This window comes from Hemicordylus capensis, chromosome 1 (assembly GCF_027244095.1).
Source record: "Hemicordylus capensis ecotype Gifberg chromosome 1, rHemCap1.1.pri, whole genome shotgun sequence".
Classification (NCBI taxonomy): Eukaryota; Metazoa; Chordata; class Lepidosauria; order Squamata; family Cordylidae; genus Hemicordylus; species Hemicordylus capensis.
In genome coordinates, this window is record NC_069657.1 from 176,224,311 (window position 1) to 176,296,399 (window position 72,089).

General features: G+C 45.8%; 1 protein-coding gene across 1 annotated transcript; it reads left to right on the top strand.

The window, feature by feature from the left end:
* The first annotated feature begins 14,063 nt into the window (after positions 1-14,063).
* LOC128339795 (uncharacterized) lies at positions 14,064-21,430 on the top strand. Its single transcript, XM_053284224.1, has 2 exons — positions 14,064-15,263; positions 18,211-21,430. The coding sequence occupies exons 1-2, from the start codon at positions 15,110-15,112 to the stop codon at positions 18,762-18,764; spliced, it is 708 nt and encodes a 235-aa protein (XP_053140199.1). The 5' UTR covers positions 14,064-15,109; the 3' UTR covers positions 18,765-21,430.
* Positions 21,431-72,089: the final 50,659 nt, after the last annotated feature.

Sequence of the window (72,089 nt, forward strand, 5' to 3'; positions counted from 1 at the left end):
TAGAAAGGACAGGGAGGGGCGCCTTGGAGGAGGAGTAGCACTGTATGTTAAAGAAGGGATAGAATCTAACAAGCTAGAAAACCTAAGTGGACTGGAGTCCTCCACAGAAACCCTGTGGGTGACTATACAAGGCCGGAAAGGAATCGTGCTACTGGGGACGTGCTATCGCCCTCTGGATCAAAATGCCGACAGTGACTGGGAGATGCAGGAGGAAATCAGGGAGGCGTCAAGGAGAGGCAAGGCTGTAATTATGGGTGATTTCAACTACCCACACATAGACTGGGTAAATTCATATTCAAGTCAGGACAAAGAGGTCAAATTTCTAGATACGCTAAATGTCTGTGCCCTAGAACAGTTGGTCATGGAACCGACCAGAGAGAAGGCAGCCTTGGATCTAATTCTGAGTGACGCCCAGGACCTGGTCCATGATGTCAGTGTCATTGACCCTTTAGGGAACAGTGACCACAGTGCCATCAAATTCAGAATACATGCGGGGAGAGAATCACCAAGGATGTCAAACACAGACATTTTGAATTTCAGAAGAGGAAACTTCTCCAAAATGAGGAGTATGGTGAAAAGAAAGCTGAGGGGGGAAATGAGGAGAGTCACTTCACTCCGGAATGCATGGAGTTTACTCAAAACCACAATACTAGAAGCCCAGTCAGCTTGTATACCCAAAAGGAGGAAAGGTACCACTAAGTCCAGGAGGATGCCAGCGTGGCTAACGGGTACCGTCAAAGAAGCCATAAAAGGGAAGAAGACTTCCTTCCGAAATTGGAAGGCCTGTCCAAATGAAGAGAACAGAAAGGAACACAAACTCTGGCAAAAGAAATGCAAGGTGACAATAAGGGAGGCAAAAAGAGAGTTTGAGGAACATTTAGCCAAAAGTATCAAGGGGAATAACAAAAACTTCTTTAAGTACATCAGAAGCAGGAAACCTGCCAGGGAGGCGGTTGGGCCATTAGACAATGAGGGAGTGAAAGGGATTATTATGGAGGATATGGAGGTTGCAGAGAAACTGAATGAGTTCTTTGCGTCTGTCTTCACGGCAGAGGATACTGAGCATATGCCTGTTCCTGAACCAGGCTTTTTAGGGATGGAGGCCAGAGAGCTGAGTCAGATAGGAGTGACAAGAGATGATGTTCTAAACTGTCTGGAAAAACTGAAAGCTAACAAATCACCAGGGCCGGATGGCATCCATCCAAGAGTCCTCAAAGAACTCAAATGTGAAATTGCTGACCTCCTTGCTAAAATATTTAACTTATCCCTGAAATCGGGCTCTGTACCAGAGGACTGGAGAGTAGCAAATGTAACACCAATTTTCAAAAAGGGATTCGGGGCGATCCGGGAAATTACAAGCCGGTTAGCCTAACGTCTGTTCCAGGCAAATTGATGGAAAGCATCTTCAAGGATAAAATTGTAAAGCACCTAGAAGAACAGGCCCTGCTGGGAGTGAGCCAGCATGGCTTCCGCAAAGGTAAATCTTGCCTCACCAACCTTTTGGACTTCTTTGAGAGTGTCAGTGAGTGTGTGGATCAAGGTGATCCAGTTGACATAGTCTACCTGGACTTCCAAAAAGCTTTCGACAGAGTTCCTCATCAAAGACTCCTGAGGAAACTTAGCAGTCATGAGATAAGGGGACAAGTACATGTGTGAATTGCTAACTGGTTGAAAGACAGGAAACAGAGGGTAGGTATAAATGGAGAGTTTTCACAATGGAGGAAAGTAAGAAGTGGGGTCCCCCAGGGATCTGTACTGGGACCAGTGCTTTTTAATTTATTCATAAACGATCTAGAAGCAGGGGTAAGCAGTGATGTGGCCAAATTTGCAGATGATACCAAACTCTTCCAGGTAGTGAAATCCTAAACGGATTGTGAGCAGCTCCAAAAGGATCTCTCCAAACTGGGGGAGTGGGCGACAAAATGGCAAATGCGGTTCAATGTTAGCAAGTGTAAAGTGATGCACATTGGGACAAAAAACCCCAACTTCAAGTAGACGCTGATGGGATCCGAGCTGTCGGTGACGGACCAGGAGAGGGATCTTGGGGTTGTGGTTGACAGCTCGTTGAAAGTCTCGACTCAATGTGCGGCAGCTGTGAAAAAGGCCATTTCCATGCTAGGGATCATTAGAAAGGGGATTGAAAATAAAACAACTAACATTATAATGCCCTTATACAAAACTATGGTGCGACCACACTTGGAGTACTGCATACAATTCTGGTCATGACATCTTAAAAAGGATATTGTTGAACTGGAGAAGGTACAGAAGAGGGCAACCAAGATGATCAGAGGCCTAGAGCACCTTTCTTATGAGGCAAGACTACAACACCTGGGGCTTTTTAGTTTAGAAAAAAGACGTCTGCGGGGAGACATGATAGAGGTCTATAAAATCATGCATGGCATGGAGAAAGTGGAGAGAGAGAGATTCTTTTCCCTCTCACACAACACTAGAACCAGGGGTCACTCCATGAAATTGATTGCCAGGAGGTCTAGGACCAACAAACGGAAGTACTTTTTCACACAACGTGTGATCCACTTGTGGAACTCTCTGCCACAGGATGTGGTGACAACCAACAACCTGGATGGCTTTAAGAGGGGTTTGGATGACTTCATGGAGGAGAGGTCTATCAATGGCTACTAGTCAGAGGGCTGTGGACCACCTCCAGCCTCAAGGGCAGGGTGCCTCTGAGTACCAGTTGCAGGGGAGTAATGGCAGGAGAGAGGGCATGCCCTCAACTCCTGTCTGTGGCTTCCAGCAGCATCTGGTGGGCCACTGTGTGAAACAGGATGCTGGACTAGATGGGCCGTGGGCCTGATCCAGCAGGGCTGTTCTTATGTTCTTATGTCCTTAATGTGTAAGAAGATGTGGAGAGCTTTCCCCGACCCCTAAATTTTACTTCATGTCAAGAGTAAAGGGGAAGAAGAGGTTGCTGATGGGATTAGCAGACTTTCCTCAGAGCTGCTGCAATGCTGGGGTGATGCCAGAAAGGATAATCTAACTGGTTTGCTGTATAAATGGATGCCACATGTCTTCACAGAGCACCCAACTCCAAACGCCATTTAAAGTTTCAGTAGGCGGGACAAAGAGATTTCAGTTCAGGGATAAAATATGTGTACATGCATGCCAGTTTGGATAATACTTTCCCTGCCTGTGTGATTAGGAAGTGGTTGCACCAAGAACACACCCACTGGGACATCCTCTGTGGACATGCCGGCACCCTCCCAGTGGCTATACTCATGTTATCAACATAGGATAATTCTCTTACCCTCCACTTTAAGTACCTTTCTAAAATAATCTGTACTTTCAGATTGCATCCATAACTGTTAAAATTGGTCATAACACTAATCACACGATATGTTGAACAAAAGAACTGGCCAGAGAAATGAGTGCCGCTGGGAAATAATTACATATGCTGTGAAACATGGAGTCCCTCATTCTCCTTAAATGGAATACTTGACTCCATCATTTCTTGTTTGGGGTTGGGGAGAACGCATTTCAGGCACCCTTGCCATCCCACTCAGGATGAAAGGCATGGCTGAGGCCAGATCGACATATGCAGCAGAATGTGTAGATTCCTAATCTATGGAATTCTCTGCCATGGGATGTGGTGATGGCCACTAGCTTGAATGGCTTTAAAAGGGGCTTAGACAAATTCATGGAGGACAGGTCCATCAATAGCTAATGGTCTGGTGGCTATATGCCGCCTTCAGCCTCAGAAGCAAGATGCCTCTAAATACCCGTTGCAGGGGAGCAACAGCAAGGGAGAGGGCATGCCCTCACCTCTTGCCTGTGGGTTTCTCAGAGGCATCTGATGGACTACTGTTTAAAAGCGGATGCTGGACTGGATAGGCCAGCAGGGCTGTTCTTATGTTCTTATGTGGTGGTAATGGGGTCAAAGAACCCTGAGGGTGACAGAATGTACTGTCACATTTTGGACTGTGTGTGGGAGTCATCTTCTTGAGTGTTCTCCTGCCAAAAATACACATACTGTGATCAAAACATTAGCACAGCAGTAACTGGGCTGGGATAGGTAGCACCCTCCATCCATGATGTAATATTTTTTCATTAGCAGGGAAGGGGTTTTTTTAATATGGAGAGAGGATTTTTTAAAAGCCATAACCTTTTTATGTACCTGAAGTGGTACATCCACTGTACCATCTACCATCTTATTTGGCTGCAGGTGTAGACCAGGCCTCAGAGAACCCTGGACTAGGGCAATATGCTTCCAAATTCAGTACATAATAGGAATGTTACTGGGGGGCAGGGGCTCTTAAACAAACCAAAAAAAAAAAAAAAAAAAACACCACCCAAAAGCAAGCCTTCTGCCTTGTGCATTGCTTATTGCCAATAAATCACAGGCTCTGCTAAAACACCTGTCACAAGGACTAGATGAAGCGAAAACTTTTGTTATAAAAGTAAAAGGGAGGAGGGGGCGGAAGCCTACTGCGCTGTAGGTTCTGTAGGAAACAAAGCATATTGATGGCTATGTTAATAAAAGCGCTGTGAGTTTTCACAGTGGATCAGCAGAAAGTTATGAAGCACAGGTGTTTCTGTAATTGTGATACATTGGGAAACTTCACACTGTTAAATGAGCCTCAGCTTCACACTTCCACCTGTGTGATGTGGAAATGTACTGTTTGTACGCCAGGCTATAATAGACAACATGTAGGAGTGATTACTGGCAGGTTCAAGACCTGCTAGGGTGGGTTTTTTTCCTGTTTGCTCCTTTATTCAGGGAACGATATAATTCCTGCATTTATATTTACCACAGTTGTAAAGTGGGAAATATGTGTTATACATGCTGGTAAGATAATTATAAGAATCTGCAAAAACAAAATTAAAACCCTAGGATGAGAGAAAAGGAATCCTAAAATTTTGTATATAGATGTGTTTATTTATTTATTCATTAAAAAGAGCTTTTGAACTGGAGGGTGTCTATGACCGGAAAGGCAAATCAAAGCATTGCAAAACAAATCAGACCTTTTCCTAAGTTCTGAATTGTACTAAAGCGCTGACATTCTCAATATAAAAGACAACAGACTGGGTCTCACGATCAGTGAGACCTGGTTTTAACCTGTGAGCGGGAAGAGCGGGCTAAGCCCACTCTCCCCGCTCAAAAGCGGTCAGGGAGCCCTGGGTGGCCGGATTGGCCGCCCACACGGTGGCCAGCTCCGAGACGGAGCTGGCGGGGGGTGGGGGGAGCGGGGGCCATGCGGCCCCCACAAGCCTCAGTATGCCCTGTACAAGTGCGCAGGGCATACTGGGGAGACCCCCGAGCCGGGAGTCTACTCGTGAGTAGGCGTGGTGCGAAGCCGCGCCACGGCTACTCATGATGGTAAAAAGCAGGTTTGCTGGAGTGCTCGCTCTGAAAACCTGCTTTTTACCAGGGGTTCTCGAGCGGGTTTGCCGCTCAAGAACCACCGGGCTCGGCTGCGAGCCCGGTGGTTCTTACAGTCAACAAAAATTGGGCTAGCCTCTGCTAGCCCAATTTTTGCTGATCGTGAGAAGCTCCCCAATATGTTTTAGAGAAAATATGAACATTTGCTTGGATTCTAATTTTTAGCATGCAAATGAGTATGTCCTACACCATTCCCTCTCAATGGGCATAGTTCCCCTTCTAATGAGGGGTTCACCCAACTCATCCCTTCACACCTGATCTAAATATTACATTAATGCAGCAACTCCTAACCATGTGTGAGAAGACCGGCTCAGACATAAAGGCTTTCCACACAAGCAGTGTGGAGAGCCTAAGAGGGTTCTGCAGGGAGAGCGGGCTTGACTACTCTCCTCGCCGACGAGCAGGGAGCTCACCCTGGGTGGCCGGATTGGCTGCCCACATGATTACCATCTCCATCATGGAGCCAGTCGAGGGCGGTGGGGATTGGGGGCCTCCTGGCCCCCGGAAGTCCCAGAATGCCCCGATGCCAGGAGGCTTGTTGTAGCATCCCAGTTGGGGGTCTCCTTGTGAGTTGCTGTGGCACGGAGCTATGCCGTGGCAACACACAATCAGAGAAATGGGGTTAGAGTGCTCGCTCTGCTAACCTCATTTAAGGGGGAGAAATAAGGCGGCCACACAGCTCCCGGCAGTTCACACACACAGTGGAAACCAGGCTAGGCTTCCTAAGTCTGGTTTCCACCGCACATGAGTATAGCCTCATAGTTGGCCATCTAACCCCACTGGGAAGAGATACACAAATGGGGGACCTAACAGGCAGGGAGGCCAGAAGCAAGGAAGGTGAAGGGACAATTCAATGGAGACAATTAGAGAAAGAAGAACCTGAACAAAGGTTTCTGACTTGATGTGTGAGCACTGCAAGATATTCCCCTCAGGGGATGAAGCCGCTCTGGGAAGAGCAGAAGGTTTCAAGTTCCCTCCCTGGCAGCTCCAAGATAGGGCTGAGAGAGATTCCTGCCTGCAACCTTGGAGAAGCCGCTGCCAGTCTGTGAAGATAATACTGACCTAGATAGACCAATGGTCTGACTCAGTATATGGCAGTTTCCTATGTTCCTATGTTTTAGCCCTGGGTACAAACGGCAGAAGAAGCAGGAACTGAAGTGAAATGGAGAGAGAGCTCAGAGAGAGCTCTCAGAGAGAGCTCTGAAGAAACTTAATAGTGCATAGGTCAAAAAGGAGCTGTATGCTGTGGTGGGAGACAGAGAAGCATGCTGGGAAGACTGGTCAAGAAAGATACTGAATTAAACAAACTAGGAAAATGGCTTGAAAACTGCAGAGACTTGAATCAACTTTGATTTTTCAAGTCTCTTGGGTCTGAGTGGCTGTACTCCTAATATTCTATTTTCAGATGGGGGGACCTAATGGGCAGGGAGGCCAGAAGCAAGGAAAGGGAAGGAACAATTCAAATAACACCTCTTATAAAGTGTATAAAATTATGCATGGAGTAGACAGTGGGCAGAGAGAATTTTTTTCTCCCTCTCTCACAACACTAGAACCAGGGGTCATCCCATAAAACTGAAGTCCAGGAAATGTAGGGCCAAGAAGAGTAAGTACTTTTTCACATAGCACCTAATTAATCGATGGAATTCTCTGCCATGGGATGTGGTGATGGCCACTAGCTTGGGTGGCTTTAAAAAGGGATTAGACAAATTCATGGAGGACAGGTCTATCAATGGCTACTAATCCGGTGGCTATTAGCCACCTCCAGCCTCAGAGGCAAGATACCTCTAAATACCAGCTGCAGGAGAGCAACAGCAAGGGAAAGGGCATACCCTCAGCTCTTGCCTGTGGGTTTCTCAGAGGCATCTGATGGACCACTGTGTGAAACAGGATGCTGGACTGGATGGGCCTTGGACCTGATTAAATTTAAATTGTGCAATTTCCTACTGTCTGTATATACCCTTTTGTTCATGATTCTAAATTGTGATACATGTTGATTAGATGTAATATTAGTGTATTAAAAGGCAGTTTTTACATTAGCAATAAACGGAACCTGTTGATTTTTGGTTCTGGCTCACCTACTGCATAGCATTTCATGGGCGTTCTGCACACTGTGGGTGCTGCTTCATCTTCCAAATGCAAGTTGTGCTGGAACGTACTTGCACAAATGCTGAAATACAAGGGAGTTGAGCAATTGCACGGCACATGATCATGAATCATCCTTGTTCAATTTCAGTCTTTATACAAATGGACTCTAGCACAACTTGCATTTGGAAGATGCAGAGTGCCCATGTTGTGCAAAATGCCCACAAAACACTGGGTGGTATGTGAACCACCATGTTCACCAGTGATGGTGGGAAACTTGGCACAAGCAGAAAAGAAGAGTAGACTCTGGTAAATGCATTATAGTGACCCCATTAATGAGGTTTCATCCAGTCAAACCTTGGCTGGTTTGTTCAAATCAGTCTGTCAATCTTTATTACGGTCAGAAAGCAGCAAAATAAAACAATTAGAGAAAAGAAAAATACATTTGTATGAAATACTCATACAGTGCTGACCCAATAACCTAAACAGAAAAACTACCAACTTAAAACGGACCCTAGAAGCTAAAAAACAAAAACAAAATTTGGCTACTTTATAAGTCACAAAAGAATCCTTATCATTTGAAAGAAAATTAACATAGACGTCATCTGACTGTCCTGGAAACTTCATTAATAAAGGCAATATCAGGTCAATCCTCGGGTCACATTAAAAACAACATTGAAGAAAGAAATTTCTCAGTCTCACCAGAACCAAATGGATACTGGCATGTGATGGAATCTACCTTCCAAAAGTGCCGAGGGAAGGGCATTAAAACTGGCCCTGCATTATTTCAAATCAATTATGTCAAAAAAAAAAATTAATTCACCAAGACACTTGTTTAACTAACCTGGCCCACATCTCACCTATCTCCAGAACTTCCCACCCACTCCCTTCCTGCCAGCAAAAAATACGTAAAGATCTTCTCTCTAGATTAGACTCAGCCCCTCCACGCTCCTTTCCCTCAGGTCCTGCCTTCTTCTGTCACTCAGGCCTCTGTCTTCTCCACCTATGCCTTCCACTGTTGGCTAAACAGAGGGCATGCTTCTAATTGGGTGGCTCTTAATGGTGTTTTAGGTGCAAAAGTGCAAAAGTGGTGCAGATTCTACAAGTCAACATGGAACAGAGAGGAAGTTCCCATCTGTTCCTCCTCCTCCTCCTCCTCCTCACATTGTTTCATGCTATAAGAATTCTGTATTCCCACAGAAAGGAAAATATTAATGTTTTGTCTTACACACACACTCCAAATATTAGTTGCTTTTGTCCTCTGGCAGCTCAGTGGGAAATCTATCCCACTTTCTCATAATGAAGCCCCGCAAGTAGTCTTCAGTCCCAGTCACCAATAGGAAGAGCTTTTCTGTTAATCTCACCTGCTGAAGTAGAAAATGACAGACATTCTCTCTGATAGCTGCACAGATTGGAAAGGTTATCCCCAACATCTTGAATTACATCTGCAGGACGGGAACAGAAAGACCTGCTGCCCTCTTACAGCTGTTATGTGCTCATAGCAATTTGTCCTCTGCAGGAGATTGTATTCTGCATATCTAGATACGCAGAAAGACCTAAGCAAAAGAATTACCTATTCTAACTTGCAAGTGTTATATCAGGGTTGGTGGCTGGAAGAAATGCATTTTAGGAACAAATGGTTACAATCTCCTAGAACCATGGGAGAGAGCTAAAGAGCCAATGAGCTAAAGAACCTATTCTAGAGAATTGGAGAATTAGTGTAATATATAGGCTCTTTTCTTTTGCGATGTAAACTATGTAACAAAGAATCGAGAACCTTCGTTAAAAAGCCATACAGGAGAACCTTGCTAATCTTTACTTTCCTGCTCTAGGTGTTTGCTCATCTTATTTAGTTGAAGCTCATTTTGTTTATTTCTTATACTCTGAGAAATAAAGAGTTATTTCTCATGCTCTGGGTACAGATTTCAGAAGCAATGAAAACTGTGCTTTAAAATTCCTCCTGCTATTTTATTGTGGGGTTTGCTAGGCAACCCCAGAACTCCTTCAGTTTCTCCTGCAGTACTCAAGTCTCACACTGTGTGGGAGATGGCAATGGTAAACCCCTCCTGTATTCTACCAAAGAAGACCACATGGCTCTGTGGTCGCCAGGAGTCAACACCGACTTGAGGGCACAACTCAAGTCTCTAACTTTAGTACTGCCTCCCAGAGGATTATGAGAAACACCTATATTGAGCAGCAGTGATATAGGAAGATGCTGAAAGGCATCATCTCACGCTGTGCGGGAGGAGGCAATGATAAACCCCTCCTGTATTCTACCAAAGACAACCACAAGGCTCTGTGGTCGCCAGGAGTCAACACCGACTTGAGGGCACACTTTACCTTTACCCCGAGGATTTAGTTAGTCTCCTGTATCTTCAGGAGAATGTGCTGGAAGAACAAGCAGACAAACTGCTACTTCTTCAGACCTACTGGTAGAGCAAGCACAGGGTTACAAGCAGCTCAAGCACTGGTGTTATGTGATGAACTTCTGCGAAGGCTGTTGTAAAAAAAATACGCAGACAAACAGCAACCACCTCCATACCTCGATCAACCAGTGGGGAGAACACAAGTCAGGGAAAGAAGCTCAAGCCTCAGTGAGCTCACAGTGATCACCGGCATCTTCAGCAGAGGCTTCTGGAAGAAAATGCAGATTAGATTGTACCTGCCACAACCCCAGGAAAACACTCAAATGAGGCCTAGTGCATATTTTACACAACTTAATTGAAATAGCATGCACAGATATGGAGAAGGGGAGAGGTAGCCTGCCAGCCATTTTATACTTAAATAGCGGCCACCATAAACAAGGAATATATTCCACAGAGATGTCATCAAAGTTCATGATTACCGTACTTGGTTCAGAATAGGAATTTGTCTGTCTTCCAATGCTTGGATGCATTCCAGACTGAGCTCCATTTCCCCAGTAAGTTCTTTTCCAGACCAGAATGTAAAACAAGACTCCTAGCATGTGTTCAGAAGACCAGGTGGCCAAAGACAGCTGCTTTGTAGGTGCATATGCAGAAGTTGGTTTTTAAGCCCTTTTGTTAAGCCCTTACTTAAACTGAAATTCTTGTTGATTGCTGTGAACTATGTTAACGGACTATCCCACCAAGCAGCCTTTTGTCTGGCAAGTATCTTCTCTATTGGATCCATTCTCTTGTTTTTCCAAATAAGCTATGTGGTGGATGTTCTCCATCCAGTCTTAAAACAGTGCTGACATCCTGACTAATTAGACAAGTGTTACTTCTCCTTTCAGTTGCAATGGGACTTCCTTGAATAAATTCAATCAGGATGTCAACCTCTGTCTTGTTCCAGGTGTGTTATTTTCAGTATTGGATGTGATTGGATTTCCTAGCAGTTCTCTGCCGTGGATGGAATGTTATTTTCTGAATGGTCAGAGAGAAGCTTATAATTACCAACATGATTCTGATTCAAGTTGAGAGAACTTCAACCCTCACTTGTCTTCAGCTGCCATCCTAATGAAGCTGGCATCCTAATGAAGCACCAGTGCAGCGGGAGAAGCAATGGTGTAGCACCAATGCTTCTGAGAGTTCCAGGCTAACGCTGCACTGGTCCGTGTGTGTGTGTGTGTGTGTGTGTGTGTGTGTGTGTGTGTGTGTGAGAGAGAGAGAGAGAGAGAGAGAGAGAGAGAGAGAGAGAGAGAGAGATTTCAACAATCCCCCTTCCCCTGGAAGCTTTCTGTGCCACCGAAAAATATGCTCCTGAGGGCTGCACAACCCTCAGGGACATATTTTCAGGTGGCAGACAGTGCTTCCTAGGGAAGGGGAGGATGTCAAAATTTGCTCCTATCACTGAGTCAGTGCTGTAGCTGAGTTTGTTGAACTTTCAGAAGCACCATTGCACCATTGTTTCTTTAGGATCACTTCAAGCCAGGCTGAGCATCGAGCCGGCTTGGTTCCAGTGGCCCAAATTCAAACAGGACCAGCCCTCCAAAGGAGGGTGCTGGTCCAAGTCTGAACCAGACTGGCCCCCAGTTCAAAGAACTGGCTCATGGGCCAGCTTGAATATACTTGTAAGGGGGAATCCTTGAGGACATCCCTAATCCTAAAGGGCATCCCTAATCCTAATGGTAAAGGCAGTGCGAGTGTGGAGGGGGTAGCTAAAGAAAGTGGCCTCCATCATCCTCTGTACCTTTAGAGGCACCAGTGGAGAAGCTGCGAAGATTAGGGTGGTGGTGGCGGCAGGGGCTTCTCTAAGCCCCACGCTGGCCTCCCATATAGCATCCTGGGCCCGGTTTAGGCTGTTGCCCTTTACTTGTCAAGGGGAATCCTCAAGGATTACAAGGATACCTGAGCCAGCCCATGAACTGGCTCATCTCAGTTTGATGGCCGGCCCGGGCCCAGGCCCAGTCCAGTCTTGCCGTGCCTGAAGACTTGCCGGCCTAATGCCCAGCTCACACACCCCTAGCCACTGAGTCTACAGGGAGTAGACTTGAAGAACTCACTCTTCCAATGAAAATGCAGTTTATAAGTATATGAGGTGCTACAGAAAAGTTGGGCCAGATCCTTTCCCTACTTGGGTTATAAAATATGGCAATGGTCATGGCTATCATTGAACTGAGTGAGAGCTGGTCTGCGAATAGACAGAACCTACCCATACATAGGGACATGCTCCCTGACTAGTGAACACTGGTCCAAAACAGTCATGAGAGATTACTTGTTGCTTCTTGCAGCCCAGTCCAGAGGTCAGAATTTGTGCTTCTCTTCAGTACAGATTAGGATGGGGCATAGGGTAGAGAGATGGTAAGTGTTCCCTGCAAAACCATGAAAGTGAAGGGTTCTTTTTTCCTACTGGAACTGAGAAACTACAATATGAGAGACTCAGTCAATGACCTGGCATTGGACCTTTGTACAAATTATTCCGGAATTTTCCTCAGGACTTGAAATTTGAGAAATTTCCCATCATCTGTCATTATTTGCACATTAACTGGACTATGTGAAAGTGGCAGTGCTGTGTACCATTACTACTCTGGAGCCTATTAGCAGAAAGATACAAGTCACATAATATGCATATTGAATCATTATCCCATGTAGATCAGAAAAATAGTTGTCAAAGGGCTATGAAGATTACTTCAGTCACTCTTTGTCAAAAATACTCATCTTGCCCTCCTGACTAGCCAAAAGAGCTTAGCTTAACTCCAAATGATTTGACAAGCCTCGGTCATAGGCAGAGTGTTGCTGCAAACTGTCTCCCTTATCTGTCAGATGTAGGTGACAGATAAACTGTTGCTGTTTGAACTCTGAAATTCAAAATGGCAGCCAATTTAGGCAACAAAAGCCAGATTACAGTTGCCATTCCTAGCAGATTTTTGATCCTCTTCTCCCCTCCGCCATCCCCTATAATAACTATACATGAGTAATAGTAGTCAAGAGTTCAGAAGCCGAGAATAAGAAGTTCACTTTTCAATGTGGAAATTAAAGAGGTGGTGCTAAAGTAAGGCTCAGAAGTTGTTCTTTGGTTAATGAAAAAACCATGGGTGGGTGGATATTTAGGCTCGTACTTGGAAGACCAAGAAAAACTTAAGAAAAAAGCCATTATAGCCCACGTTACAGGTAACAAATGTATTTAAATGTGAAATTAAGAACCTATGCCTTTTCTTTCTGCCATAACAGACTAGCCAGAATAAGCAATGCAGACTTCTTTTATTTAAGCCCCCCCCCCTTTTTTTAGAGATGCCACAAGCCCAAAGATTTGTGAATTTGTTTTTCCATCTCCACGGGGCATTTTTATTAATAGCAAGCTAGATTCCCTTCTGTTCTTGGCCGCATGAGCACTATTCTAAGAAAACAAAACACACCTAGCCAGAATAATTTCTCCATCATTTTGAGCAGAATCAGAGAGAGGAATGTGTGACCTACTATAATAGGTAGCTCTGAAGGCTGTTTTCACACTCATGCTTAACCAAAATGTAGGCAAGTGTTCAGTATCTTGGGCCTGAATGGAAATACATAATGATCTCAAAGGCCACAAGTAATCTGCAAATTTTAGAAGCATTTAATTTAAAAATGCATCTCCTTTCTAAGAACCTAGGAAATGTACAGAATTGGTGGACATGATTCATTTATTCCCCAAGGTTTCCAGTCTAAACATGGAACACTGAAATATGAAACTAAGACATCATTTTCTGAACACTTGATATATGGACTCCGAAATCAGAATGCACTTAGTTCTGACACGTTCCTTTTTTATTTCCAATTCTTTATTAGGTGGTGGTTGTTTTTTTAATGCTTTGTAAAAGTTAAATTTGAATCCATGAGAACTAGATATGTGAAGACTCTTAATGAAATAACCAGCAAAGTTTCACCAGTTTAAAAAGACTGCAAGTCATGCTAAAAATGGAGTTCTGTGGAATTGTGCTATTGCACCATAGTGCTATAGCACTCTGTGTAAAAGTTCCCTGAAAAACAAATGCGGTTTCCTGTAGGTTGTGCAACTGTTGCATAAGTGCAAGCAAGCTTGCACTTGCAGAAAAATTAGCCGGCATTAAAGCTTCAGATTTCGTGCAAGCAGCTAGTGCACAGCTTTGCACTGGTGTGACATCCTTCTACAAGCACTTAGAATTCCCCTCCCCTTCGCCTTGTGCGGGGGGGAGGGAGTTTGTCTCAGCCACCCTGGACATGAGGCCCTAGAAGTGGCCTGATTGGCCAATTTGCAAAAGGGGGCGTGGTTCCGGCTGCAGCACGGTCAATCCACGCCTCTACTCTTCAGTTCTTTTCAGGATCTGCATGAGGAAGGAGCTCTTTACTTGGGCTCCTTCCACTTAGGCCTGGGGAGGGTTCGCCCAGGAGCGGGCGTGGCAGTTCTCCAGCGGGTTCCTTCAGGTCCCGCTGTGCAGGGCATTAGGTAGACAAGTCTCCAGGCTTTGCAGAATACCAGCGGGGCTCTGTGGCCTGTGGGCCCGATCGCAGCCTTCTCCAGCGTCCCGTTCCAGCATCTGCATCACGACAGGGCTTTGGCCCTTTGGTTTGTTGCAGGCCCGGGAGGGCCGTGGGGTGGGGCTTTTTGCAAGTTTTTCTACAGCTTTCTTTACTCTCCTGATCTTTGGAAGGGGTTTCTGGCTGCTTTGGGGGGCCTTGTTGTGAGGGGTTGTTGCTGGGCTTTCGAGTTGGCTTCTGGGGGTTTTTTCTTGAGCTTTGGTATTCCCTGGGGGTGGCTAAGGTTTTTTCCCTTCGTGCAAACCTCTCCCACATCCATAGGGTTGCTCTGTAGAGCAAGAATTGGGGGTTGGCTTCTCCTTCTAATATTGATTGAGGGCTTGTGGGTGTTTTCACGATGCCCAGGAAAGCTAAGGAGAAAAAGGGTGGGAAGCCTGTTAGGCAGCCCAAAGCCCCCCCCCCCCTCTTCCTCGGATGAGGATGATGAAGAAATGGCCCTTATTAGGGGCTTGATTGGTAGGATGGAGGCCTTGGAGAAGTCTCGCAGCGCTCCTTCTGATAAGGGTGCTGGTCCTTCTGGCGGGGTGGTGGTGTCCCTCCTCCCAAGGTGCCTCGCAGGACCAGGGGGGCTGCCCGGAATCAGCTTTTAAAATCACTCTCTAGTAGGTTGAAGGCGTTGGAAAGGGGGGGGGGCCCAGCCGGCCCGGCTCCTCCCTCAGGTCCGCAAGATCCATCCATGCCTGATGACCTGGTTCCTGGAAGGCCTGCTCCTGTGGCTCCATTGCCGTCGCCTGAGGACCCGGCTCCTGTGTTGCCTGCTCCGTCGCTTCCACTGCCTGCTGCACCGGTTGAACCTCCGCCTGTGGACCCTCGAGTACCGGTGGCCCCGGGTGAGCCAGCAGCACCTACACCTCCCAGCGGCACCGGCCAGTGGCCCTATGTACCCTGGCCGATGCCAGCGAGCGGGAGTTGGGGAGTACACTCATATTGGCCTCCTTATACACATCCTTGGGGTTTAGGTCCCCCGTTAGTATACCGGGGGTTACTGCTGGCCTGCAAGGGGCGGCTGAGCGGGTATGGACGGGCGCTGTGCCCCCGGGTACTCTGGTTGCCCCACCTGCAGGTGTGATCCCTAGCCCAGTTCCAGCAATTTCTGGTACCACCGGTCACTATCCCATGGGGATTCTCCCCGCCGGTTATCATGCCCCATACGGTGGCATGGGGCTGCTGCTTGGTGACCACTTACTGCCTGCTACCAAGGAAAAGATTTTGAAGGGAGAGTATATTGACATTTTTAGTCTCCTTTTTCGCGAACCAGGAGTAAAACATAAAGAAGGGGAATCCTTTAAGGACCACGAGGCCACTAAGCGTAAGCCAGTTGAGAAGACGTGGAATAACTGGTTGTCAGGATTTACCATTTATATGGGCGTCATAGTTCAGGCGCAGCCTGCCCGTGGCCCGGCGCTTTTAAAATACATGGATATGATCCATAGGGCAGTGTCCGATTTTGCCGGCTCCTCTTGGATCCGGTATGATGAGAGTTTTCGCATGAGGGCTGCCTTGGACCCTTCCCTACTGTGGGACACCCCTTTACAGGAATTGTGGTTAGTTATTATGTCCCCGCCCCGCCCCGTAGAAGGGGATCGGTCAGACAGTGGCCACCTGTTATCTAGGGCAGCGGTCCCATCGACATCGGGCGGGGCTGGCCAGCAGTGGGTTCAACCCCACCTGGTCTGCTGGGAGTACAGTACCCACGGTAAGTGTACCCGGTCCCCCTGCTGCTTCAAACGTGCATGCGGCATGTGTGGGGCCAAGCATCCTAGCTCTGCCTGCCCTAGGGCCAAGTTCAGTAGCTCAGGGTCCAAGTTCCGGCCCGGCAGCAACAACAAGAAGGGTGCCCCTCCTCCACCCCCTGCGGGGAAAGGGCCCCAGCCCCATCAAGCTTGATGTACTGGAGCCTTTGCTCCAGGACTATCCGGATCGGGTTGTGGCTGCCTATTTGAACCGGGGTTTCCGGGAAGGTTTTAGGATACTGTCTTCGGCCCGTCGTGGGCTTAGTAGCTCTCGTAAATTGAGGTCTGTCATAGGTAAGGAACAGGTGGTTCTCAAGAAAATCAATAAGCAGGGGGCAGCTGGTAGGGTTTTGGGCCCGTTCGAGAGCACTCCCTTCCCGGGTTTGAGGGTCTCGCCCCTGGGGGTGGTCCCTAAGAAGGTACCTGGCGAATTTGGGTTAATTCACCATCTATCTCACCCTCGGGGGTCATCAGTGAATGATGGCATCCCGGATAGTTTGTGCTCAGTACGATATGCATCTTTTGATGATGCTGTCTGGGTGGTTAGGGGCCTGGGACCAGGGGCCCTTATGGCCAAGTGTGATATCAAGTCCGCCTTCCGCTTGCTGCCCGTTCACCCCAGTGATTTTGAGCTGCTGGGCTTCGCCTTTGCCGGGCGATTCTATTTTGACTGTGCCCTGCCCATGGGCTGCTCCATTTCTTGCGCAGCTTTTGAGGCTTTCAGTACATTTCTGGAATGGGCAGTGCAGCGGAGGGCGGGGCTTATATCCACCTCGCATTACCTGGTTGATTTTTTTTTTGTAGGGCGGGGCTATTCTGAGGAATGCCAGCATTTGCTTCGCTCCTTTATGGAGCTGGCAGACGAGCTGGGGGTCCCTTTGGCAAGGGACAAAATGGAAGGCCCCATCACGAGGCTCTCCTTTTGCGGATTGAACTTGACTCAGTTGCTGGTTGTTCAAGGTTACCCCAGGAAAAATTGTTGGCCCTTCTGGACCTAGTTAGGGCAGCTGGCCGAGCCCGAAAAATTACCCTGAGGGATTTACAAGTGTTAGTGGGCCATCTTAATTTTGCATGTAGTGTGGTGGCCCCAAGTCGGGCATTTTTGCGGCGGCTGTGTGATATGATGGCTGGCCTTTGGGCCCCCCATCATGGGGTCAGGATTACTGAGGGCGCTAGAGCTGACCTCTCCCTTTGGGAATCCTTTCTGTTGGGTTTCAATGGGGTAGCCTTTTGGAGGAATGAACTGTTAGTGGAGGCTGACCTACAAGTCCATTCCACTGCAGCAGTTGGATTGGGTTTTGGGGTCTATTTTAGGGGTCGCTGGTGTGCGGCCCTCTGGCCCGTCGAGTGGGTGAGGCAAGGGTTAGGTAGGGATCTTACGTTTCTGGAGCTTTTTCCTATCACAGTTGCAGTGCACATTTGGGCCGACGAGTCTTCTAACTCGTTGGTCCGGTTCTGGTGTGACAACCAGGCAGTAGTGCAGGTCATCAACTCACAAACCTCTCACTCCCGGAGGGTTATGGGGCTGGTAGGGGCCCTGGTGTTGCAGTGCCTCCGGGCTAACATCTTGTTCCGGTCCCGGCATGTTCCGGGCGTGCGCAACGACATAGCTGATGCTCTGTCTCATTTTCAGTTGCACAGGTTCAGACAGTTAGCTCCCGAGGTGGCACTGCAACCGGATCTCATGCCCGCCTTTCTGTGGCAGCTTGGCAGTTGGAGGCACAACAGGCCATAGCGGCGTCTCTGGCCAGCACCAGAGCCAGTTATGCAGCTAAGCTTCAGGCCTTTTCCTTGTTTTGAGGATCTGAAGCTTTGGAGGAGGTTTGGCCTGTTCCAGTGTGCCAGCTGCAACAGTTCCTCGTTATGTTACGTAGGGCGGGGCGGGCTGTGTCCACGCTTGGCGGCTACTTAGCTGCTCTGGCCTTTACAGCACAGGTAAAAGGGGTTAGTGATTTTTCAGCGGATCCTCGGGTACGGCGCATGCTTGAGGGCTGGTCCAGGGAGAACCCGGGCAGCCTCAACTCTAGATGTCCTTTCACCATAGATTTGGTTGCCGCAGTGCTGCAGCAACTTGAGGCCTGCTGTGCTAACCAGTGGGAGGTAACTCTTTTTCGGGCGGCTGTTTTAGTCGCCTTTTTCGGCGCCTTTCGTCCAGGTGAGTTGCTACCATGGAACAGGGGCTCCCCGAGGGACCGTTGTTTGCAATTTTCTGATTTGTCACTCAGTGACGGGGTGGCACAGCTTTTTCTACGCCGTTCTAAGACGGATCAACACGGTAAAGGGCAGTTGGTGCGCTTGGCGGCTGCCTCTGACCCTGGCATTTGCCCGGTGATCGCCTTGCGGCACTACGCGGCCCTCGGGCCTGCCTCAGCAGGGTGCCTGTTTGTCCACGCGGATCAGGCACCTCTTACCCAATACCAGTTCCTGGCAGTGGTAAGAAGGGCATTGGTTGCGGCTGGGGTGCCGCCTGAAGGGCTCACATTACACTCCTTCAGGATTGGGGCGGCTACTACAGCTTCCCGGTTGGGCCTACAAGAGGCCGTGGTACGGCAGATCGGCCGGTGGAAGTCCGTGGCGGTCAGGCGTTATGTGCACTGACAGCGGACTATATTATCTGGATTGATCGAATTTTCTTTTTGGCAGGTGCTGGTGGGGCAGCGGCTCCTGTACGGGTCCTGATCTATGGCCATTCGTTGGTCTTTTGGGCCTTCAAGCAGACCAGCACCTCCCACTGGGGTTCACAGCTGGGGTTTGGACGAAGAGCCCTGGTGTATTGGTTGGTCATGCGGGGCATGCTGTGGAGTCAGCTGCTCCCGGCCATTAAGGATCACTTAGCTAGATTCCCTGTGCCCACCGTTCTTGTCCTTCACTTGGGTGAGAATGACTTAGGCAGGCGGACTGGCCTGTCCATGGTGCAGCAAGCCGCCTCCAATTTGACCGTACTGCGCAGGTGGATGCCCGGGGTTCTTATCCTCTGGATCAGTTGGCTTCAGCGCAGGGTTTGGCGCGCTGCGTTTAACGGGTTTAAGTTAGAAAAGGCCCGGCGCAAGGTTTCGGCTGCCATAGGTAAGTTAGTTTTGGCGGCTGGGGGGGACATCATTAGGCAACCTGATTTAGCAGCTCGCTTCCACGAGCTATATCGCCCGGATGGTGTTCACCTTTCCGAGGCTGGGTGCGATTTGTATTTACGCAATATTCGGAATGGGCTTGCTGCACTGTTGGATGGCATGGGGCAGGGAGGCCAAGCAAGGGCTGACCTCCCTGGGTGGCAGTAACAGTGCGGGCTAAGGGGTAAGTGGTTGGTTAGAGTATGGTGAGCACCCTTGGATATTGTAAGGTGGAATGGTCAATCGCTCCTTTGTAGCCTGTGCGGCACGGGGAGAAATTGATTGCCAGGAAACCTGCTTAAGGATTTCATCAACCTTTGGGCTGTGCGGTCCGGGGTGGGTGAAGACCTTGAGCTGTCCAGATCCCCTCTTCTCTGGAGGGCGGTTGGCTTTGAAGGAGACAGGTGGGGTATACCCGCTTGTTTCCTGAGCCAGGGTGTGTCGCCCGTGTCAGGTGGTGAATAGGATGGTAGCATCCTAGCTCACGCCTAGGGGCCCGCACTGTTCTATGTTGGTGATTAATCACCTGGTTTACAGTCCGCCTATGCCTATTTGTTTATTAATAAACGTGGCCCGTTTCATCCATTTAACGTCTCTGTGTCTTCTTGGGCCGGGGTCTGGGGACAATTCCCCTCCCCTTCGCCTTGTGCGGGGGGGAGGGAGTTTGTCTCAGCCACCCTGGACATGAGGCCCTAGAAGTGGCCTGATTGGCCAATTTGCAAAAGGGGGCGTGGTTCCGGCTGCAGCACGGTCAATCCACGCCTCTACTCTTCAGTTCTTTTCAGGATCTCCCTCCCTCCCTCCCTGATGCAGAGCGGGTTCAGTGACTGGTCGCTTCGGGGCCGAGTAGGAATTTTTTGCTCCCAACGTATTGGCCTTTGTTGGGGTTTTTTTCGCCTACTCCGTTCTGTACTCAGTTGTTAGTTAGTTTTAGGTTGGCCACGTGGGCAGTAACAGTGCGGGCTAAGGGGTAAGTGGTTGGTTAGAGTATGGTGAGCACCCTTGGATATTGTAAGGTGGAATGGTCAATCGCTCCTTTGTAGCCTGTGCGGCACGGGGAGAAATTGATTGCCAGGAAACCTGCTTAAGGATTTCATCAACCTTTGGGCTGTGCGGTCCGGGGTGGGTGAAGACCTTGAGCTGTCCAGATCCCCTCTTCTCTGGAGGGCGGTTGGCTTTGAAGGAGACAGGTGGGGTATACCCGCTTGTTTCCTGAGCCAGGGTGTGTCGCCCGTGTCAGGTGGTGAATAGGATGGTAGCATCCTAGCTCACGCCTAGGGGCCCGCACTGTTCTATGTTGGTGATTAATCACCTGGTTTACAGTCCGCCTATGCCTATTTGTTTATTAATAAACGTGGCCCGTTTCATCCATTTAACGTCTCTGTGTCTTCTTGGGCCGGGGTCTGGGGACAATTCCCCTCCCCTTCGCCTTGTGCGGGGGGGAGGGAGTTTGTCTCAGCCACCCTGGACATGAGGCCCTAGAAGTGGCCTGATTGGCCAATTTGCAAAAGGGGGCGTGGTTCCGGCTGCAGCACGGTCAATCCACGCCTCTACTCTTCAGTTCTTTTCAGGATCTCCCTCCCTCCCTCCCTGATGCAGAGCGGGTTCAGTGACTGGTCGCTTCGGGGCCGAGTAGGAATTTTTTGCTCCCAACGTATTGGCCTTTGTTGGGGTTTTTTTCGCCTACTCCGTTCTGTACTCAGTTGTTAGTTAGTTTTAGGTTGGCCACGTGGGCAGTAACAGTGCGGGCTAAGGGGTAAGTGGTTGGTTAGAGTATGGTGAGCACCCTTGGATATTGTAAGGTGGAATGGTCAATCGCTCCTTTGTAGCCTGTGCGGCACGGGGAGAAATTGATTGCCAGGAAACCTGCTTAAGGATTTTATCAACCTTTGGGCTGTGCGGTCCGGGGTGGGTGAAGACCTTGAGCTGTCCAGATCCCCTCTTCTCTGGAGGGCGGTTGGCTTTGAAGGAGACAGGTGGGGTATACCCGCTTGTTTCCTGAGCCAGGGTGTGTCGCCCGTGTCAGGTGGTGAATAGGATGGTAGCATCCTAGCTCACGCCTATGGGCCCGCACTGTTCTATGTTGGTGATTAATCACCTGGTTTACAGTCCGCCTATGCCTATTTGTTTATTAATAAACGTGGCCCGTTTCATCCATTTAACGTCTCTGTGTCTTCTTGGGCCGGGGTCTGGGGACAATGACAGCCATGGTTTTACTTTTAAATGTGGAACTTGATTTTTCATAATAAAACGCCATCATTATACAATGTTCTGGAGACAGTATAACCCGAACATGAGCACCTGCCAAATGGTATAATTGTAAACTCTTCGGGCTGGCCTTGGGGGTTCAGGGTAAACCATTGTAATATTATAAAGCAATTTAAGTTTTACCAAATTCAAAATATTACAAAATAATTTAACATTATTGTCCTGATCCAGCACAAGCTATCCAAGAGTGAAACCAGATTTCCACTCCTGCGTATTCCCTACTGAATAACAAAAAGATGCTTCTGGCAGGAAAAAGAAGCCATATCCAGCATAGTATGCACACTGCCAAACAGATGATTAGTACTATCTCCTCTGACAGTGTTGATCACCTATTGCGGAGGACTAAGTGCAGGCTGCCTGTTCTCCAGCCCTCCAGCAGGTGATCAGAACAAAAAGGACACAGTTCCTGCTGTACAATAATATTGCTCAATCAGGTCCTATGTTTTTAGCCATTTGATTGTATTTTACCTGTGCTTCAGTGAATGTTAATGTGTTACATATTTTAATATCTTGTTACCTACAAGGTGGTCTATCTTATTGTTGTTTTTCTTTGGCATTTACATTTCTTCTTAAATATAAGTTAACTGTAAGTCATGGAAATGACTTAAGATACCATTTGAACAGGCAAGGTTTACTGCTGTTTGTTTTGTCTGGAGACCCAAAGTCCTTTAACCTAGGGCCACCCAATTATGTATTCATGTCTGCCAGTGGTGTAGTCGCAAACTGAGAAGCACAAGTGCTCTCCATGACAGTCCCCCTAGTCACACCCACCCTGACAGCCATGTCCCATAGCCACGCCCATCCCAATGGCCACACCCCTTACTTAGATAGATGCAATAACTTTGGAGTTTCTGTTATAAGAAGTCAAGGATCATGTAGACTCTAGGGAAAGTGCTAGAATGAATGGCAGGGAATGCCCATTGAAATGCACTGGTTCCTTCCAAATGGCCATAGGATTACATGGACTTTCCAAATGGCTGTAGACCATTGCCCGCTGAAATGCATGGGTTCCTTTCAAATGGCCATTGGCCGTTCAGCAATTCAATGCATCCCATGGCCGTTTGGAAGGAGCCAGTGTGTTTCAGTGGGCACTCCCTGTCATTTGTCTTAGGATGTCCTCAGACTAGTCCACCATAGAACTTGCATGCTGACAGTCCCAGATCCAATCCCTGGCAACACCTGCAGGAAGGGCTGGAAAAGGCTCCTGCCTGGAACCATGGAGAGCCGCTGCCAGTCAGTATAGGCAGTACTGAGTATAAAGCAGCTTCCTATGTTCCTTAGATAGGAAGAATGGTAATAAATGGGTGGCATAGCAAGAGCAGCACATTATTTCCATGTAGAAAGCCAAAGGCTTTGCATCTCTGCTGAGACCCTGGAGGGGGAAAGGACCGGGACTGTGTCCGTGCCCGTCCCTGCAGCACTACACCCCTGGTTTTCTATATGACAGTCTACTAGATTTGCATAGGTTGTGAATTGGGCCTATCACCATGATCCCAACCCTGGTGTGTGTGTGTTCATGGTATACATATTGGTCATCTGAACACGAGCTGACACCTACTAATACTGTGTAGTGTGCTGGATAACATTTCAAGTGATTATTGCGTCTCCCCTGTCTCCCGCCGTGGAACCCTCTGGGACATATTTTTGGGAGGCAAGAGGGCTACAGAAGGAAAGGAGGGTAAGCAAAAATCACCCATCCTCCATAGTATGCACAAAATGTTGTTTAGCAAATGCAGCACCAGAAATAATATCAACTGCCACTCTTCAGTTGATTAATACTGAAAAATTCAGTTATGCTCTATGTGTCAGGACAATCTTGAGTCTTAATTCCCCTGGATTAAGTCTTAAATCTTAATCCAGTATTGAGTCTTAATCCTCCTGGAGTCTCAAGGTAGACTCAAGGGGGACTGTTTGCAAAGCTTGGGGGGATGAATTAAATGACCATGAGTTTCTTAGCTAGATTCCCTGGGCTTTCATCTGATCTTTGAATGACTATTGAGGTTTTTCTTCAGGTAGATTCCTGGGAGAGTTGTGGAAACCATTCAAAGCAACAATGTAACACACCTTCAAAAACCAACTTCCAGCTATTGTATTTGTTACATATAATATTTTGTATAATATTTCCAGAAGTTCACAAAAGGCATGGAGGGGGAAGCAGGAGAGTACCCTGTTCTTATTTCTGGCTTCCACGCATTCAGATGATGGTCTGTGTAAATTCTATTTGTATAAGTTGTCAAAATATAGGCTTTCTGTTGGTGAACTGTATAATGATTGTTGTAATGTTGAGATAGTCCCTGACACAGAGAAGCAGGAACCTATTCCAGGTAGAACCTGTGAGTACAGGCTGTACTCAGCACAGTTTAGTTTTATTCTCTCTGCAATAGAGAAGTGTTCTTTTCTTGTTCAAGTGCCTGTCCTTCTGTGGAAGCCAAATTATTACTTGGTGTCAGAAGGGATGAACAAGAAAGGCACAGCAGCCATCTCTGTTTTCCACCCCTCTGCAGACCACTGGGAACAGAAGGCCCCAGGAGCCCCACAAGGAGGCCTGAGGCCTCTTTCCAAGACTCTCTGAACTGAAAGCCAACTGTGAGGCTCTTGCAACCTCCTCCCTTCTCTTTGAACGTCTGGAAATCTTTTGGAATCTTGGAGAAAATTGAGGCAGAGATTTGGACTGTATCTTTCCTTCGTGGGGCTGAGGATAAGCCTGAAAAAGTAAAATCATCTCTCCTGTTGCATGTAGTGGGGGAGGAAGCACTAGAGGTTTATAATAATTTTCACTTTGCAGAAGATGAAAAAGAAAGAAAGAAATTTAGTGAAATTATTAGGATATATTTGCGTATTCCATGCCAAGAAAAAAACAAGATATTTGGGAAGCATAGATTCTTCACATGCATACAAAAACTGGATGAAGCTATAGAGCAGTATATTACAGAATTAAAGACTATCAACAGGACCTGTGCTTTTGGGGACCTTACAGACTGACTCATTTGGGGCAGGGTTATTTGTGGTATAAGGGATAAAGCAACCCATGAAAGACTACTGCATGAGGAAGGCCTCACTTTAGAAAAGGCTCTGAAGATTTGCAAGGCTGCAGAAAGTGTGCAGTTCCAAGCAAAAGTACTGACGGTGTCTGAGGAAACTGTGCATGACTCAATAGGAAAGATGTGAGGCAGCAAAAGCCAATTCTAGTAATGCAAAAGCCAATAAGAAAGCTCACACTAAGGCCAATGGCAGCTTGAGACAAGAAATCAGGAACTGTGGCATACGCAATGATCCTAGACTGTGTGCTCATTTGGAAAACTCTGTTATACCTGTGGCAAGCATAACCATTGTGTAAAATGCTGCAGGTCACAAATGCTGAAACCTCCCAGCTCCTGTGAGAGGAGTTATATGTGGATGTAGTAAAGTCAAGTGGAGTTACAAGCAGAGACTGGATCCAACTAATGGAACTGAATGGAACAATTATAGCCTTTTAAACTGGATACTGGTGCCCATGTCAATGTTTTGCCTGAACATGAATATAAAAGACTGAAACCTCGGCCAAAACTTCACTCGACTAAAGTACAGGTCACTGGCTATTTAGGACTGCAAATAGCAGTAATGGAACAATGTACTACCAGCATTGCCTACAAAAATACCACATATAAACTGGCATTCTTCATTGTATCTGAGCAAAAAGTTCCCATTTTGGGTGTGGCTGCACACGATAAACTTAATCTAGTAATCTAGATAAACTTAATCTAGCATGTATTTACCTTGCAAATCCTTGTTACTCCAGAATATGGTTTCCTACTTTCTGCATATCATGATGCATTTGAAGGCTTAGGTTGCTTGCCAGGGGAACATAACATCCAGATCAATAAAGAGGTCCCCCACTGTTATCCATGCATGCAGGAAAATGCCATTTGTGCTACATGATAAGCTCAAGGAAGAGCTGCTGAGGATGGAAGCATTATATGTTATACAGAAAGTGCACAACCTACAGAATGGGTGAGATTCCTGGTCATTGTAGAAAAGCCTGATGGCAAGCTGTGGGGCTGTCTAGATCCTATAAGTCTTAACGCTATTAAAAGGAAGCATTTCAAACTGCCCACTAAGGAAAAAATTATGGCCCAATTTGCAGATGCTTGCATCTTCAGTCAATTGGATGCATCATCTGGATTTTGGCATTTCATTTAAACTCATGGAAGATAGTTCAAAACTCTGCTCCTTCGATACTCCATTTGGTCAGTACAGACTTTTTAGGTTCCCATTTTGCATTGCCTCGGCTCCTGAAGTGTACCATAAGACAATCCAAGGGATATTGATGGAGTTGACACTTCAGTGGATTACATCATTGTTTGGGACACAACCAAGGCAGAACATGACCCGAGGCTTCAGGATGTCCTCCTGGAGGTAACCAAAGCTGAAAATTTGAAGTTAAATAAAGACAAATATATGTTTAGAGTGACTGAAATCACATTTTGGGGAGATGTCGTTTATTTTGCAGGGGTGAAGCCAGATGAGAAGACAATCAAGGCCATCAACATGATGCCACAGCCTCAATCAGAGAAAGATGGGCAAAGATTTTTGGGAATGATAAATTACCTGGGAAAATTAATACCCAACTTGTCCACTGAAGCTGTACTGCTGCATGCCCTGCTTGAAGGGCGGGGAAATGAATGGTGCTGGGATGTACAGCAGGAGGAAGCATGGACTATCTTGAAACAAGATCTGAAAGTGGCTCCTATGTTAAAGTTCTATTTATTGGTCTCAGGGAAGTCAATAAAAATTTCAGCAGATGTCTCACAGTTTGAGCTTGGTGCAGTGCTTCTACAGAACCATGATGATCTGTGGCTACCAGTAGCTTAAGCATCTAAAGTGATGACAGATGCTGAGACCAGGAATACACAAACTGAAAAGGAATTGTTAGGAATCCTGTTTGCTTGTCAAAGATTTCACCAAAATTTATGGGCAAACAGCATATGTGGAAACTGACCACAAGCCACTGATTGCACTGTTTGGGAAGTCACTGAATGACTGTAGCTTTGGCACTCAAAGAATGATGCTTAAGTTGTGAAACTATGACTTACAGGTGTTCTACAGGACAGGTAAATACATGTTCAAGGCAGATGCACTCTCGAGGGCCACACACCCATCCATACAACCTGAGGAAACTGCAGAGACTGAGGTGCAAGCCTGTGTTGACATGATAGTGAAGTCACTCCCTATAGCAGATATGAAAATGCAATAAATCAAAAATGAAACAGATGTTGCAATTACAGTAAGAACAGCTTATCAATGGCTGGCCAAAGAACTACAGCAGCTGCGATCTCTCCATAAGAGACTACTGAAACCATAGACATGAACTATCAGTAATTCATGGGGTTGTTTTCAAAGGCAACAAAGTGTTGATTCTCTGGCGTCTCTGACATGACATGCTTCAGAAGATTCATGAAGGCCATTTAGGGATTAAGAAGTGTAAACAAATTATTCTAGTAAGAACTAATCTGCCTACTTACCTTTCACTATCCCTACAGCTGGACTAAATTTGGTTCCAATTGATTAGGTAGCCCACTTCTACCTCAAACGTCCACACATCCGCCTTATTGGATTGGGATAGATGACATCATAATTTGGTTCAAATTGGTTAGATGGTCCACAAGCTAGCCCACTTGCACCTCAAATGTTCACACGTCCACCATCTTGAATTGGGCTGGATGACATCATCACAAACTGTGCCATTGGGGCATCCCTATGTGTGCCTACAGCTGTAGCAAATTTGGTTCAGATAGGTGAGGAAGTTAGCCCACTTGTGCCTCAAAAGTTTACATACCTGTCAACTGGATTGGGATGGATGATATCATCACAAACTATGCTGCTGAGGTGTTCCTATGTGACCCTACAACTGTACCCAATTTGGTTCATATTGAAATTAGGGTAAAAAAAAGAGCACAGGATGTCATGTTTTGGCCAAGGATCAATCAAAATATTGCGAATATGGTAGAAAACAGCTCCATCTGTTTGAAGTATCAACCATGCCAACAGCCACAGCCCCTGAAAACCCCACTCTGTGCTACAGAGGGCATATAAGAAAGCTGGCACCAATCTGTTCACCTGGAACTCAACTATATATCTGGTAGTTATGGATTATTATTCCTTATATCCTGTGATCTGCATGTTGCAATACACAGTACTAGCAACGCATCAGTTATTTCCAGCTTGAAAGCTGCGTTTGAGAGGCATGGAATTCCTTATGATATTATTAGTTACAATGGGCCCCCAATATTCAAATTTAGAGCTCAAATAATTTCTTAGGGAGTGAGACTTTCATCATGATGGGGAGTGGGACTTTCATCATATTACCTCTAGTCCACATTATCCCCAATCTAATAGTCTTGTGAAAAGATCAATTCAAACAGTTAAAAAAAAAATTGTTGAGAAAAAAACAAGGATGGTGGAAGAGATCTCTATCAAGCACTTTTAGCTTACCGCGGTACACATCTGGACAATGGCTACTCCCCAGCACAGTTGATGACAGGTGGATTTGTTCCACATTGCCCATAGTTGATACCCTATTGATGGGTAATTATGATGGTAGTATAAGAGAGAGAGAGAGAGAGAGAGAGAGAGAGAGAGAGAGAAGGCCCTGAAACAATGTCAGAAGCAGTACAGAAATACATGGGGGTAATTCATGCTTGCTACCACAAGACCAACTCTCCTACCCTTCTGTGGGTTCCAAAGGAAGCGTCTGTTTCAAGCTTAACAATTTTTGTCAGGGCTGTAGCATAGTGGGATTTTTAAAAAACAAAAACAACAATATTTTTCATTTGGAAAAATCAGGTGAAGGGATATCCAGGCAATCCAGTTTAAAATTAGCAAACAATCAGGAAGGATGCTAGGCTAGCTCCACTCTTCCCCAACCCTCAAGTATTGTGAGCCATTCTGGGAGCAAGGGACATTTTTTTGAGAACTTGTTTGGTTGAAAAACAATTGAATATTTTTTCAACAACCACAGCACCATCAAAGAACCAATCAATAAACCCCCTGCCACCACCCCCTCTTTCCTTTCCACAGAGAGGAAAATGACTCATTGCAAATTGGAAGTGGGTCATGGGTCATCAGGACATAGAGGGAAGAACCCAATCATTTGAAATACAAGGAAGGATTTCAGTTGGGGATAGAATCCACACCCCTCACACACACACACACACACACACACACACACACACACACACCATAAATGTGGAAAGCAGAAGAAAAAATAAATAAATCACACACACAAAAACACACAGATAAGAGTTGTTTGACTTTCCTTTACACTTGAACAGCTTGCTAACTCCCAGTCCCAGTTCTATCCTTCAACTGCACTTAGTTGCCAAGCAGTGAAGGAGCTCAAGATGAGGAGGACCCATGGCTGCTACGGCTGTTGCTGCAAGATAGGACTGCTTTAAGCCTTTCCACTGCTGCTGCAGCCACTTTCCTCCACTTGGACTGACAAAAGAGAAAGCTGACAATTCTGTCCTTGATTTCTGCACATGCGCTCATGCGCACGCACACACACACACACACACAGAGCTGTACCTAGGTAATTTTTTAGCCTAGACCTAAAGGCCTTTGTAGGCCCCTAGGCCCCCCTCCCCTGCGACCACACCACCTGGGACAAACTAAAGAGGATTGAGGGGACAAGGGCTGTGGAGGCCCTGGACTTCAGCCCGGAGGTCCAGGGGTAAGAGTGCCTCTGCAAACACACTAAAGAGATAATCAGGTATTGTTCACACACTTTCAAGCCTATTTTTGCACTTTAAGGACTAGAAACTTGGGTTTTTTTTCTTTTTCAATAAATGCAGATTCGCAGAACACTGAAAGTGCTTCCAGGCTCAAGAAATACACACAGCCCTGCCCCTGAGAAGACTATAGCAACTGCTAATATGTAAAGAAAAGGGAAAGGTAGTTCCTTGAGTTACAGGCTAATTGACTCTCCTAGAATACTGGCTTATATGGCAGTTCAGTCATTTTCAGCACAACTTCTTGCATTGCTCAACACAGGCACAGAAAATGGAACACCAATTTGCTGACTAGAAAATCACAGTTGAGGTCGATTGATGAAGCAATGCAAAGAAGCCTGTTCTGTCCCCCAGCTTCTGGTAGACAATACCAGTCCTCACTCTTCACTAGTTATGTATTCAAATGCTGAATATTTTAAAAATCTAGTTAAGCTGTAGCACGGCTTACTCACAATTTCTCAGGAAGATGTCAGATTATTTTTACATTTAGTAGCACATGAAGCAGCCAAGATTGTTTTTAAAGAAAAATAAATAAATCTGTGGAATAAATATTACGGAAATCCAAGCCGCAACAAAAATATACTGGAAGTGGTTTTCCCATTGTTCTGTAAAAACCTTAGAAGGCAGTGAATTGGCTAGGAACAACAACAACAACAAAAATTAAGCGAGAAAGGTACAGTAGCTACTTTCTTGAAAACAAATCCAATCTTTTTCATTCCTGCCATTTGTTTGAATTCTTCCTCCGGGCAAGCTGGACAGCTGCACTAGTGAGTTTTTTAGTCATGGGTTGTAAGCCCCACCTGGCTAGATTTGTTTAGCAGACAGCTGGCAGAATGAAATAAAAAAAAAAAGGGAAAAAAGGACAGGGATGTACAAACTGCTTCCAAAACAAAAAAGAGAAAGAATACTTTTTGTTAATGCGTTCTGCCTTTGCTGGCTTTATTGGATATATACATTTGCATCGAAGAGGAATTCTTTCTTTATCATCCCCCATTTTCACCTTTACTGTAATCTCCAAAAAGACATCCAAAATGAGGCAGAAAATGGAGGGAGAGACTCCAGCCTGCAGAATCCTGAACATTAGCAAGGAAACAGTCCTCTCCCACACCCATTTGTTTCATTTGCACTGGCTTTCCTGATTTGCAGGTTTTAAACTCCCAAGAAACACATTAGTTTTAAATTAACTTGGGTTCTGCTTTATTATTATTCTTAGTATTATTAGGCTTTCTAATTTTTAAAACGCTTCGACTGGAATGTTCTTTCCAGCTTAAGATAAGAAGGAGGCAAAAATTGTGGGAATGGCATCCGTTCTGCATCTGTTTCTCTCACAAACCTATCAAATATCTAATTTTTGGCATTACTGCTGGCTCCAACAGGGGGATGACATAAACCAGCTTTGTGGTTACATGTTTGACTTTTAATCTCACGAAAATGAAAATCAGCACTGAAATGTCCCTTTAAATGTGACTCTCTGAGACTCCCCCCTCAAATAAAAACCATAGAAAAGGGCGTTAACCTGGTTCAGCTTAATATACAGCATATGTAGAAGCTTGACATTCAGCTCAGTCAGTAGTACAATTTTAGTTAAAACTATCAGATTTTTTTTAAAAAAACACCCACGTTTCAGCAATTTTGAATGAAAAGATCATCACTGAAAATGCACAGTGCTGAAACAAATTGCAACATGGGACTCAGTAGCCCTATCATACCAACATGTGAGATGTGCAAATGTGTTTTGTTGGACTTGACACTATTCTTAGAAACTGTTGGATCAAGTAATATTTGTTTCTCTAGGTATCATGCCATGATTCAAGGCTGTTCCGACATGAGTTCCTCATTAGATGAATGAACGTGGTAGACATTGTTTAGAAGATTAGAAAAGAATATGGTTTGGCCACAGGCCAATTGGAGGAACGCCATGAAAAGAAAGGCCAAGGTTGTGATCCAGCAAACCCATTTAACCCCTGCATTTCCAAAAACTCTACAGATGTAGCTTAAACATAGTCTGAATCTATTCTGGAAGAAAGAAGAAAACATCCATTGCATTCAGAGACTAGATTAGGAACATAGGAAGCTTTTCCTCGATATATTGAGTCAGACCATTGGTCTATCTAGCTCAGTATTGTCTTCATGCACTGGCAGCGGCTTCTCCAAGGTTGCAGGCAGGAATCTCTCTCAGCCCTATCTTGGAGAAGCCAGGGAGGGAACTTGAAACCTAGATGCTCTTCCCAGAGCAGCTCCATCCCCTAAGGGGAATATCTTACAGTGTTAACACTTCTAGTCTCCATTCATATGCAACCAGGGCGGACCCTGCTTAGCTAAGGGGACAAGTCCTATTCAGTCTCAGTACAGTGTACCCAGGTGCAGAGAAATGGGAGCACACTAGCTAGTCATGCCCCATACCCAGTATTGACATGCTCCATAGCCTCCAGTTCTTGCTGGATACAGCAGTTCTCTGCAAGGGCAAACAAAGTACCTGGGAAGCATTCCAAATCATAGAGAGAAATGGGTACAGTTTTTGCCTCTGCAGACAAACACTGAAGCTGTGGAGAGTATGGAGCATGACTGGGTGAGGTTATAACTTGGCAGCTTGCTGGACACTGGGGCATGGATTACCAGCCTGCCCCCATTATCCTGTACCTGGTTATACTGTATTGTATTTGACTGGACAGCACCAACGTTAAAGTGCAAACTGCGTTTTCATGCCCCAAATTGTTGTTTTTGCGAAAGGCAGCTGGAGGGGCCCCTCCAAATTTGAGTGCAGCAGTGCAGGGGCAGATAGGAGTAACTGACACTTGCCAGGAGGGCAACTATGTGATGCTCTGCAGCACAGGCAAAGAAGAGGGACAGCTCCATCTTCTTCTCTAGGACCAAGTGGCAGAGTGCAGAGCTTCTCTCTTCTAGCGCTTGCCCTGAACTCCAGCTCTTACTGATGCCAAACAGAGTCAGTGGATGTAGGAAAACGGGAGGGATCCCCCCCCCATAGATGATGTAAGAACACTTCCCATGGACTTTGCCCCTTGCAGGGATGATACAAAGGGTAGCAATGGGCAGCAGGCACTCCACCCCCAGGTTTCCTGATTCTCCTTTCACTCCTGTCTCCACCAGACTGGAATTTTACAGTAGAATGTCAATCATAGAGGCTATTCACATAATGGGGAGAAAATCGGGCTAGCAGAGGCTAGCCTGATTTCCTCCCATTGTGAGAACTACCAGGCTCAGCTGCGAGCCCAGTGGTTCTTAAGCGGGTCACCCACTTAAATAGCCTGGCAGTTAAACCAGGTTTGCAGAGAGAGCACTGCAAACCCGGATTTTCTGCTCATGAGTTGCCATGGCACGGCTCCGCACCATGGCTACTCATGAGGTGACCCCCGACTGGGAGGCTGAAAAGCAGCCTCCTGGCTCGTAGGTCTCTCCAGCATGGCCCCCGAACTCCCCAGCCCCTGCCAGCTCCGTAACAGAGCCGGCAGTTGTGTGGGCGGCCACTACAGCCGCCCAGAGTAGACTGTCTGCTCGTGTGCAGGAAGAGAGGCCAAGCCCACTTTCCCCGCTCACCATCCCCAGGCAGCTCCCACTGATCGTGGGAACTGCCTCATAGTATATTATGATCCTATGGCTTGAATTAAATAGTTTAAAAGGTCTCTGTTGTTTGAGGAAATCTCATTCACTCACTCCTCTACCCCAGAACAAGCAGCAGAAACCACTGCAGCCAGGTAGGCAGGAGACTCATTCAGCCTCACAGGAGCCAGGTCAACTCCTTACATAAGAACACACAAGAACAGCCCTGCTGGATAAGGCCCAATGTTGTAAACTTGTCAGGTTAATCTAGAGCTGTATATCAGCAGACAAAATGTGAGGTAGGCAAAGGATCAAAAGGGTTAGAGCCAAGCAGTAAACAATTTCCAAACCAAAGCCAGTCTGAGTCGTTACAATATCCAATCGGTCAAACAAAGTCCAAGTCAAATTCCACAAGCAGAGTCCAAACAGTCCAGAGTCAAAGCACAGTCAAAAACAAGCAGGAACACAGCTGGGTAGCTCACCAGAGCATGACGTTGCTACCAGCAATGCAGCTGAGGCGAAGCCATCTTAAATAGGCTGAAGCCATGTGCTTTCAATAATGGGTCCCTGACTCAGCAGCTCTTCTTGTTAGTCGAGCCGTTCTGCGTGTGCGTCTCCTTATCTCCTCCTGTCTCTTCGACTGACACCTCTCTACAGCTGAGATCGGCTGTGCCTCCTCCACAGGAGCTGTCGTACTAGGCTCTGTTTCTTGTGAGCCAGTCCCACTTGCCTCTGCGACTTCTTGCCTTTGAGGTTGCTGCACTCCCTACTCCACTGTCACACTGCCTGTCTCCTCCTCATCCTCAGAGTCCGATAGCATGCCCATGACATCCAAAGCCCATCTAGTCCAGCATCCTTTTTCACACAGTGGCCCATCAGATGCTGCTGGGAAGCCCACAGGCAAGAGGTGAGAGCATGCCTCTCTCCTGCTTTTGCTCCCCTGCATCTAGTATTTAGAGGCCTCTTGCCTCCAAGGCTGGAGGTGGCCCATAGCCCTCAGACTAGTAGCCACTGATAGACTTGTCTTCCATGAATTTATCTAAGCCCTTCTTAAAGCCATCCAGGCTGATGGCTGTCACCACATCTTGTGGCAGAGAATTCCATAGGTCAACTATGCACTGTGTGAAAAAGTACCTCATTTTCTTGGTCCTAAATTTCTTGGCAATCAGTTGCATGGGATGACCCTTGTTCTGGTGTTTTGAGGGAGGGACAAAAATTCCTATCAACTTTCTCCATACCATGCGTGATTTTATAGACCTTTATCTTATCTCCCCTCAGTTGTCTTTTTTTTCTAAACTAAAAAGCCCCAGTGTTATAGCCTTGCCTCGTAAGGAAGGTGCTCTAGGCCCCTGATAATTTTGCCTGCCCTCTTTCTGCAATTACTCCAGTTCTAAAATGTCCTTTCTGAGGTATGGTGACCAGAACTGTGCACAGTACTCCAAATGTGGCCACACCATAGAGTTGTATAAAGGCATTATGATGTTAGCAGTTTTATTTTCAATCCCCTTCCTAATTATTCCAAGCATGGAATTGGCCTTTTCCACAGGAGGACACTTTCAGCGAGTTGTCCACCACGACCCCAGGTCTTACCTTCCTTCCTCTCCAGGATCTGGGCTATGTGAGACCATGTGTGCAGATGAGTACAGGATCATCTCCCCTGCAGATTTCAGCTGGCCTGGTATTGACCTCGCTCCCTACCACAGTCTTTTCTGCCACGTGGTCTTGGATGGGAAGAGCAAACTTGCCTGGAAAGCATATTGGAGGTTTGGTCTAACTGAAAAAGACAGTAGGCTGGTTCACACAATCCTTCAGAGAGCAAGACAAGTGCCCTACCCAAGTTCGGGAGCTACGCATACTCCTGTTTTGTGATTGTGTGCTCGTAAAAAGCAAGGTAGGAGACGAGGGAAGTAATAATCTGTGAAGCTCCAGCTGCCTCATTAAGCAGCTCAGTATTTGGGTAGAACAGGGCCATCTTACCCGCAGGAACCTTGCAGATTATCACTTAGCCTACTCTTGCTGGTTGTGAGAACCAGCCTAGTATTTTCTAAGAGGAATCTAGCCCATTTTCTGGATAAGTTTGAAAATGCCAAGCATGCTTAATTAATCAGGTAAATAAACCAACATCAATTACCTTTTCTCTGTAAGTATTTCTTGTATAGCAAAATACTCCCTTCTCTAATAGCATTCTTCGCTCCCCCAAACTAGTTGTTCTAGAGTTAACCCTGGCCCCTTGGCCCACTGGGCTCAAGCTCCTGCTGAGATGATATCACAGTACATGCCTTGGAATCTACAAATCTTCCCATCTCTCCCTGGAAGAGCAGCACTAAGAGAGGAAGACTGACCTTCTGCTTTCTCCCTTTTTCTGATCCAAATCTACCCACAAAGTTCTTTTTTTGCTCTTCAGAAGAAAACATACAGGCTAGAGAGCATGATTTGGAAGAGAATTCCGTTTATGACCAGCCATAAGAATTGTAAATAATTGGTTTACAAGGGAACTCCACACTGGCCCGAAATGCAACTCCTATTCTTGGTGGAAACATCCTAGCTATTAAATAGCAAGCCTTGAAATAAATCTAACCCATTACATAATACTTGAGTTTCCTTCCCAGAGCAGAAGCCCCCCCCCCCCCCCCGCCACCTTTTGGCTTTCTTCCACCCATGCCTATACATCTCCACAGAGCATAGACTTCATGGAGCCATGCGTGATACGTGCATTTGAAGAGTCCAAACTAACCAAAAAACATTGGTATCAGTATCAGATGCTTCAAAGAGAAGGAGGGTCTAGGCTGCCTTAATCCCTTGGCCTTGAGGAAACTCAACGCCCTCTCCCGGGATGTTCCTAACAGAGAGCAAAGAGATGTATTTATTGTATCAGGGTTTTGTGTGCTTCAGGAACTGTGTCTCCATCAAAAAGTCTGCAAGCAGGCACCGTGGGATGAGGGCAGTAGAGGTCACTCTAGGTTTCTGACTGACCCTCCTAGGCAATTAGATCTTTGCTATAGCCTAACAGTTTCTCTGTAGTTCACTACAGACAATTACATATATTTGGTCAGATAATTATAGGAGCTGTGTATCTTCCCAGTTTCCACCGTGACTCATTAGCATTGCTAAGCTTTGTAATCCCCTCCTCCCCTCTGCCGCCACCCCACACCCGGCTCCTGTCTTTCTTTCCACCCCCCACTTGCACACTTACACACACTGACAAAAAGAAAAAGAGGCAAGACTAATTTGATATTTCTCAATTCTTTAGCAAACATTTTGTTAAGAGTCCACCAGTGTCTGCTCTTGATGAACCTGCAACTCTGCCAACTTGTTTACTAAGGGAAATTGATTCTTGTTTACTCCTTTTCAGAAAAAGAGAAATCATGATGAATTTTAATGGGCTCACCCCCTACTGTTCAAAATCTCCCTCCTTTAGCTGCGCAAGCTTTGAAATACGTAAATCAGAAATAAGCCTGGATTTTGAAAAGAGAGGAAAGGAGAAAGGGGAGGGAAGGAAATAAAGCATCCTATGACTCTAAAGCTCATCCTTAGATTTGGCTCCACAGCCATCTTCTTTTCCGCTGTGCTCATCTCCCCAAAGAGCACTACAATATTTCGTTGCTACTACAAAGGGTCCTGATTCACCTTTAATTGAAACAAAAACAAACATTCCCACCTCCCCACCCACCCCATGCTAATGAATAGCAAAACCACTGGAAATGTTTCATTTCTGTATTGAACATTTACATAATTTCATTTCAGTTCATTTCAGTTCATCATATTCCCTTTTCACTGGGGAACTTGTAGGGAGGGGAAAGCATGTTTAAAAATACCCCTAGACATTATGACTGCTATGGTGTATTTCGCCAAGGGGAAACAGAGAGATATGGATTCTTCACATCTATGTTTGGGAGCTATCTATGTTTGGGAGCTAAACTGATACACAATTGTCTTCTTTCATTGTACTGCTGCTAGGCTCGCCTGTAACAGTGTCCGCAGATGTGAGGCTTGGCCCAGCAACAGGATATGAATTTGGCCCTCTTATATTTAGCAGCAGGAGGAGGAGAATTGTCCCTATGCATCCCAGCATAGGGTCCCTCCTAGAGGCTGCTGCTCATGTCTCCTTTTTGTTACTTTTTACATTGTGAACCATTTGGGGCAGAGAACCATCTCCCCCCTCTCCACTGCTCCCACCGCCACGTGAACCACCTTTTTCTTGAAAATCACTATATACCTTTCTACAAATAAAATAATAATAATAATTAATAATATGATGACACCTTAGTGCATCATAGTATATTGTTTTGATAGTTCTAGCATTGTTTTAAAAGTTTGTTTTAAACTTTTAAATTGTTGTAATGTTTTAACTTTTTCTGTTGTCATTTATTTTGTTTTAACTAATGTTTTAACCTTTTCTATGTCATCTTCTTTGCTTTGTGGTAAATTGCCAAGAGACGTAAGTTTTGGGTGGTATAAAAATATGTTTAAGTTAGTAAGTAAGTAAGTAAGTGAATAAATAAATGAATGAATAAATAAATAAATAAATAATACACAATTCAGGGATAATGAATGTGCATAGGGAGGAGGTAGCAATCTCTACACGTCTTCATTAGAACATCTAGAGCAGAGATTCTCAGCGTTGGGTCCCCAGATGTTATTGTACTTCAGCTCCCATAATCCCCAGCCCCAGTGGCCTTTAGTTGGGGGTTATGGGAGTTGAAGTCCAATAACACCTGGGGACCCAACACTGAGAATCCCTGATCTAGAGAGAGTACTGTCTGTACATGTGGGGCTATATTTAGTTATTCTAATTAGGAGCAAAGGTTTCTTTAAGCTCAACTTTCCAGATTGAATGCCACATCACTCTATGACATCATGTCACCTTGTGATGTCACCCTTTTCACAGTAAGATTCTATAGTATTATTTCTTTCCTGAAGCTGAGTAATAAAATCATCCTGCTTGGCAGGATGATACAGATAACTAGCTTACCAATGGTTATTAACATCATGCTAAGTAAGCATGATGTTAATAATAATTGGTAAGCTAGTTATCTGTATTTAAAGATTGAATGTTTAGTGTAATGTGTTTAATGGTTAGTTCACACTAACCATTAAATGGTTAGTTCACACTACCCATTTGGGAGTGGATTGGAGAGCTCCTACCCCAGTAGCAGACCACGATAGGGATGTGAAAACAGGTTCGAACCTGAACCAGTTTGGGGTCAAACCAGTTCAGTTCAACCATTTGGGGTTGAACTGAACCCCTCCCCTGTTCGGTCTTCCGTGGGCTCAGGAAGCCCCCGAAGGGGCTAAAGGTAGATTAAAAAATTTAATTTTTTTAAAAAAAATGTTCGTGAACCCTCCACCCCGGACCAGACCAGACTGGGGGAGTTCGAAGGGGTGCTGGACTGAACTGGTCTGGTCAGGTTCAAGTCTGGTCTGGACTCAAACCAAACTGGGCCAGCCGGTTCCTTGCACACCCCTAGTCCACAAACTTAACCTCTGGGTCAGCAAACCCAGGGAATACACAATCAAGCCAGGCGAGCTGTCCATTGTTGAAATTGGGAGCTGCAAGCATGGAAGGCCCTCCAAAGGCCTAGCATATCAGAAAGTCTTATGACAAGGGATGTTCGAAACTATTTGGGTACAAAATGATTTGTACCCAAATCTAGCTGATTCAGGTGATTTGTAGCCAAAACAAATCACCCCTGTGCTCAATTGCCCAGATTCGGGTACAAAACAAATCACCCCAGATTCAGACACAAAAAATTAGAAGATTCAGACTTCAGTGCCCAATTCAGACTTCAGTGCCCAATTAGTGCAAGGAAGCTACCATACAAATATCAAAGAAATTGGGCAAAGGGGTGATTTTTACAGAATAGTTGAAGTTGGCGCATTTTTAAGCTTTTCCCCATAAGTAATAATGGGGATTTCAGCAGCCTCATAGCTCCATGGGGGGGGGGGGGGGCACCAGGGTGGCCCAGAGTGGGTTGTGGTGGTTGGTAGTGCCCCATGGTTTCAAGGAAGCTACCACCCAGATTTCAAAGAAATTGGGCAAAAGGGGTGATTTTTAAAAGATTTTTGAAGTTCACATGTCTTTAAGCTTTTTCCCATAGGAAATAATGGGGATTTCATCAGCCTTAGTTATAACTCCCGGGGGGGGGGGCACCAGGGTGGCCCAGAGTGGGTTGTGGTGGGTAGTAGTGCCCAATGGGTGAAAGGAAGCTACCACCCATATTTCAAAGAAATTGGGCAAAGGGGTGTTTTTCAAAAAAAATTTTTTACGATGGCATGTCTTTTTTTTTTAAATTGACGATGGTATGTCTTTGTGGCAGATTCGGGAAGAAAAGGGGCTTTGGGGGCAGAAGAGTCGGTCAGGTGGTAGTGCCCCAATGGGTGCCTGCTACCACCCAGATTTCAAAGAAATTGGTGAAAGTGGTGATTTTTAATGTTTTTCTGAATTTCATGGTTCTTGAAACAGGCTGTAAACTCAGAGTGGCCAAGGATAGAGAAGCAGACATCTCAGGGGATTTGCCAGTATTGCCAAGGCACTCCAAGCAATTAATATGATCTTCCTGATACTGGTGCTGCAGTTGGTTCTCTATAGCTATATTTTGTTGAGATTGATGGTAAAATAAAAAATAAGAAACAATTTCTGGGATAAGGGTAACAAGAAATTTAAATCTCCAAGTTCTTGTCTTATTTTCCCTTTACTGGGCAAAAAACAAGTCCTACTTTATTAAAAATATTCCTGATAGTTTAAACAAAAGTGTTTCCATAGACACATATATGCCCTAGGATCTTATGTTAAGGATTCCTGGTTATCTGGAGAGAACAAATAGATTTGCCACATCTATTTAAAAAGTGATTCCACAACATATCTTTTGCCCCTGAAAATATTATAAACACTTTGCTACAGCATTTTACTGAGCAGAGATAAGTGGTGTAGCTTTTACAAGCACCTGAATTTGCACTGGCGGCCTCCATATGGAATCGTGACCCAGCCTCGTTGCGGATGCCTGATGCAATCTCAGCCCGAGGTAATCTGGCTACAGGCCCTCATGATTGTTGTTGTGGCTTTGTATTACTTTGATTCCAGGCTTTTAACATCATTTTGAGCAAGTCTCTGAGGGCTAAATCATGCTCATGGATGTGCAATGCTATCGAGCTTACAAAATCAGTCCCTAGGCTTGTGCGGCAGGCATGCAATGCTGGAGGGTTTCCCAAGGAATCAGATGATGTTGATCTCTACTCATGTACTGGAAGATGCTCCTTCTACATCTACAGTTTTAATAAAAGGATTGCTTCCTTCCCCAGGCTCACCTCTCAGAGCTTACCTCGATGCTTATGATTTTTTTTAAATGCATCCTCATATGGCATGAATGTATCGAAAATCCTAATGAACTCCAAGTACAGAAAGCACAAGGTCAGCCATGCCTCTTGAATAGGGTTATCAGCCCTCCAGAACTGGCCTAGAGTCTCCAGAAATTGGCATCAAATCCCTAGACTGCTACTGAAAGCTGTCCTGCAGATTTTAACAGCTTGCTGTTGTGAAAAATACTGGTGTGTGTGTGTGTGGGTGTGTGTGTGTGTAATCTCCAGGAATGTTTCAGTCAGAACTGGTAACCCTCTTCTTGAATGCCCTAGTAGAAAGGCAATATATAAATGTGTTTTATGAATGTAAAAATTATATCCTGCCTTTCACTATACTGTACCAAAGCAACTTACCTAGTATCTATTATATTAATTCTCCTGGGTGTGCCTTGGAATGTGTGTCCCAGCACCCAGCTGATTGGCTGGGCAGCGCACGCGCCTGATTGACTGAAGCACACCCAGGAGGATTGGTTGCCGCCGTGGTGGGCCTGGTCACAGAGACCAGAGGCGGTGGCAGGCCTGGCCTGGCCTGCCCATGGAGGCAAGGCCCAGGAGGGGGGAAAGAAAGTGCGGGAGCAGAAGTGGCAGTGGGGAGGAGAGGCGGCTGGGCCCGGAAGCGGAGACTGGGGCAGAAGGTGGGGGGCAGGTAACCGCCGGCCCCAAAGAGCGCACAGATGCTCTGTGCGGGGTTGGCTAGTAAGCACAATAAAACCAATTGACAAGAAACAGTATGATAAACATGCACCAGAAAGAAGATGAATATGTTCTGAAAATGCAATCAGTTAATCAATAATAGCAAGAACTAGGCCCACATCACATTTAAATCAATTATAAACACTGGTGATACAACTCAATCCTAGTCCACCATCTCCAAAGGACTCCAGTGCAACTCAGAGTCATAACTTACAAGGAGTAACAGATTCCTTCAAATAAGCAAAAATCAAGGGGAAGGGGGACCCTACACTCTTCGCACTCTGGCTATGCCCTGTGTCCACCATCACCACCACAAAATACCTACCAGTATGGGGTCTCTCTCAGTGATAACAACCATTTCCTACCTACTATACAAACTCATTCATGGTGGCTGCCAGATTGTGTCCATTGTGAGAAGCCGCCTACCTATACTGCATTAAAGGTGTAGTCACACAATACCTGAAACTACCATCATTCCATGGCTTCGGATATAGTCTATAGTGGTGCCTGTATGCTGCAGTTTTACTACCTGCCATTTGATTATTGTTTCTAGGATCAATGCCTGGTTGCAAGAGGTCCAGGGGGCAAAGATCTGCAGTAGCCGCTGTCATCTCGACAGTTGGGCAGCAGGATGGCACGCTGAAGTGCTGAGGGGTGATCACACTAGTGTCCTGCCATCCAAGTATAGAGAAGAGGTGGTCTTGTGGTAGCAAGCCTGACCTGTCCCCTTAGCTAACCAGGGTCCACCCTGGTTGCATATGAATGGGAGACTAGAAGTGTGAGCACTGCAAGATATTCCCCTCAGGGGATGAAGCCGCTCTGGGAAGAGCTTCTAGGTTTCAAGTTCCCTCCCCGCTTCTCCAAGATAGGGCTGAGAGAGATTCCTGCCTGCAACCTTGGAGAAGCCGCTGCCAGTCTGTGGAGACAATACTGAGCCAGATAGACCAATGGTCTGACTCAGTATATGGCAGTTTCCTATGTTCCTATATTCCTATGAAAGAAAAGCCATGGCAGCCAATGACATTTTAGCAGCGGGAGGAGCTTCCTCTCCTAACTCTGGTTTCGGCAGTGGGAGGAATTCAGATGTCACTCTCCAGTCTCCAGACACTCAATTAGGTATGTGTACCTTTAATGTAACCAAGGATTCATCTGGAGGTTGGAGGCGGAGGGCATAATCGGAACTGCGGTTGGGTCCTACAACCACGGTTCTGATAATTCGGACATCACGCTGGGGCAATCTGAGGTGGGCTCACCTCCAGTTTCCTATGACGTCCCAAAGGAGCCAAGGTTACTGACACTGACCAGGCAGAAATGTAGACCAAAGCAGCCTTCCTTCTGTTGAGTATGAGTTGCCAGAAGCACCTTCTGTGAATGCTTCCACATGAATTGGAGCATTCAGTTAACCTCTAACCACCAGAACACAATCCAGGGCATCCATCCCTGTAGTGAATATAATATTTAGACCAGATCAACCCTTCTCTATAGGATGTGGCAATGGAAAGAAGTTGTTCACTGTACCCTCAGACCGTTCTGTGTTGGCCAACTGTCCGGGAGGTGGGGCTAGCTTTACTGGAAAGTTGAGAGACCATGCCATCCTCAACTCAGTTTTGTTTTTACTTATATACCTTATATCAAAGGTTCCCCACACAGAGTCCCCAGATATTATTGAATTACAACTCTCACCATCCCATTGTGGTTGGGGAGGGTGGAAGCTGTAGCCCAACAACATCTGGGGAGCCAAGACTGAGAAAGCCTGCCTGATATAAACAGACAGCTTTTGCACTGGGCTCTGCTCCCGAGATAGCCAACTAATGGCATGGGGGTGTGTGTGTGACTTGCCTAGCAAGCCAGAGGTTGCCAGTTTGAATCCCCGCTGGTATGTTTCCCAGACTATGGGAAACAACTATATCGGGCAGCAGCAATATAGGAAGATGCTGAAAGGCATCATCTCATACTGTGCAGGAGGAGGCAATGGTAAACCCCTCCTGTATTCTACCAAAGACAACCACAAGGCTCTTTGGTTGCCAGGAGTCGACACCGACTCGACAGCACATTTTACTGCTCCTGAGACTTGCTGGAAATTGTTGGGTTTTGCTCAAGTTCTTCATTAATAGGCTAGGCAATCACAGGCTCTTTAGAGAGAGGGGCCTTTTTTATTGAAGCTGCTGGCAACCCTATTAAACCTTGTTCAGTCACTCTGTAACTGTGTAAAGTGTGCAGTGTGCACATCACAAATGTCCCTTGCATGCCCCAGCCCTGCAGTGATGCATCACTGAAGGACCCCACCCCCCACTCCATTAAGAGGACAGCATTTATCTGAAGATACAGACATTGGATTCGATGAATGATTACGAGCACTGAGAATGTTCTGAATGACAGGGAGAATCTCTCCCAGAGTACAGTATATGTATCTTCAGACAAATGCTGTCCTTTGGGTGAGTGGGAAGGGCAAGCTTACAATGATGCATCATCACGGGGGCAGAGCTTGTGGGGGCATTTGTAACTGTGAACACTGTACTCAGTTACAGAATGAATGAACAAAATGTGTCTGCTTTTGTGCTGCAGAGCTGTGAGAAGCAAGTCACTTCTGACACCATGACATGTTGTGTGTCTCAGATCAAACATGGTTTTAAAACAGAGTCTTCAGCCATAATTATTTATTATTTATCATTAATTTATTCTTTCTCTGTGTAAACCGCCCTGAGTCATTTTTGGAAGGCTGGTATAGAAATCGAATGAATGAATGAATGAATAATTTTCTCTTTGAGATCAAGAGCAAAATAGGCCCTACTTTCTTCCACAAGTGGGACACCTCCTTTGGCCTATGAAGGAGTCCATCTGCAGATCCTGTAACAGGTAGGAACCGCCATATACTGAGTCAGACCATTGGTCTATCTAGCTCAGTATTGTCTTCACAGACTGGCAGAGGCTTCTCCAAGGTTGCAGGCAGGAGTCTCTCTCAGCCCTATCTTGGAGATGCCAGGGAGGGAACTTATAACCTTCTGCATGCAAGTATGCAGATCCTCTTCCCAGAGTAGCCCCGTCATCTGAGGACAATATCTTACAGTGCTCACACATATTGCATGAGGAAGTAAAACTGACATATAGTAATATTAAATTACTATTTACAATTTTAATTTTTTTTTTAATTTTAAATGTATTGACTACACATATTGACTATGATTATATGTAGTTTAGTCTTGTGATTTTCAACACTGCATTTTTTATGTTTTCCACCTCCCTCAGGATGGAGCAGGTAAATGAAATATTTGGGGAAATAACAGATAAATTAGTTGTGTGGAGGTGCCATTGAAATATATGGAACTCCAGCACACCTTGCTCACATCCTAACATCACGCTCATGGAAGACTGTTCTACCTGCAAAAAGAAGGAAGGACGACTTTCCCCTTTCCCTCTGATACCCCTAATACCCCATGAAAATATTCATTTATTTATTTGATTTATATACCACCCTTCCAAAAATGGCTCAGGGTGGTTCAGCATATGGCCCTGAAGGTTGCCAAATGTTAGTCAAGATATGAGCCATAGTTCTTTTAGAGTTGTCAATTGTGCTTTTAAGAACAGGCTGATATGGATAAATCAAATAGTTATGGTCGGTGTTTCCCCACCACTCTTAATGAAGGTTACTTAATTTCTCTCTTGTAGGTTGGTGTTAAAAGCCAGGGGTGCAGACAGAAGGAAAGCTTGAGCAGCAACTCCTCATTTCAGTTGGGCAGGGGAGAAGAAAGACACTTTTGTGGGGAGAAAAATATGTTTTGCGGATTGAGGATATGGAAGAGAGGCAAGCTGGTCTTGTGGTAGCAAGCATGACTTGTCTCCTTAGCTAAGCAGGGTCTGCCTTGGTTGCATATAAATGGGAGACTAGAAGTGTGAGCAGTGTAAGATATTCCCCTCAGGGGATGGAGCCACTCTGGGAAGAGCAGCAGGTTGCAGGTTCCCTCCCTGGCATCTCCAAAAAAGGGCTGAGAGAGATTCCTGCCTGCAACCTTGGAGAAGCTGCTGCCAGTCTGTGAAGGCAATACTGACCTAGACAGACCAATGGTCTGCCAAATGGCAGCTTCCTATGTCCCTATGATTATTAGTTTAGTGGGGGGAGCTCAGTAAAATGTATGGCATGAGCCGGGGTTGATTCCGCAAATGCTTGAGCAGTGGATCTGCACCCCTGGTTAAAAGCTCAGGAACAAAACCCATCTTTTTACTCAGGCTTTTTCAGCCTTTTAATAGGTTTTTAATTCTGTGATTGACTTTTAAATTGTTAGTTTTTAATTGTTTTAATGTGTTTTTATGTGTGTTTTTAACTGTTTTATCATTGTGAACCACCCAGAGACATGAGTTTGGGGCGGTATAAAAGTGTAATCAATAAATAGATAAATAATAAATAATAAAAACGGTTATTTCAGGAAAAGGCAAAATGTTTGCGACAGGACTTCTGTGCTAACTCGCACATTTTCAGCAGGTGAGGCTTTTCCTACTACTGCATCTCCATGCCAGGAACACCTTCACCTGCTAAAACTCTGCAAGTCACACATCTGTAAAAGACACAGGAGGGAGAAAAAGTCAGCAACCTTACCCAGATTGTGCCCAAATAAATGAGCTCTGCTTCTAAGAGGTGACAGCTTCTCAAAGAGGATTCAGAACATGGGGGGAAAAATTGACGGCTCAGTCTTTATTGTTTCTGCACCATGACATCTGTTCAAGACAGTGACTCAGTGGCATGTATGTTTGATACCTCCCACTGTACCCCCGCCCCTGTTCCTGCAACATCAGGATATTACTTCCCCCAGAGGTATCCAATTCATGTACTAACCAGGCCTGACACTGCTTACCTTGTGAAATCTGACAAGATCACAGGCAGACTGGTTTGGCTGCAGGCACCCCCCTGAGAAAATCGCAAAGCAATAACAGCCACCGGCTGGCTACATACATATAAAATGTGACAAACATCAAAAGTTTTTGGTGGGTCTGGGTGATGTGGGAAGCTTTCGTTTGGGAAGGCTCACACCTGTTTCTTCTTAACAGGCCCTTCCCAGATTGTGGCCTTGTGCTTCATGTGAAGACAAGCAATTATATCAATATAATCAGAGTCAAATCCTATGTAATTTACACATTAAAAGGAGGGAATGAAATCGGTTTGTCTGAAGCAATTAAAGCCTTTAAGCAAATACTGGCACTGAAAGGAGATGTATGAAAATTGTTCTAACATCCCAGGACTCTTGTTTCATTCACTCAGCTTTAAAGGGGGTGGGAAGAGGAGGATGTTTATTTCTTGCCTTTCCCCCCTTTTGCCTACGCATTTTGCTAGATGCTTAGCTTATATCTGGACATATGGCTCAAATATAAAGATTTAGGTTTATTTTCAAATACAGGATGCCAACCTTTTCCCTGCAGGTTTCCTGTGCCTTCAGCAACTGCATAACTGGGCAGAAATTTAACAGATGATGCTTTCCAACTTCATCCGCATGTAGATTCACCACATTTCTGCTACTTGTGTTCCTAGAAAAGGCAGATGAGCCCTTCTAAGAAAAGGTTGGCAACCTATTATAAATCCATCAGAATAGCATCTGCACTAACTGCCAGCTTAGAATATACTTCACACATGTCACAGCAGCTTTTTGCCCCCAAAAGCTTATGCCACAACACCTTTATAAGTCTTTAAAGTGCCAAAAAATTCTGTGAAATTTCTAGTTATTATAGGCTCCATTAGGTAGAATCAGAAGGACCATTGGGCTTCACGATGGTTATAGTGAAGTTATAGGGAGGGCAGTGCCGGAATTGGGATCAATCCCAGCGCTGCACACAAGCAGCCTAATGCAGGCTGGGCTTCCCTAGCCTGGGTTAGGCTGCTCGTGTGAATAGCCTTAACATTTTGCACATGTGCTCTAGGTCAGGGACCACTGGAAGTCATAACAACTGGAGGAACAGAAGCGTATCTCCTGAAGCAGATAAACAACACTCCCCTACTTCTGTGTCTGTTGCCCCCTTCAATTATGTCTTTTTTTGCATTTAGCAATGCAACCGGCATCTGCTATACAGAATTGGGTTGGGTTTTGTTGTTGTTGTTTACATTTGTTTTACTTGATAAAATAAACCAAGATGAAGTAAAGAGGACATGTTTTTCAGAGATCTGAAGGTAATATGACAGGCCTACCATTGTCTGGAGGTACTGAATGCAGAAATGTTTTTCTTTCACGCTATAGTCTGATGAAACAGTTTTCAGTTTTTGAGCACTACAAGACTCTAGAAAACCTGTTTGCCAGAATGAGTATAAGACTGCAATCCCGTGCTTGTGTACCTGGGAGTAAACCCCACTGAACACAGTGGGTCTTACATTCTGAGTAAGCATGCATTGAATCAGACTGTCAAACTATCATTGAGACCGAGATTTCTCCTACATCTCTTCCCATTCTATGTTTCTCACCACATACATCAGTTCCCTTATAACTCCTAAGGGTAACCTCCTGGCTCTCTTTCCTTAGCTGCATACAATAGATCCCCACCATTTCCCTGCCCCCACCTGCTTTGTCTTTTACTTTCATTACCTCAACTCTTTCTCCCAGCTCCGTTTCCATCTTCCACTCCAATGAATCTATTTATTAATAAACTAGTGTTTTCAGGACAGTGATGCATCAATAAGCTCTAGAGTGGCTCAGTTAGTCAGCATTCTGGGAAATCCTTTCCAGTATTGAACAACTGTAAATCTTCATTATAGCTTCCAATAGCGCAAAGAGAGAACCCCCTCTCACCTTTGTGGCATCTTCTTTGTTAATTTTAAGAGTGAATGTGTGTCTGTCGTTTACTCATGGGCCAGACAGCAGACTCTCTCAGCTGTGGCTGAAAGGAGAGGAGAGCTGGTCTTGTGGTAGCAAGCATGACTTGTCCCCATAGCTAAGCAGGGTCTGCCCTGGTTGCATATGAAAGGGAGACTAGAAGTGTGAGTACTGCAAGATATTCCCCTCAGGGGATGAAGATGCTCTGGGAAGAGCAGATGGTTTCAAGTCCTCTCTCTGGCTTCTCCAAGATAGGGCTGAGAGAGATTCCTGCCTGCAACCTTGGAGAAGCCGCTGCCAGTCTGTGAAGACAATACTGAGCTAGATAGACCAATGGTCTGACTCAGTATATGGCAGTTTCCTATGTTCCTATGATGCATTGCCAACTATGGACAATTTTGCAAGTTATGGACAATTTTGATAATCAAGCCTTAAATTAAAAGTAGGTGAATATACAGAGTTGAAATTAGTGTTGCTCTCCCTCGCCCGGCCGCCCACACCGCTCACACTGCTAAATGGAATTTCCTCCTCTGTGTGGGCAGTAGGGATTTCCATGTCATACATGAAGTGAAAGCTATAAATAGTTAAGTTCGCAAACTCGTATAAGGCCATTATGCAACGAAGCAGTGGGCGACATCAGAGCAACCTACTGGTGGTGTGCCAGGAAGACGCATCCATGCTACAGAAAGTTTTTCTGCTGTGGCCACAGGCACAGCAGGAAAGGCTGAATGTCTACATCCTGCACAGCCTCCAGAGGTGCTGTGTATCCAAATATATGTCCCTGGGGGCTGTACAACATATTTTCTGGAGATACAGGGCACTTCCAAAGGCAGCACAGAACTGTTGAAATTCCCACCCACCCACCCACCCTCTACTGTGTGCCCGGGACTGTGCAGTGAGGGCAGTGGTCCAAAATCATGAAATCATCTTCTTTGTGTGGCATAAGTAGGTTGCTCTGGATGTTGGACAGAAAATGTAGCTGACTGCGAAGAAGGTTCATGTTGGTCAATCCAGAAGAGAGCAGTCTGTTTCCATCAAACGGAGAGTAGGAATCAATGGACAGTTTCCACAATGGAGGGATGTAACAAGTGGTGACATCTCCCAGAGATCTGTACTGGGACCAGTGTTCTTCAACATGCTCAAAAATGATCTAGACATTGGGGTAAGCAGAGAGGTGGCCAAATTTGCAGATGGCAATTAGGGTAGTGAAATCCAAAACAGATTGTGAGGGGCTCCAAAAGGATCTCTCCAAACTGGGGAAGTGGGCAACAAGATGGAAAATGCAGTTCAATGTAAGCAAGTGTATAGTGATGCATATTGGGGCAAAAACAAACAACCCATGCAACTTCACATATACACTGATGGGGTCTGAGCTGTCAGTGACTGACCAGGAGAGAGCTCTTGGGGCCGTGGTGGACAGCTCATTGAAAGTGTCCTCATTTTCAATCCCCTTCCTAATGATCCCTAGCATGGAATTGGCCTTTTTCACAGCTGCCCCACACTGAGTTGACACTTTCAACGAGCTGTCCACCACGACCCCAAGATCCCTCTCCTGGTCAGTCACCGAAGGCTCAGATCCCATCAACGTATACTTGAAGTTGGGGTTTTTCATCCCAATGTGCATCACCTTACACTTGCCAACACTGAAGTGCATTTGCGATTTTGTCACCCACTCACCCACTTTGGAGAGATCCTTTTGGAGCTCCTCACAATCTGTCATGGATTTCACTACCCAAAAGAGTTTGAGTATCATCTGCAAATTGGGCCACCTCGCTGCTTACCCCTACTTCTAGATCATTTATGAATACATTAAAAAGCACCGGTCCCAGTACAGATCCCTGGGGGACCCCACTTCTTACTTCCCTCCATTATGAAAACTCTCCATTTATTCCCTACCCTCTGTTTCCTGTCTTTCAACCAGTTAGCAATCCACACATGCATTTCTCCTCTTATCCCATTACTGCTAAGTTTCCTCAGGAGTCTCTGATGAGGAACTTTGTCGAAAGCTTTTTGGAAGTCCAGGTATACTATGTCAACTGGATCGCCCTTATCCACACACTTGTTGACACTCTCTCAGAGGAGAGCTGGTCTTGTGGTAGCAAGCATGACTTGTCCCCATAGCTAAGCAGGGTCTGCCCTGGTTGCATCTGAATGGGAGACTAGAAGTGTGAGCACTGCAAGATATTCCCCTCAGGGGATGAAGCCACTTTGGGAGGAGCAGAAGGTTCCAAGTTCCCTCCCTGGCTTCTCCAAGATAGGGCTGAGAGAGATTCCTGCCTGCAACCTTGGAGAAGCCGCTGCTAGTCTGTGAAGACAATACTGAGCTAGATAGACCAATGGTCTGACTCAGTATATGGCAGTTTCCTATGTTCCTAAAGAACTCCAAAAGGTTTGTGAGGCAAGATTTACCTTTGCAGAAGCCATGCTGGTTCTCTCCCAGCCGGGCCTGTTGTTGTATGTACTTTACAACTTTATCCTTGAGGATGCTTTCCATCAATTTGCCTGGAATGGACGTTAAGCTAACTGGCCTGTAATTTTCTGGATCGCCCCAGATCCCTTTTTGTAAATTGGTGTTACATTTTCTACTTTCCAGCCCTCCGGTACAGAGCCTGATTGCAGGGATAAGTTATATATTTTAGCAAGGAAGCTGGCAATTTCACATTTGAGTTCTTTGAGGACTCTGGTGATTAGCTAGTTTTCAATTTTTCCAGAGAGTTCATCTCTTGTCATCTCTTAAAATGAGATATATTTGTTCTATAATAGGCTTTTGTCTTTTTAAAAATATACAATCACCTTACTACTACTACTACTACTACAAAAAATAAAAATAAACAATACATAAATAAGATGGTCGCCTGTCCCCAAAGGGCTCACAATCTAAAAAGAAACATAAGGCAAATACCAGCAATAGCCACTGGAGGGATGCCACTGGGGTTGGATAAGACCAGTTGCTCTTCCCCTGATACATATAAGAGAAACACAACTTTAAATGGTGCCTCTTTTTGCTCAGTTAGAAGGGGTAACTCAGATGGTATCAGGCCCATCTTTAAAGAAAGAAATCATTGCCCAAGAACCGCACTACCACTAGTATTTCTCCTTATTCACAAGTCTCCTGTAATTTATTGGTAGGCTCTTGAGAATTGCTGGATTGGAGGGAATCCAAGTTCTGAAGTTTTCAAGAACTGAAAAGCTAAGTCACTTCTTCACCATTTCCTGTCCACATTGTAATTACCACTTCTAGTCATTATAATTACATCAGATAGTGTCATGTTGCATCTTGGTTATATCCAACACTATGGAGACATTTGTGACATGATGCCTGCAACTGATACAATGAGACAAGGTGTCCAATGAAAATAGTACCTGCTTTTAGCTGACTCTCAATTAACTATAAGTGTATTTTGACATTTCTTAGAGAATGTGAACCAGCAGGTAATTTCAGTCTCTATCTCCATCAGCACAGATGTCTTCCTGTTTGATTAGGGGGAAATCTGAGAATGGTGAGTTTTAAATTACCTTTGTTCACATCAGGCACACCAAGCAGGTGGGAAAACCTATCCAATCCAGTTGCTTCAACATGTCTCACACTGACTCCACGTCCCTCAGCACTCCTGGAATATTAGAAACCAGCCTACTGCCACACAGACATTAGGAAACCCAAGTGTATGACATAGTAGATTTTAGTTACTCTTGGAAACATTTTCCATATGAGTGAAGAAATCCCTGAAGCAGATACATTACATGAGTGGGTTGTAACCTGGAAAGAAAAAAAAGAGATGTATTAAAATACGGTGAAATTACAAATGCAATATCACTTCACCATATTAATTAATCCTGAATGACTGCAGAATTTTTATATAAATGCACATGACATATCTAGCATGCCAAATTAATTCTTTATTATCAGAGAGCTATTGCAATCAATACTAAATGAATTCATAATGATAAGTTACATAAAATAAAGAGCCACTGCAAAAACAATAAAAAGGCTATCATTGTCAAAGCTAGAGCATGCTAATAAAAATCTGACCCATTAAGATGGGGATGGGGTTGAGACTCAGTAGCAAACCTTTGGCTTGCATGGTATTATGACAGCGTTATTATTATGAATGCTAGCTGGCCATCTCTTTCTTTGGCAGTGATTGGCTGATAGACGAGGAGCCTAGTGGATGTCTTTAAATGGGGAATTAATGACTCTGAAGTATTCTGAATGAGGGTTGAGCTTGTAAGGTGACTCATCTGTCCCACCACCCTCTCCCACCAAGGCTTCTCCAAGATAGGGCTGAGAGAGATTCCTGCCATCAACCTTGGAGAAGCCGCTGCCAGTCTGTGAAGACATACTGAGCTAGATGGACCAATGGTCTGACTCAGTATATGGCAGCTTCCTATGTCCCTATGTGTGTAAGGTCAGTATAAAATAAATTGTAGTTTTTGGCAGCTTCTGTGTGACCCAGGGTGAGACAAACAGAAACTGAATGAACAAACCAGGAGACAGAGAGCCAAAAGCTGAGGGAAGGCACCTTAGGGAGCTATGCTGTCTCCCTGAGGGGTCTGATGTAATCTGTTGCTTACTGGTAGGAGTGCACTGCTGTTCCAGCGCATACTCAGCTTATCTATTTGTAAAGAAAATAAATATTATAAAGACCATAAGTCTTCAGTGATAGCTGTTCTAAAGGAAGCCAGAATTGGGGTGTATTTACCCCAAGGAAGGATTGTGCTCTTTCATTTGTTCTTCTTCTAAGGGCATATCTGCATGGCAGCTGGATGGGCTGTAACACTTAACAAAACTGGAGGAACTGCCTTCAGAAAAGGCAGAGGCTTCCCTGCTGTCCACGCCACTGCATCGCTCTTTCCTCCTGCACATCTCCCCTTGGTCCTATAATTATCCCTGGCCTTGGCCCTCCATCCCTGACTCCTTTTCACAAAGCAGTTCTCCAATAAATCTAAATGTTGCTGACCAGAACAACAGCCAAATAACTGTGTGAGCTCTTGGTTGTCTGTATACCCTTTCTGCCTGAGCATGTTTCTTCAGATAAATAGAAAGAACAAACAATTATGCTACCCACAGGGCCTTGCACTGTGTTGTTGCTCACAGACAAGCAAAGGTTACAGATTCTTTCCTCTGGTGTTTACTTCATTCAGTGTCAGAGATGGCTCAGTGTACGTGTGCTTCAGCAATTCCGTTGCATGCATCACCAACAGCAACAACAGCCTGCCAGAGAGGTTTAGGGGAGAAGCAAACCTACCTTATTGAACATAATGGCTCCCCAGACAAAACAGGGCAGCTTGGGAGCGCATAGCATTTAGGAGGTCAGCTCTTGTGTTCAGATGCTCAAATCAGCAGCTGAAACTGCTATGGTTTCTGCCCACTTGTTCTTCTTGCTTGAGTTTCCTTTGCCAGTGCATGGCCCAGTGGAGTTGTGAGCAAAGTGAAAGGAACAACCAGGGAGAATGTCTTTAATATCCTTGCTTTTTAACTTTCAGCAGGGGAGGGGAAATGTATCAACATGTAGCAGATGTGCTGAGACCAAACAGAGCTCTTTCTCATGATTACAGTTGGGTTGGGTATACCTGGGGAAGTGCAATTTAATTCAGACACCAACATGCAAAAGAGAGCAGCGCTGAAGTAAAATGTGTAAAATGAATGCTTCCTTCCCATGTACAGTAATAAAATAATAATAATAGTAATACCATATTTTATTTCTCCAGACTTGGTTGATGTACAGCAAAAAGACACACAGTTTGATACACTGTCGCACCAACAAGCACGGCTAAGTATGTGTGTTTGTTCTCAGCACTCTTTGTCATAAATATCATGAAATTTCACATTTGAAGTGGGGGAAATAATGATCCTGTCTCCTGTTTCTTTGCACCCCATTGTTTTCTGCCTCTTGTAAATGCCTGAGGTTGTCATTATACCTTCATGTATCAATATGGAACCTTTACAAGCTGTTGACTAAATGAGCCGTTATTATCTTTGTTTCTGAAAATAGTATACTTTTTTAAAAACTCGTTTATCAGTAACTAGGTATAGTCAATTACTCTCTGGTATTGATCATAATATCTATCAGAGTTGCAAAGTACCTTTGCTCAAGGTCACTGCAAGGTCAAGTTATGATCAATATGAATTGACTGTCTGCAAATAAATTTAAGTAGCTGACATAATTGCAAAGGATACCTCTTTGAAATTAAGGTGGACCACTCCACAGTGTGTCACAAAGGTTTATGCAGTTAATTACAACACACTTGAACCGGGGGTGGGTGGGGAGTCGAGGAGCAGCTCAACAGGTTTTTGCAAATTAAAACATTCTTATTCATGTACTGATAAATGAGCAATCTCAAATGGAAGCCCTTATCCTGTCGTAATAAAATGGTCATTCAGCAAAAGAGTTCCATTTACTGAAGAAGGCATATCTATAATTTTTGAAAACTTTGAACACAAATTTGTAAAAACAGATGTTTCCCTAGGATACACTGAAATAACTGAGCCCAGCTTGCAAGCGCACTCTCAGGAACATTGTAAACAAGTACAGCATCCTCAGTTTTTATATTATCTGAACAGGGCTTTATTTTCTCTGTCTCCCTTTTGGTCATCCCTATCATGGAGTTGTTAGCTGTTTTCATCCTCCAGGCACTACAAATGCCAAAATCCTGGGAAGTGCGTACTTGGTAACAGCCCAGATTACTACTTAAAGAAAATGGCTGATTTTAAATAACCAAGAATAACTATGACAAAATAAACATGAGGAACTAAGTATAATGGTTAAAAGGCTCTCAACAATTCTAAGATAACTATAACTATATTAATAGTTGACGAATAGGAGTTAAAAAGTTGAACTCAGTTAATAAGAGAGAGGTTCCCAAATTACATGCAATGATTTAAGAGTTTGTCTTAGGCATTTTAGAGTAGAACTAGGACTCAGAGGTCATACACACAACCTTACAGTGGGGTGGGGAGTGGGAGAGGAAGATCAATTTTACCTTCAATCATAAAATCAATCTTACGATCCCTCTGCTGTCCCTGGCTGTGCAGCTCACACTCCCACATGAGCGAATCTGCCAGGAGCCATGTGGCATTCTGGAGACCGGGAGAATGCTGCCCAGCCTCCAGAAATCCCACAGTTCACTGCATGAGGAGTGGTGCATTGGGGAATTTCCCCATGAGCTGGACACTCTAGGTGCCTGGCTCTGTGTCTGCTTGGGCTGCCTGCAGCCCAAGTAGGCACACAACTGGGGACTGAGGTAAGAGGGGAAAATCTTGGGGAAAGCATGGAAAGATACCCGGGCTACTTGGCAAGGCAGGGCAATGCCAGGATCGGCCTTGATCCTGGCACTTCACATGATCAGCCCTACCCAGGTAGAGCTACTTAAGTGAACAGCCTTAGAGTATAATTAGCAGTTCTAACAGATAGTAGACCGGTTCAAATGAACAGTGGTTGCTACACACAACATTGTTGGGGCTGCAGCATGAATGCATCTGCCCTGACATCATTGAAGATTGTGCCAATGAAGTTTGGGCACATCATTTAATGGTGTGTGTGAGGAGTGTTGCACAGAATGGCCCTGTGCACATATTCCAAAACCCTGTTTAAATCCTGTTTAGGCAGGATTTTGGAGCACATGTAGAGAGGCATTTCCGATGAACACCTCTCACACGCAATTAAAAGGATGTGCCAACATTGCATTGGCATGCTCTTCAAAGATGCCGGGGCAGCTGCACTCTTACCATGACCCAAACCTTATTGTGTTATTCTTTGATGCAGGCCAGCTCTTGAATGGTGCTTTAGTTATTCTTGAATCCAGACTTGGACTGAGGGCAGGGCAGACAGAGAACCAGTGGAACAGAAAAGAAGGTTGTGAGGCTATTCACATGATGGAAGAAAATCGGGCTCATGGAGACTAGCCCGGTTTTCTCCCATCATGAGAACCACTGGGCTCAGCTGTGAGCATGGTGGTTCTTCAGCAGGTAACCCGCGAAACTCCCCCTACCCTTAAACCAGGCTTGCGGAACAAGCACTCCACAAACCCAGTTTTTCTAATCATGTGTTGCTGCAGCGCAGCGCTGCACAATGGCAATTCACGAGTAGACCCCCGACCAGGAGGCTGAAAAGCAGCCTCCCGGCTCGGGGGTCTCTCCAGCATGCCCTGCGCGCTCGCGGCCCCCGATCCTCCCAGCCCCCGCTGGCTCCAAAGTCAGTCAGTAAGTTTCATTAGATTTGAACCCAGGTCTCTCTAAATGTTGCCCAGCACCCTAACCACTACACCACATTGATTATCACATATTAGAGCTCTTCTCACAATCCATGAGAAGAGCTTGCGGGCTGTTTGCAGGGAAGGCATGTTTAGCTGACTTACCGCACAGACGATCTCCTGTTCTTCCCTGGGTGAGCGGCTTGCCTGCAGCTCACTTAGCAGTGCTGGGGGTTGGGGTGCTGGAACATGCTGCTGCATGTGCCCCACCCCCAGGAGTCCCAATAATACACTGCATTGTTGATTGGCTGACACACAATTTTAAAAAATGATGTTAGGGAGCATTCGCTACCTTAAGCTCATTTTTGCAGGAGGCTACTTTGGCGGGTTTGCCGCTATGTAGCCACCGGGATGGGGTGTGATCCTGGTAGTTCACATGAGCATCCAAAATAGAGCTGGGCTCCCTTAGCCCAGTTTTGCTGCTCCTGTGAATAGCCTCATTGTTTCTCAAATAATCCAGTTCAATTTCAGTTCTGAGATTCATCTCAAGAGTTGTCTCTAGAACCCACATAATGAGGCCCTACACACGATTGGTATGTAGAGCCTGCAGGGCTTGTACGGGGAGAGTGGACTTGACCTCTGTTAACCTCATTTAAGGGGAGGGGGAATTAGGTGGGCAGGCCACAAACAGAGTGCAGAAGCAATATTAAGTACAGATAATGAGGCGGGTCTCACGATCAGTGAGACCCACTTTTGCTGGTTTTGTGGGGAGAGTGGGCTAAGCCCAATCTTCCTGCAGACGAGCAGGGCGGGAGCCCTGGGTGGCTGGATCGGCTACCCACACAACTGCCAGTTCCGTGATGGAGCCGGCAGGGGCTGGGGAGTTTGGGGGCCACGAGGCCCGCGGAAGTTCCAGTATGCCCTGCATGAGTGCGCAGGGCATATTGGGGACACCCCCGAGCCGGGAGGCTGCTTTTCAGCCTCCCGCCGGGGGTCTACTCATGAGTAGCCATCCGGCAAGGTTGGCAAGTTTGGGTTTTTTAAAGCCAAACTTTGGGTTATGGCCCATTTGACCCACAAGTATACCCCTTAGGTTCTGGCAACCTAGCGGAGCTGTGCCGCAGCTACTCACAATCCCAAAAACCAGGTTTGCGGAGCACACGCTCCACAAACCTGGTTTAAGGGGCAGGCTACTTAAGCGGTTTACCTACTCAAGAACCACCGGGCTCGCAGCAGAGCCTGGTGGTTCACACAGTTGTAGGAAATCGGGCCAGTGGAGGCTAGCCTGCTTTTCTACAATCGTGTGAATAGCCTCAATGTTTTCTGACGTACTTGGCAGTTTTAAAAGGCTGCCTACCAAAATTTGTGGGTCAAAGAGCCAGTTCAAATGATATGGCTAGCAGCACATGTGAACAGGGAAGGGATGTGCTGACAGGACACCTGTTGGGACATCCTCCATGGATGTCCAGACACCCTCCTGGCACATGTCCTCCAAGTCCTTGTTTAAACAAGAATTTGGAGTGAGTATTTACAGGCCATTCAGATGAACACCCCCCACCTAGGCATTAAGCGATGCTCTGGGAGGACATTGGGATGTCTGTGCAGGCTGCCCAAAAGGGTGGGGTCTCAGCCTGCCCCCTTTGTTTTCACATTGCTGTCAGCCTTATTGTCTTGAACTGGCCCAAAGCATTTCCATTTAGCTGGCATGCCTGAACTGTGTGTAGCCCATGCACTGAGGTCACTGAGTCCAGCGCCAATAAACCATTTCACATGCTTCTGCATGCCGTAAGCTTATGTGTGGTTCCTCCATAGCTTCTCTTCAACAAGCTCTGAGGGAGCCAGGGTAGGCAGACACCAGAAGTGAGGAGAGCAGTGGCAACTGTGGGGATTGCTCCAATACCTGTTCCCCAGCATGACTTCTCCAGTTACTCAGGGACAAACTAAACCTTATGTGGTGGACACATGTAACTGTCTTCTGATTATTATTATTTTTTAAAGCCTTCTGAAAGTAGCCATAGGAAGCTTCCAGTCTGAGTGGAGTAATAATGGGGGGGAGGAGTGGCTTCATTTAAACTTCTTGCCGTTTTGGCATTCAAACTCTCCTCCCTCACAATTCCCCCATAATGCTTTTGAATTCGCAACTCTTCTGGGGTGGGGCATTGCTGGATGGGAAGGGTGAAGCAGTTCCACTCCCCTGCTTTTCTTGCACTGGTAGCCAGCCTCCTGCCACTGCTTTTCTTTTTAAAAAAATCAAAACATCACAACAAAACACCACAACAAAACTCTCAAACACTGGGAGACTGTTGCATATGCTTTCTGTGTACAGTCTAGCTTGGACCTCAGCCCACTTTGCCTGCCAGCACCAGCCACAGGAGTGAACATAACAATTTTGCTATTTATTCTACTAGTCAAAAGTTGGCAGCCTTAACCATCTTGGTTGTGCTTGTATGAATCAAAGCAAGTAAGCAATTGCACTGACTGGCAGCAACTCTCCAATGTTTCAGAAGTGGGGTATTTCCCAGCTCCACCTGGAACTGCTGAGATAAACTAAAACTGCAGCCTTCTATATGCTGCCCCACTGAGCTACAGCCCTACCTCCTAAAGTAAGCTCTGGAAGGTGCATGCTGGAAAATGATTTTAAATATCCAATTGTCCATCTTCAAGTGTAGACAAATTCCATTTGTCCCTCTTCAAACTGGTGTGGCCCATTTGAATGCTAGGGAGTTAGGCTACCTACTGGACTAATGTATACTGGTTCAAGAGCACAGAAAAGAAAACACTTAATTTGAATCAAGTTATGCTGCTTGGTTCAAGGTTTCCGCCTGACTATCTGAAATAAGCAGAATCTGACCTTCATATAAAGGCTCTACACACAATGAGGCTATTCCCACGAGCAGCAAAAATCAGGCTAGGCTCTCCTAGCCCGATTTTTGCTGCTCGTGTAAACCACCAGGCTCGCATGCAAGCCCGGTGGCTTACAAGCGGCTAGCCCACTTCAATAGCCCGCCCCTTATCCCAGGTTAGCGGAGCGAGCGCTCCACTAACCAGGTTTAATAGATCGTGAGCTGCCACACTGCAGCTCTGCACCACAGCAACTCACAAGGAGACCCCCGACTGGGAGGCTTAAAAGCAGGGCATGCTGTAGCTTCTGGGGGGGGGGCACGGCCCCCGATCCTCCCAGCCCCTGCCGGCTCCGTAATGGAACTGGCAGTCATGTGGGCGGTTGCTTCAGCCGCCCGGAGCAGACTGCTACTTGTGTGTGAGGAGAGCGGGCTAAACCCACTCTCCCCGCTAACCCTCCCCAGGCTCTTCTCACTAATTGTGAGAGAGCCTCACTCTGAGCCGGGTCTCACGATCAGTAAGACCCGGTTTTGGAGGGTGCGCGGGGAGAGCGGGCTAAGCCCGCTTTCCTCACACACGAGCAGGAAGGGAGCCCTGAGGAGCCGGAATGGCCACCCACATGTTTGCCGGCTCTGTCATGGAGCCGGCAGGGACTAGGGAGCTCTGGGGCCGCGTGGCCCCCGGAAGCTCCAGTATGCTCTGCGTAAGCCCACAGGGCATACTGGGGAGACCCCTGGAGCTGGGAGGCAGCTTTTCGCCTCCCCTCTGGGGGTTTACTCGTGAGTAGCCATGGCACAGAGCCACGCTGTGGCTACTCACAATTGGGAAGCCCGGGTTTTCTGAGAGTTCGCTCTGCAAACCCGCTCTGCTTAGGAGAGGGCTACAAAAGCGGGCTAGCTGCTTGTAAGCAACTGGGCTTGCCTGCGGGCCCGGTGGTTTACACGAGCAGTGAAAATTGGGCTACGCTCTCCTAGCCCGATTTTTGCTGCTCATGAGAATAGCCCCTCTTTGTATAGAGCCAAAACAGGGTCTGCAAGGAGAGCGGGTTGATCCGCTCTCCCTGAAGACAATCAGGCCGCCCAGACAATAACTGGCTCTGTCACAGTAAGTAACCTGTAATCCCAGATGCTTACTGGCTCCGTCATGGAGCCAGTTGGGGTGTCAGGGTTCAGGGGGGTCCTGGCCCCCATAATGCCCATAGGGCACTGCAGAATTTGTGGTGCCTTCTGGGGAGCCCCCCATGCTGGGTTGGGGGCTACTCGTTAGTTGGTGCAGTGCAGAGCAGTGCCACCATGACACATGATCCTCTAACGTGCTTTTCAGGCACTCTTGCACCTGAAACCCAGGTTAAGCAGTGGGCTACCCAAGAGGGTTTGCCGCCATGCCATCATGTGGCTCCCAGCGGTAGCCATGTGGCTCCCAGAGGTTCTCACATGGAGTGGAAACCGGGCTAGGCAGCCTTAACCCGGTTTCCACTGCACTTGAGAATAGCCTCATAGTATTCTGTGTAATTTGCATACATACCTTCAGCAGGTTGAAAGGTCCAAATACTGGTCGAGCCCAGATACAGTTAGGAATTTGTATCATCATGTTGATATTACAACCTTTTGACCTTTCAGTAGTAAGTAATGAGGCTATCCTCACAATGGGGGGAAACTGGGCTAAAGGAGCCCAGCCTGGTTTTTCCCCATCATGAGGACGTCCTCATTTTTTTGCTCATGTGCTGCCACGGCCTGCGGCAACACACAAGTAGACCCCCAACCGGAGGCTTCAGCCAGCCTCCTGGACTTGGGGTTCTCTCCAGAATTCCCCATTCACTTGTGTGGGGCATCTTGGAACTTCCAGGGGGCCGTGCAGCCCCCAATCCCCACAGCCCCCATTGGCTCCGTAACGGAGCCAGTAGTTGTGTGGGCAGGCGTTCCAGCCACCCAGGGTTGCAGGCATGATCATCTGCGGGGGAAAGTGGGCTAAGCCCGCTCTCCCCACAGACCCACCAGAAGCTCATCTTACTGATCATAAGAAGAGCTTCATTGAATAGTAGCTACAAAAAGTCCAAGTCTGAAGAGAACTTGGACTATTTTTCCCTCCACTCTCTTCCCAACGAAAATTCCACTCAAAGCAACAATGTTTCATGGTGGAAAACCTGCCTGGACCTGTGTCATACCTGTAAGGTTTCCCTTAAAGTAAGCAGCAGTATCCAGGGAAGGGAGCATGTTTAACTTGGAAAATGGTGTGAGAAAGCATTAACCAACTACCTCCTCCAGAGCTTAACCCTTGATCCAAAATGGGGGTCCTCTAGAGTTATTTATTTATTTAAAATTAGAGTGGTTTTGACTTCATTTCCAATCATGCCTTCAGTTCACATGCTACAGTTCTCCAAGTAAATGTGTCCCCAGGGGAAGCTGGAGTACATTGCATGGAAATGTGTGTTTTTCTAAGAAATTCTTTGTTTCTGTGAAATCATAGCTTGTATTCTTCTGTGGCTACTTCACATTAGGGGTGTTAAGGGATTCAAAAGCACACATAGGGCATGTGAAGGACCATCTTGCTCAAAGGCAGGACCATCTACCCACTCACCAGTCTTCAGTTGATCACATGATGCAAGTCTTCACAAGCGTGTTACAGGCTGTATCACAGAAGGACATCTGCAAAATCAATCTTTGTCACATGCTACAGGAACCATATCCTTCAGGCATGGTTGTCAACCAACTGGTCCTTTGCTTAATGAAACTGTCTTACAGCAGATAGCCATACTGGGGGCTGAAAAGCCAGTCAACTGCAGATACCAAACTGGCTCCTTCCTTCCCTGACTCAACAGACACCACCCTAGCTCTCAACAATACCCAGTCAGATTCAGAAGCCAGTCTCTTTGCATCCAAATTTGGCAGCCCAATAGGCCTAGTGCAGTGGTTCTTAAGGTGGGGGGGGGCACTCGATCTTGCTGAACTACAACTCCCAGTATCCCCTGCTACAATTTATTGTGGCTGGGAATGCTGAGAGTTGTAGTTCAGCAACATCTGGCTGACCCCATGTTAAGAAACACTGGCCTAATGAATGACTAATCTTACCCTAAGCATTACCAAAGCTAAGCAAGTTTGCCCTTTATTAGTCCCCTGGATGGGAGAGCACAATGTTGTTGGAATATAATGTACATGATGATAAAAAGATAAGCTTATTGTTGTTGTTAGGTAAGCCTAGCTACAGGGCAAGGCATGCATAAATAAATGGCCAGCTGGAACTTTTATATTTCTTCTTATCTACAGAATAATATTTGGTGATCTAAATCTATTGTGGCACACCTGTCTCACCCACACCAGTGAAAAGTTAAAATATTCACTTTAAAGTTTTTCTTCTAGCTGAGATTTAAAAATGCCCTTTTTGAGTTTGAGCACTCATCTCAAACACTTCAACTATGTTTTGAATGGAACTGTCTCTAGGGAGCATTCAAGTTTCTCCTTAGTGTCCACAAAAGGGCACTGCTATATTGGATTACCTAGGTCTACACATTCAACCAGATATACAGCTACATAGACATCCAAGATGGCAGCATCCATCAAATGGGTACTCTGGGGAATGTTCTTCTGATGTGCCCTGCTATGGTTCACACATTAGGCCTGTACCTCAGTCACATGTGTGTACTCTGAACACACATATAGGTGGACCAGGATTGCACCTACTGACACTATAACCATACCTATATGTTTTCAGCATCTAATTAAGAGCTCGATGGCTCCATTTTACCACACTGAAGGGCAATGAGTCAAGTGTGAAACTGTTCGAGGTAAAGCTTTCCAGTAAATGTTTCTAGCTATCTGAGAAAAGCAAAGGAAAATTTCCTAGCTACATTTAGCCTACAAGCCGGTCACAAACTGCTTTCACATGAGGCTTACACCACTTCTGAACCCCTATGTTAATATCCAGTCATTTTTTATCTGAAAAAGATAGTACCGAAGAAGCATTTGTACTGCAAATGAACATCTTGTGCCAGTTTTATACTCACCTTCTAAACTAAACGAGCCCTTTTAAGCCTTGTGTGAAAACATTCCGTTTCCTTCTTGTAAAATACTGTGGGGACCAGGGGCGCCCTTTGGATGGGACTTCCGGGCAGGAGTCCAGTCCCTCACATTCCCTGGGGGCCCCCACATTCTCCCAAGAATGTCCCATCTTGGGCAGAGGGACCCAATCAGTGTGGGCCTGGCAGGTGCTGGGCCTGGCCTGGTGGGGACTGCAGCTCCTGCTCCTTCTTCTCCGCCACCTGAGGAGAAGCAAAGAGTGCCAGAGCTGCCGCTTGCCAGCCTGCTGCCGTGGTCTCCTCCTGCTGCTCCATGGACCTCAAGCGCCCCTGCTGAGGACCATTATACAAATGACTTATTGATAAGTCAATAGCTTGCATTGTTCCAGCTATAACCCACTTTCATTGTTCCAGCTATAACCCACACTATCAGCAGATGGCAGAAATGGGACTATATATGGCATCCCTTTATTGGAGTCCTGGAAAAACTGAGGCTTTCCAAATGATTGCCCTGAGAGCTAACATGCTTGGCAGCTGCTTGTATATTCTCTGGGCAACTGAACATATGATACTGATACTGAGACAGATCCTTTGTCCATCAATTGGTGTCTGTAAATGTCAACAGCTCTCCAAGCTTTAGACAGAATGAGGCCTTTCATAGCCCAAGGATGAACACCCAGAATTGAACCTGGGACCTTCTGCATGAAAAGCATGTGTGCTACCACTGCCATATATCCCTCCCACGTTCACATTGTGTGCAGGGGACATGGGACTCGCTCTTCTTATTTTCAAGATCTGTGCTCTTATTTTCAAAATCCTGATGCTTTCCCTCTGCTATTTCATATCGTGTATTTCATGTTGCAAAAAACCAAGAATGCTCCCGAAGTGCAGGGTTTGGCTCGCTCACATCTTATCCAACTGAGAGCATCTGGGTTCCAGACCAGACAACCACGGAAACTGCCAAGCACAACTCTCACGTTCCAGAGCAGTCTGGACTAATCCTATTGTGTTCAGTTCATCTCCAAAATAAATCATTTTGTGAATTGCAGTTTGAATATTTTTTGCTCTTAAAGTATCAATATATTATTAAGTCAAATAACTAAATAGACAAAGAGGCTGTTCTCACATGCAGGCAAAACTGGGTCCAGTTTTGCCTGCGCATGAGAACTGCTAGGAGCCGTGCGGCTCCTGGAGGCAGCCCAGTGCTGTGCTTCTATGCACAGCCTCCATAAATGGTTGATTCTTGCCCTGTTGGGTAAAAGAGGTGGAACCTGTATCTTTGGAAGAGGGGCCATAGCCTAGTGGTTGAGCATATGCATGCCCATTTCATGTTGAAGATCCGAGTTCCATTTCCTATCCTGTCAGCCAAAGGGGTTAGAAAGACCTCCTTTCCAGGTATTTCAGCCAAGGCAGCAAACACTGCCTTATCCCGCAGCCCTGGTGGTGGTCAGCACCCTTTCAAAACTGACCCTTGCAAGCTTTGAAAGTAATGCAGCAGGCATGGAGGAGGGAAGGCATGCAGGGACCCCCTCCTCTTCTCTCCTTGTGACTTTTGCAAATTTTGTAAGGAATGTGGGGAGAGGCACTCCTTGAAAAGACAGTAAGGGCCAGTCCTTTAATAGGTCCAGATGAGTTGCTCTGATGGCAGTGACAGGATTGCCGTGCGGGTGCCTCCACAATCTGCTGCCTGAGGCAACTGCCTCACCTTGCCTCATAGAAGGCACACCCCGGCTGATAATATATCTGTCTGAATCTTTGGAAAGCCCCCACCAATCTCAGTAAGCAATCTCACCAATCATGGGCTTGACAGAGAGCTGCAACCGGCAAGATTCAATCGTTCACACACAGATGTCATCATCATCATCATCATCATTAGGATTTTCCACTGTACTACAGGCTTTACAATAACCCTGTGAGGTGGAATAGCTGAAGTAGTGATTTTCCTCAGCTTACTCAGTGACATTGATGGTGAGATGTGAATCATAGGACAAATGAGTCATTCCACATGGATTCCCCACTCCCTCTGCTTTCTCTGAAATAGAAAGTTTTCCTGCCAAATGAAGTAAAGTGAGGGAGAAAAGGAAAAAGTTCCTGATTCTCTGGCAGTTTCCCACATATCTGCATATTCAGGTGTTAAACTGAATGGACAATACAGATCTGTGAAGTTAAAAGCACTATATTTTTCTCCTGTGCTTGCAGAGAGCAAGTTTCCACCTTAAATGCATTAAATCGCACAGCAGCCGTGGCTAAGGTGGTCAATGCAATTAAATTCGAAACCTGAATGTATTGAACTTTTCTGCAATTATACATGGGTCATCTCTGGACAATATGTTGGCCATCTGGTAGCATCTGTGCAGTTCCCACTAATAGAGTTCCTGCTGTGGCTCCAGGCCATGACAGGCAGCACTAAGCAGGTCACATGTTGTGTCTTTCAGCCATATTTAGGTCACAGGGTGTTTTTTAAAAAAAATTTGGAGGGGGCAGGCAGGAATAGTCTCATTTTCCACAAAGCAAAGAGGAATGAAGAGCCCTTTAACTCAGGTATTTCGTGTCCATACAAAGCAAAAGGCTGTTTTGCCCTTTTTAAAAACTTGTGCCTCTCTGTCTCAGATGCATGCATGCAGAGAATAAACTGTTGCCCTTGAAAATGGTACTGAAATGCTTATAGAGCCTGTGAAATACTAAATGACTCATCACCTCCTCTGTTGTAGACAGGACATATACACCCTGCTCACATTCCCCAGATGAGTGCTTGGCCTGTAGGAGAATAGGGCAAATGTGCTACTGAAAACGAAATCAAGCTCTTTGCCTCTTCCACAGACCCTTATCCCTGCCCCCTTTTGAAAGCAAGCCTACATGCCGTTAAGTTAGAACAATTTCTTACACGTCAGGCACAAATAGATGTCCCGTCTTTAACAGTGCTGATGTAATATTTTAATTGAATAACAGTGCTTAGGCAAGGACACTTATTGTATGGGAACACAATGAGGCTATTCACATGATGAGAGAAAATCGGACTAGCGGAGGCTAGTCTGATTTTCTCCCATCGTGAGAACCACCGGGCTTGGCTGAGAGCCCAGTGGTTCTTCAGCGGGTAACCCGCTAAACTACCCCTGCCCTAAAACCGGGCTTGGGGAGCGAGCACTCCGCAAGCCCGGTTTTTTAAATTGTGTGTTGCCGCACCGCGGCTCTGGGCCGCAGCAACTCACAGGTAGACCCCTGAGCGGGAGGCTTAAAAGCAGCCTCCCAGCTCAGGGGTCTCTCCAGCATGCCCTGTGCGCTTGCGCAGGGCTTGCTGGAGCTTGCGGGGGCCGTGCGGCCCCCGATCCTCCCAGCCCCCGCCAGCTCCGTAACAGAGCCAGCAGTCATGTGGGTGGCCGCTTCAGCCACCCGGAGCAGACTGACTGCTCGTCTGCAGGGAGAGAGGGCTAAACCCGCTCTCCCCACTAACCCCCTCATCGACTTAGAGGACATGTGCCAGGAGGGTGTCAGGACATCCATGGAGGATGTCCCAACAAGTGTCCTGTCAGTACATCCCTTCCCTGTTCACATGTGCTGCCAGCCATATCATTTGAACTGGCCCTTGACCCACAAATGACCCACTAAGCCTGCTCTCCCCGCTAACCCCATCCAGGCTCTTCTCACTGATCGTGAGAAGAGCCTCAATAAATAGCTATTGGGGTTAATCTTTCCTTCTTTTGCACCATAGTAGAATCTCCCTATCAACTTTCACTGTACGCATGAGATAGGTGCAAAGCGATGAGCCCGACATGGATCCACAGCCACTTCCCCTTTTGGACAGATGAAAAACAAGCAAAGTGAATGAGCTTCGGCTCAACCAGCTCCTCCTCTTTCCAGGAGAAGCCAACGATGCAGAGTGCTGACTCTTATGACAATCACAAAGTCACTTCCTTTCCACTTCCCCATTCCCCTATGTAGAACACTGATTGGCTTGTGGCAATCATGAGGCTTTATTTTAAATATATATATATATTAAAATTGATTGATGCTAGGAGGGAAAACATAGTATACATGTTTTGAAATCTATTGAAATGGATAAACATCTCAGATACCTGGGTGGGAGTGGGGGAGGGGGACTCACTAAAGGAAGAACTCCCAAAGCTGAGGGTGGGGCAAAAATCACTACTGAAGTAGGAGCAGATACATTCAGAAAGAACTGAAAAGAGAAGAAAAATACATACTTCCAGAAGGAGATACATTTGCCTAGAGAGGCAGGCCTTTCATGAGGTGAGGTGAGGCAGTAATCTCAGGCTACTGGGACACCAGTAGGGCAGCAACATGTCCCCGTTGCCACCACTGGAACATCAAATTGGGACCAATCGGCAGGGCTGTCCTTAGGGCATGGCAAGCAGGGCGACTGCCCTGGACCCCGCTCTTTTGACCCCCATTAGAATTAACTGGAATGGGGCCCCACACTGGCTGATTTGCCCCGGGCCCCACACCCCACCAGGCCTCTCTAAGGACAGCCCTGCCAATCGGGCCTTTGCACGCTTTGCAAAGAGTGCCTCTTCTCACAAAGAGGAGGAAGCATGAGGAGAGAAAAGGAAGCTGCTGGCAAGCTTCCCTCCTCCCCATCCTCTGCACCTATTTTAACTCATCTGTTTTGAAAGGCAGAGGGCAAGGCAGCATTTGGCACCTTGCCTCCTGGGCTGCAATACCTTTAGCCAGGCCTTTCAGTCCACGGAGTGCCAGTGGACTGAAAGAGTTCCCGTGAAACCACTCTAAAAGCAAGAAACTCAGCTGCAGCCAATTTCACCTCTGTGACAAACGTACCAGTATGTGACCAGTGTTTTCAAGCATCCATTTGTTGCATTCATTTTTTACATTCTTCAATGGAACACAACGAATAACAAACAAACCCTAACACAACCATAATATATGGCTTATTAGCCATGGTCAGTGCTAGTTAAGCTATTACTGATATTTGCGGTAGTAGTAGCAGTTTAGAGGAAAAGGTATATTACTATCTCTCAAACTAATAATTCCATGTTTTGTGTTTCACATAAGGCACCCCTTTTCAAAAACTTTGCATGCATTATTTGTCAACAAAATTAATTTAATAAAGTTTTTAAAATACAGTGTGTACGTTTTTATCTTGACCAACATAAGCAATTTCAGTTTGACATCAATTAGCAAGTTGCTTTTACTCTTATAGACATATTTATAATGGAAAGGAGTGCATTTAGGCTTTAAGGTCCTGCCAACTAATCAATTTGATGAACTAATTGATAATAAATGTTAATTGACAACTAACAGCAGTCAATTAATTGCATTTCAAATGCAGCTCCAGGAAGCTGAGCTGAACATTATTTCACCTCAAGCTACTCAAATAATAGCTCACAGTGACTTTGAACAGGCTTCAGAGGTCAAAATGGGCAGCCTCTCTTATTTGTTATTAGGGGATCATAGAGCACGAGTTCATAAAAACAGTGACATGTGTATAGGCTCAGTTTGCAATATACGTTAAAGACAATGGCCATTTAATGGAATGCTCCCTCCATATTCTCCTATAAGTAAAAGTTGTGCTAGCCACTCCCTCAATAAAGGACTGTCTTCAGGCCTACAGATCCCTTTAAGATGAACTGAGGAACGCAGGTCTCCAGCCAAACAAGCAGATTGTTTTGATAAAAGTTGAGCTGAACTATTGCTAGGGGATGAGGCCAGAGTGGTCCCCTTGCTTTGCTTTCTTTAGTTGCATTGACAGCATGAGATTTGGTGCAGTTTCTTCTTTATAGATTGCCTAACTGTTATAAGCACCAAGCAGACAAATTTTATACACTCACTCACTCATACATTGCAGTATATATTTTGTCAGGATGCAGATTTTATTTAAGGGCAGGGGAGCAAGAGGAGACAAAATGGTGCTGAAAATATTCTCCTGAAAATATTCTCAACTAAAGGCTTTGCAGGAACTAGAGAAATAATAATTATACAACCTGAAAAATAGGAATATATGTCAGGATGATAGTTGTTGCATGCCTATTTATCCAACATAAGGCAAGCAGGACTCTCTGATATATATGTCAATATGATTACAGAGGCACTTTATGGTGGCATCTTAACACCAGTTTACAGCTTTGGAGTATGGACCATGAGGAAGACCAGTGGTCTTACCTGTGCACTGAACATCGTCAGCAATCACTGAAGGAAAAAGAATGGAGCTCTGATTAGCTGAGGGCAGTGCTAAAACCCAACTGTACAACAAAATTTTGTCCATACGTAATTCTCTTCTCAAATTTCTTGAAAATTAGAACAGCTGATGGCAAGACCATAGAAAAAAAAGTTTCAAGGCAGGTAGTGCAGCTCCAGGAAAAAGTACAGATGATGATGAGTAGATGTGTTAGCTGTGTGTGCAGTAGAAATGTGTGTGTGCATGTGTTGTGTATGGGGGGCATCCTTGTGCTGCATTTTGCAATCTTCCCAAATACATGTTTTACATTATAGATGTCTAATGCAAAGATCATTTGCCTATCATTGACCATGCTCCAGTGCCACCTATGAAGATAAGGATAATATGTTGTAAATATAATGTAAAAACAAAGTAAAATAAATATAAATGTAAATGTAAAAAATAAAGTAAATAAAATAGGGTAAAAGAAAAAGGTTCCAGTAGTGTGTGAGTATACTGGCTGGACTTACAAAGAAGAGCAAACTTTCACTGGAAAATTTTTAGGAAGTCACCACAAACCTTTCAGAGGGAGGTAGGAAAAGCATGAAACAAAATTGAAGATATGAGGCAATGTTAGGGTGATTTCTCATGCTTCAAAATATATCAGAGATAACACTAAAGAAATGATTTGAGACTGACTGAAAGTTAGAGATGATCCCTAGTTCTATTGGATCATGCCACTGCTAATATATCCAAATTAATTAACAGAAAGTGAATCTGATTTATCAAAATAGCATGCAAAACGCAATCAGTGACTGTGCAGTGGTATTTCTGGACTGGACCATCTTTTTCTTTTAAAGGCAAGATTCATATGAGAAGCTTCTCCAACATATTACTGAGGCCACAGTTTTTTCATGTCTGAGAGAAACATCCAGTAAAAATCAATTGCAATAGAGAATCTCCATATACTCCTCCTTCAATAACATTCCTTCAACAAGTACAGCCATAAAACCCTCATATGTTCCCAACTGTACTGTGATGCCAAAGGACATATGTTCACTTCTGCCTTAAAACAGTGCCCCTGTGCGTAGGTGGCTGGTGTGTGTCGTGTTTTATATAGAGCCATTTCCTCTGTTGTTTTCGCCCGTTTAGTGCGATGTCTGAAGTCATTTGTTTTACACCACAACACAGATCCTGCATTAAAGCTATCACTGCCAGGAGTCCCTGTGACTGTAACTCTTTTTATGGACCAAATGTTTTGGGTCAACACTTCTAACAAAAGCTCCTTGTACAGTATATTGCTCAGCAAAGTGTCCCGCCACTGCAGGCATTTAGTATTCGGTCTGTTGCTTAGACTGTTATTGCAATCCAATGTTCCCGTTTGTTTAGTAAAGCAGCGCTAATCAAAGAGAATGCCCCTGGGCTGCCCATGCCTCATGGAGTTTTAGGACAAAGCCTAGAGCTGCTTTCGTTTTTTAGTGTAGGACACAATAGGGAAAGCCCAACCTCTCAACGTATGGCATGGAGCTTGGTTCCACTGATGCACAGATTAACAGAGGGCTTTGCATTCTGGGGCTCTGATTATGGAAGAGCACCAGAACTGGTTTTTCCCCTCACACTCCTCCTGTGGCACTAGCTCTAATCCAGCATGGGTGGCTTGATAAACGTACATGACAAAAGGTCAGAGTGTGGGTCTACCTAACCCGATTTCTAATTGCAGCTACGTCTTATCTCAGGTGAGTCAAGGGCTCTGAAGTGGAGTAGTAAGAGTTAGGGTGTCTCTTCCTCTTTGCCTAGAGGGGGAAAAATTCTTCTTTGGATTTAAAAAAAAAAAAATGCAGAAAGCAAGGAAAAAATATTTAAAAACCGGGAAGAAAAAAATGGAAAGGCAGGGCATTCCTGAGAGGCTGTACTAGCCTTGCATTATCCATCTGTTCATTCTGTCTTCACTGACTGCTGGTTCATTTTCAGGTGCAATTGGGGGTGCTAGTTATGACATATAATAACCTAAAGTAGAGGTCATTATAGAATGAGCCAGCATGGTGTAGTGGTTAGAGTGCTGGAATAGGACCAGGGAGACCCGAGTTCAAATCCCCATTCAGCCATGAGACTTGCTGGGTGACTCTGGGCCAGTCACTTCTCTCTCAGCCTAATCTACTTCACAGGCTTGTTGTGAGGAGAAACTCAAGTATGTAATACACCACTCTGGGCTCCTTGGAGGAAGAGCAGGATATAAAATGTAAAAATAAAATAAAATAAAATAAAATAAAATAGTTTCGGGGCAGGAAACCTTAATGGCCGTCTTCCCCTCTCCACCCTCTGAGATCAGCTGTAGAGTCCCTATTGTGTGTGCCACTGTTGACAGAAGCCCAGCTGGTGGCAACAAGTGCAAGGACTTGCTCCTTGGCAACAGCCAGACTGTGGAACTGCCTAATCCATGGATTCTGTGTTTCCCCATCTGTCTTGGTCTTCTGCTGCTGGGTCAGGCCCTAGGCCACCTTGGGACCTGAGGCAGCTTGGTGAACTGCTGCCCCAACCCTGCCATACACAGAGGGACCACTCTGTCCCCCGCCCACCAGTCTCTCCACCTGTCCTCATCTTCATCCCATCCTGATATCACCCCTACAACCCTGGCAATCACTCCCACCCAATCCATATTTGGATGGCAGCAGCTGCTGCCACTGCTGCCAATCTTCCTACTTCTTCTTCCTTCTGCTCCCTGCTTTCTGAAAAGTCAGGGGCCATGGCAGGGGTGTAGCAAGGTTGGAGTGGGCCCAGAGACAAGATGTTTAAAATGCCACCCCCCGCTCACTGAAGCTCAGTTCATGAAGTAAAGAAATCATTGGCTGAGGGAGTCAGTCATGTGACTTGCCTCTGCCCCCCCCCCCCCCGAGGCAGTGGGCCCCCAGACAACTGTCTCCCCTTGGCCCTTGCCCTATTATAGTTACACCCCTGGGCCATGGAGGAGAGCAGAAGGGCCTCACACTTCCCTCCTGCCCCATTCCGCATCCCCTGCCCTGCAGGGAATGGCCATGCAGCAGGAGGTACAGCAGTGCATTTGCAGCAGTAACAGCACTGGCCCCTATCTTCTGCAGTGCTGTGAGGACGGAAGAAGGGCTCCATCCTTGCAGAACAGCTAGACAATACCTGCAGTGAAGCTTTGGTCCACAGCCCAGTCCAGGCAGAGGAGGAATGGGAAACATATATATATATA

Excerpts from the sequence above, each read along its gene's own strand:
- LOC128339795 (XM_053284224.1), top strand. The coding sequence starts at position 15,110 with ATGCCTGATGACCTGGTTCCTGGAAGGCCTGCTCCTGTGGCTCCATTG. Across the intron at positions 15,264-18,210 it reads TCGAGTACCGGTGGCCCCGG|ATTTGGTTGCCGCAGTGCTG; the intron begins GTGAGCCAGCAG and ends CTTTCACCATAG.